Raw genomic sequence first — 63,387 nt, forward strand, 5'->3', positions numbered from 1 at the left:
ACCGAAGAAATAAATCTGAGGATTCTTTTGAATGAATGGTGTTATTAAATATTTATACATGGTAAAAGAACAAAAGAACATGCACAAAGAGCCAGATGTCGGGGGTGGGGTGGGGTGTGGGGGGGGGGGGGGGGTGGGAGGGGAGGGGGGTTCCTGGGGAGGAGGGGGTTGGCCCCTTGATGAAAGGGTTACAATTATTTACCTAATTGATCACTAACCTAAAATGTTTCACAACACTCCCCCCTGATCAATTAGCTCCTTGTAAGCTTCATGTAATCCTTATTCAATCATCTTTGATTATCATATGGAAAACTCCTCCAAAAATCCTATGAGAAAAATATTGAGGAGAAACCAACCTGCATGTCCATATGCCATTAAAACTCCTTTAAAACCCACTGAAAAAATATAAGGAGAAAATGATATAGCATATTTAGATTATTATCTTATTGCAAACTCATATGAGAAAAACCTTGAAAAGGAAAACTCATAAATAACTTTGGATATCAATAATATTATGATCTGAAGATCATATTCGAATAACTTTCCAAAACCCAATAGAAAAATATGAGAAGGAATTGTATGTCTTTTATAACTTCTTGGAGAGAAAATAGAAGATATGACATAATATGTCTTGAATACCATCTTGGGGAAAATAGGTGATATGACATATATTCATGATAGTGGCTTATTAAAAATTGGCCCTTCACAAAAAGGTCATAAAATGTTTCACGACACACACCTCTTGTTTTGCATGACCTCTCCCCCTTTTTTCCGCTGAAATTAATTCGCACTTTTCCCCTTGCCTTTCTCATGAAGTCAAAAACACGAAAAGAAATGAAAAGGAAACTGCATTCAATATGCTGCATCTTTCACTTCTGCGCACCACAATTAGTGCACTCGCCACCAGATCGTGGGCCCCACATATTCTAATTTTTTAAAAAAGAACCTAAGGCCACCAAAGACTCTACTATACGTGCAGAAGCACATCAGCCCATGCTTGCCCACCTTGAGGTGTGCTCTGCTCCTACTTTCACATGCGATGCCTGTAGTAGTTGGAGAATCTTAATCACACTCATGTAGCCCTTAACAAGGCTGTCACCGGCACTAGTTTATGGCTTAAGGTTGCAGGTACTGCGCCCTTATCTCATCTCCACTCCACCAGGTGACCAGACACATTACTGACTGAAAATCTGCTCCTCGGTTAACCTATCCATCAGGTGGAATTAATGGGAATAGTTAACTGACAGCAACCAGTGCAGTTGCAGTCACGTAATACTATCACACGACGACAGCGTAAATCCAACCATTAGATAGATGCCACCTGCTTCTGCAAAGGCTGCACCTCATCTGGATTAGTTTTTAAGTACAGTGGATAGTTAATTGTGGATTTGTGATCCTGGAGGTGGAGGAGTGGCTTCAGAGTCACTCAAGGGCGCCGTGCGCTGCGCAGAGATCGGCTAGCAGGATTAGTTGCGACTTGATGAGGCTCTCTGCTGGCAAACGGTGAAGGTACCACGTGGTACTGGCTGTAGGAGTGATTTGAGTGATCCATGGTACTACAGGACTAGCACTCGATTGCCTAACCAAAGCTTGTTTATGAGCCGCCGTCAGGACGCCATGGTACTACGGGGCCGTTTGATACTAAGGTTAAAGTTTAATCCTTATCACGATAGCAAACGATTACTGTAGCACCACATTATCAAATCATGGACTAATTAAGTTTAATATATTCGTCTTGCGAATTGATCTCCATCTGTGCAATTAGTTTTATAATTAGTCTATATTTAATACTTCTAATTAGTATCGAATATAAATATCTGACGTGCCGTAGCCCCACCCAAACAGGCCCTACGTGATTTGAGTTTTCACCTTGTTCTTATCACAGTTGACTGTTGATGACGGTATGGTGTACGAGCAGGGTTACAGGGGCGTCGCTGTCAGTGACTGCACGCCTGCTCTGCTCCGGCTGGATTTGGAAGCTGGAGGGAGTAGAAACCTCTAGAAACTGGAAAGGCGGGCGACGGCCGGCGGCTGCGCGCAACGGTCGACCGGGGGCGCGCCTGGCCTGCCGGAAATGATGAGCGGGACAAGGAGGGAAAGGGAGGAAAACGACGTGGGCGTCCCGGGCCCCGGGCTCTCTCGGATAAAGCTTTGGCTAGATCCGGTCCACGGCGCCTCGAACGCGCCGCGTGCACGTCGCTGCCACACGGCGGGTGGTGGTCACCTCTACCGGCTAGTGCCGCCGTGGTCCACCACAGCCGCGCCTCGCGTACCCGGAGCGGGGCTCCAGCTCCACCACTCCGTTTCGCGTCGGTCACGCTCGGACCGGACCGAGCGACCCAACCAGCCAGCCAGCCAGCTAGCGCGCCGCGCGCGAGCCAGCACGGGTTCGAGGGGAGCCAGCCAACGGCCCAGCGCGGGTGCGTGATGCATGATGGGTTGGCCGGCCGGCTGGCACGGACATGTTCCCGGGCGGATGGATGCCCGGACTTTACAGCTCAGAGCACCCCTGCTGGCAACGGTGGGGAAGCGGCAACAAGGAACTTGGGATCCCCGGCTCCCATCTTCGCAGCGTCGAGATGTGCTGCTCTGAACCATACGTGGGTTCACGACGTCCTCGCCGTTGAAGGCACCTGCCTGTGCCGCTTGGTCTGGCTGGAATCCGGAGGTTGATATCGGGAGAAGAAATGGTACAAGACGGCGTGCGCGGCTGCGCGCAACGGTCGACCGGGCCGGCCGATGGGGACAGACAGGGGAGGGAAGGGGCGGGGCCCGACCGAGGAAAAAGGAGGCAGACGAGACGTGGACGCGTGCGCATCTCGGACTCCGGCTCGGCAGTCGGCTCTATCCAGTGCGGCGGTTCCGGTCCTCGCGCGCACGTCGCTGGCAGGCAGGCAGCGGCAAGCCGGCAAGCGGAGTGGTCCGCGGTCCGCCGCGGCCACCAGAGCTCGCTTGCTTGGCGTGCGGAGGCAGGGACCACCCGCCGCCGCACCCCGCCGGTGCCGTCGCGGTCACGCACGTATGACGCATCGGAGGGTCGGTGCAGCCCGAGTTGCGCGGTCTGGGCCTGCTCCCCACGTAACGCCAGTTCGTGGCCCGATCGAGTTGCGCGGGATGGGCTGTCGCGATGCCGGGCTGTCGCCATGCCGTCCTTCCCGTCGTTTCTTCCGGGTGCACGAACACGATTCGCGCACGCGATCGGACGTGTGGTCCGTCACCACGACCCACTCCCGCCCGCTTCCGCCCGACTGGAGCTGCTCGATCCAGCGAAAATGCGTTCCTGCTCACACAGCGGTGGTCCGTCGATGCCGTTAGATACAACATCAGCGGTGAGAATAAAAGAAAGAGTGTACAGATTAGGAATGTCATTATATTTCCCTAATGACATCTCAATGGCTGCCGGCACCGCACACAGGCGAGCTCCTCCGACTTCCCCGTGCGTCGCCATGGAGGAGACCAAATCCATCCTCACCCTCCGCGTTGGCTGCAGTGGAGGAGTTCGGCGAGATCTCTTTCTCTCTCTGCTCTCTCTTCCCTAACCAGCAAGCGAATCACCGGTTTCTCCACCGTTCCAAGCCAACCACCCATCCCCGAGGCCAGATCCCCTCTACGTCGATATGTAGGGACCAGATCCATGGAGGTACGAGATCACCTATGAGCTCCACTACCGTGTCCATGGGGCACACGAAGATCTTGCCTGGATACCGGCAGCGCATGAGGTCCATCAAGGGCGAGGTATGGCGACGTGGCGGTGAGATCCTCTCTCTCTGGCGAGCCACTGTGTCAAGGACCATGGTGCCCGAGGTTACCTCGGTGCTACAAGCTTGGTGTCCTTCGCAGGAGACGTGGCCGGATCCCTCGTGGAAGCGCGTGAATCCACTATGAAGACAGGCGGCGGCATGATCCACCGGCACCCTTCCCGATGATGTTCTCCACAGGCTTCCTTTGTCTTTTTGATTTCGTTGCCGCAATGTGCAATTAGGGTAAACATGATGGACCAGTGGTAAAAAAATAGATCAATGCTTCTGTTGTGCGAATTACCAATGGTGTGAAATGTCAGACTGCAATAAAGTCATCACGTAATATGATTACATAACTGGAGCTCTCCTCCTGCCTCAACATGATGTACCATGCTAGACTATATAACATATTCATTCTCCTTTCTATGCATTTTCTTTTACTACGTCACATCATAGATCTTTTTTTCTTGTTATTAAAATACAACAATAAATTCATTCACTGTTGTTTCTCTGCTACAGGATATTTTACACTATCTATCACGATTACCAATAAGAGAGGCTGTGAGGACAAGTATATTATCGAACCATTGGAAACATATTTGGTGTTCAAACACAAAATTGGTGTTTTCTTTCAATCATTGGTTCATAAAAAGGGTCTAGGACACCACGTTTAATAATTCAGCATTGGTATACAACCACTACAGCTATTTAATAATTCAGAAAATGTTTAAAAGTTCATTAGAAAGTTCAGAGAATCAAGCACACACGGAAAACATATTACATTACTTGAGAAATTAAATTACATATTGAACTAGTCCAAGAAAAAGAACAAGCTACTAGAACAAACTAAACTACACTTTCAATAGTTGAAGCTATTAAACTACAACTAACACAAACCCCGACAAATTCCACCCATTGATATTGAACATAACAATCATGCAATATATTGTATCAACTGGACCTCATAAAATGCGCATCCCACGTATACATATCATGCTTAGTACATAAGCAATAATATCTAATATAATTGTAATACAAAAAAATGCAGATTTATGAATCCAATGCCACAAATTGTACCACAATGTAACAACCAGGTTGTTAAAAGCTTAAGAATGATCATTGAGATGTTAATGGTGAAAATTGGATGAAAAGAAGATATTATGGGCCAAAGTCAAATTTTGGTCAAATTTGACCAAAAATGCAAATTCAAGATTCAAATCTGAAGAAATTTCACAAAAATATGAGGTCAAGCCTTGAAGGTATTTAGAAATTAAAGGAATCAAATTGGAGACCAAATTCAAGTCACAGGCATCAAAAATTCAGAAATCAAAGTGGCTGATTGAAGTACTGTTCCCCATCTGAAAAATTTGTCTGAAAACAGTGGCAGATATGCAACTTTGAAATTCAATTCTGGAAGATTTTTCATATATACATTGAAAGACTTTGGATCCCAAGTGGAATATGATATCCATTAAACATTTTTAGCATGTTGTTGGATAAAGAAAATAAAGAATTCGAATTTTTCTTGAAGCCCAAAGTTTGAACCCTGCACTGTTCGGCTTGACTAACGAAGCTGGATGCAACAACTGTTTCAGTCCAAGAACAGTGTAAAATGACCAACTTTGGCTTGAGATTTTGGAAAATTTTGTATTTAAGAGTTGGGCTTTAATCTGCAAAATGGAATCCCTATCATATGGTTAACTAGTTCCAGTAGTTATTGGACAATATAAACTGAGTTTGAATGGTGGAAATGGAGCTCAAAGTTGAAGCATCGGGCTATCTGTAGGTGTCCGACGAAACTGAATGGGAAATTCAATTGAACTGTAACAGTGCCGAACCCTAGCTCCACTTTGGGGCAAAAATTCACGGTGATAGAGTGGTTTTTGGTCCTCGATGCCAACTAATCAAATGAAGACCAAGTGATCCTATACAACTTTGCTTAAAGGAATTCCTGAAGTTTGAATTGCAAATCGGGCACAAATTGGAGTTGAATTTTCAGGTGAAATTTGGGGAAAGAAAGGGGAGAGCAGAGCCAGCCGTCTGCCATGCAACTGCAAGCGCCAGCAAAGGGCAAGCAACACGAGATCAGGCAAGCAAGCAGGAGGTGGTGGTCAGGAAGGCGGTAATTTTTCATATAAATTACCTTCCCGCCGGTGAAAGTTATCTTTTCACCGTCACTCTGTTTTCACCACGCTCCCGGTCGCCGGTGCTCTCCGCCGTTGTCCCGCCACCGTCAGCCAGTCCACTCCGCCAGAACCACCGCCGTGAGCTCCTAAACCCGTCCCGCCAGTCATCGTCCAGTCCCATCCACCATAGCCGTTGTTCGCCGTCGTCTTCTCCAGTGCCGGTCGCCGCTTTGCTTGGTATGGTCATCGCCGTGGAGGGATAGGTTGCCGGAGTTCTGGGAGTTGTCCAAGGTCTTGGGGTTGTCAGCGTGCGAGCTATAGATGGTTTAAGCCGAGCTTGTTGGCTTGGAGCCTAGCTGGGTTGGCCGGAACGCCTGCGCCACCATGTGCCATACCTCGGTCTGGGCTGCCGCCGTGGAGAGCCTTGCTCCAGCCACAGTGAGCTTGGGTTGGAGAGCGCTCCGTGTTGATTAGGTTGTAGTAGAGCCTCCAACGTCACTTGTTGCTGTAGGTTTGCCACCGGCGAGCTTTGCGCTGCCGGTCAGCCTAGCGGCACCGCGCTGCCATCTGCCTTGTGCCGTTCGCCGTCGCCGTCCATCCAACCACCTCTCGAGTACCATCAGAAGGTGCGGTAGGGTGTCGCGAGTCTTGTGGGGACGTTCCCATCGCCGAGGACCTCGCCGACAACGAGCCGCCACGGTTATGCCGGCCGTCCCTCGGTCAAGGCCGGGAGGATGGTCTTTGGACCGAGGCCTCCATGGCAGCATGTGGGGTAGGCCGGGGGTACGTAGGAAAGGTCTAGAAGGGGGTTTTCAGGATAATATTGGTTTATAGATTTAGAAAATAGATTTAATTCCTGTTTTCATATTTAATTCATTATAATTTATAGCATGGTCCAAATTTAGTGAAACCAATTTTATTAGGTGTATTTTATTTTCTTTTATGCATTAAAAATTCTTAAACCCTAGGATAAAATAATAAAAATTTAAGTATTTATTAATGCCTTTGATTAAGGTATTTAAATAAATACTTAATCTTTATGAAATGATTAAGATTTTGAATAATGTTTTATTATTCACAAATAATTATTAATGTATAGGAATTAAGTTTATTAGATTGGAAATTAATTATAATACTTTTCTAAATAAAACAAAATACTTAAGTTAGGTGGTTAAAAGAAATTAAATGGTGGATTAATCTTTATGGGTAGCTTAGTGTTGGCTTGCAACTTTATCATGAAGATAAGTTGTATAGTCTTTGTTTCAAAAAGTTTTGCATCTCTAACTATGGCATGCATCTTATCATAGAAGCAGAAGTCCTAGAAGTGAATTTCTTGGAATTCTCAGAAGAACCTCAGGAATTTGAGGAGGTTGTCGAATTGGTCCCTTGTATGGAAGGATGTTCAGAGGATACTAACTTTTTTGTGAACCAAAGCAAGCCCCGGTGCATCTAAACCTATCTACTTTCAGGAATTATTATTATTCATGAGTCCAATTATTAGTTATTTTCTTATTTGTGCATTAAGTCTAGGAATTGATTGCAATCTTGTGCATGATCCCACTTTGTTTATAGGATCTCTTTGCCACCTGTTCAATTAATTAGTAACAATCCTATGCTTAGCCATGCTTAGATACCCTTAAATTAACTTGTGTTACTCAACCTTTTAAGGTAAAGTGTCATACATGTTGATCAAGGACATTAGCCTGGAATTTTGGAAATGTGGATGGAACTTAGAGATGGTAATTCTGTCTACTAAGTTTAATCTGGTTAAGGACCGTTCGTTATTTTAGCCTATGATCAAGTGATATTACCTGGTTGCTTACTATCTCTGGGGACCAGAAAAACCCGATAGGTTAGTTAGCTCTCTGATTGGAAATGTTCCTACCTGTACTTGGCGTGCAGCAGAAAGGTAGAGGCGTAGCCTGAAACTCACATGTTGATCAGCCCAAACGTGGGATCCCATGTGGGGGTGCGTTCCTAGATTTGGGTAATTATGTTTCTGATCATTGACTATGGCTAATCGAAAGGTTGTTATGCACAAACCGATCGGTTGTGCATAGCTGGTGATTAGGTATCTCCTACAAAATGTAAATCGGTCCGGATCACCGCAATTCTTGAATATGAATGCACTTGATCATCGCTTAAGCATCATAGAGTAATCAAGTTGAATATAATATTTTCCTTGAATTAATATTGTTGTATCATGTTAGTTTCACATGATTGCTCAAAAATGTTTTATTCACTTAGCATGGTTAGGTAAAAACTAATATGAAATAAAATGATAAAACTAAGGTTCCAGTAGTAGTAAGCTTTCCACAAAAATGTGAGTAAGCCAGTACACTAAAAAGCCATCATATTCCTCTGAAACAATATTTTAATTCTTTTTATACTGGTTAGTCGGCCAGTCTTGTTGAGTACCTCGTACTCAGGGGATCCCGTATTGTTGTTTTCAGAAGCGCAGCAAGGGTCAACCGAAGAAGAAGGTCCGAAGAACTAGGGTATTTTACGGGTCTCGTAATACCCTGGAATGAGACTTAGTTGTATAATTACTTTACCCCTGTTTTATGTTCGAAACTCTTAGAAATGGTCTAACTTGCACTATTAAGTTTGTTTCAATCTAATTTGTACCTCCTGTATGTAAAAATATAATATTTGTTATGCTTTTCCTTCGTGTAAGCGATCCTGATGTATGGCTAAGATTCAAGTCGTGGATGTTTCGAGACATCCTAGAGACACTCGATGACTATCGGACTTACTCTGTTTCAAGTGCATTTCGTACGATTGCTGTTCCAACAGCGATTAGCTGCTGGTTTAAGTCTGACAGTTCCACCACACACAATTCCCACATCCTAATACACCGCTCCATGCATGTCATCTTATTCCAAATCTAAAGAAAACCAATGGGACGGATCATAATTATTTATCATTGCACAATAATTTCTAAAGTAGGATTGAACGAATGATGAACTGGAGTTATATGTGCAGGAATAAAAATAAAATCAACCATCTGTTTTGGTCTCTCAGCTAACCATGAACTTGTCAAATAAAATGCATAGTTGTACACAATGTGGCTAAAAGCTTTCACATATTGCAACTTACTACAAGTTATAATGCATCATTGTTAAGCTATCTTGCGCCAAGAGAATGATTTGAAGCATTTCAGCGGAACGTAATGGGAAATGCATCGTACAGAAGGTGACCTGAGACTATGCATCTGCTTTGCGCAAATTTAGCTTCCTCTTTTTGGATATCCTCCTTCCCGGAGTAGCAGGGTCTTCAATGTCAGGCATGTCAACTTGAGTCTGTAGACGAAAGTAAAAATCCCCGAGTCAAAACAAATCGACGAATCCAGAGTCAGAATCCGCAAGCCATAGAATCCCAGCACCAACAAATAAGAGAATCCCCGCACAATTAGCCATGCATTAATTGCCCCCGAAAGTATCGAGGAGTCAGAAACATCGACAATCGCAACATGCACGGATTCAGAAACTTACCTGATAGATCACCTGCTCCTGATCCAATGCTCGGTTGTTGATCGAAGGACCTACTGCCACTTTGCCCGCACCGAGTGCAAGGAGGGACTCTAGGCAAATATGGTCACGAGTTTTCACGGACTGTGCGTGTCAGTGTTTTATACCTAGAAACCTATCGAGAAATATCCCGATGTAGTAGATTGGTTAGTGGTGGATTGTCGAACCTAGAACTCAATAGTAAAAGCGAGGACACAAGACACAGATTTATAATGGTTCGGGCTGCCAGAGTAGCGTAATATCCTACATTCTGTTTGGGGTGTTGTATATTGCTCCCTACGCTTAGGTGTTGTTTGGTGATCTTGGCTCTGGTTATGATCCTGAGGTGGTTTTGCCGATATAGGTACCCTTACCCTCCATTATATACTCAGAGGGTGGGATTACTAATCGATTTTACAAGGTAGAAGTTCTAGTAGAATTACAGGGGAATTCAAGAAGGAATTCATCTTTTTCTATCCTTGCAGGTACTGGGATCTATCCTCGACAATGCGTTCACCATACCGATAGAGGTGTCCATCTCGCCGACGGCAGCATGCATGATCTGCTCGACTTCAACTTTTTTTAAGATGTGCATAGCTTTTTTTTTAAAATGTGCATAGCACATTTTTCATTAAGTAGAGAGAACAAAGAGTGCAAACACGACAAGACATAACGCCACAACAAGCAAGGAGACAAAAGAGGAAAAGAAGAGAGAATGAAAACAATCACCTAATACAGTCTAAGGCCTAGCAAAGAACTGCTCCCTCGAGGTGACGAGTGTGTCGCGGTAGGCGACCAGAGAAGCCTCCTTCACCTGCAGAGCCACCAAGTTGGCATTCCAGGAGGTAACCTAGGACTATGCATCTGCTTTGTGCAATACCCTTCTCCAGGTTGAAGACCTGGATGCGATCCTCTCGTAGATCGCGACGGTGTCGACAAGTCGGGCATTCTTGTCCATGTTGATATGTATGGTGGCAGGGTCGTGGTCCACAAAATGGCGGTCAACGTCCGCCATGGATGACGTGCCGAGCCTGCGCAAGCGTGGATCCATCGCACCTATAGATATTGTAGCGGTGGTGAGTTTAGTCTACGGCAGGGAGCCGACGAGCAGCTAGTTAGGACTTAGGGCGAGTTTGGGTGCGTTCCGGCTCCAGCTTTGCACGTTCGCTCCAGCACGAAGAAGCTGGAGCCGCACCAAACGGTCACACCGAAGGAGCCGCTTCTGAGCATTTGCAGGAGGAGTTGGAGCCGTTTTTGGGCTGCATGGCGGAGAAAAAAGAGCTCCGCGGCTCCGGCTCCGCACGCAGAGCGCTTGGCGAGGAGCGCTCCCAAACGCACTATTAGGTTGTGGTGGTAGGGAGCCGCGGGCGGTTTGCGAATTTGGGGATGGACAGGGTTGGCTGGCCCATTTGTAAGCAGACGGGAGGGAATCGATACGACGTACGACGTATGTAGAGATCACGACTTTCCATTGACGTTACCCATTGATGCAGGGATCTAGCCTTACCTGTTGATGCACTTTTCGCTGGAATGGTTACAATGTGCTTGGAGAATGTTCCGTGGTTTATACGTTCAAAAGAACGAAATTGTTCGATCCTTCCCATTGTCATCGCCAATGTACAATATCTAGTATACGTTGGTTAGTATAGGAGTGTAAAACGATGCAAATTGCCAACGACACGGCACGAAGAGAAATTTCGATATTTAACACACAATACGCTTGATTGGATTTGACATCCAATTCACATGCCTTTCAATATTTGACACTCCACACATAAATTGTTTTGATTTAGGGGTTTCTCTTCTTTTTTTCTCAATTTCCATCCTTTCTTATTCTTTTCTTTCTTTAGCCCTAGTGGATGGACAATAATACCCATATTATTATGATTTGCAAGTTTCAAAAACGTTAATAGCAAAACTACAATTCCACTGGTTCTTCTTCCTTGGTCTAGTCGTTCTTCCCAACTTCACGAACTCAACCATGGTGCTCACCCCTAGATCCAGAGAAGCTCACCCATGGAACCAGAGACAGCTAAAATAGAACGAAGGAAGGAAGACGGATCTGATTTGGTGCTTTTGTTTGGCCGGATTTGCATGGTGGGTGTCCGGTGGTGCTGACGACCAGAAGAAAGCTAGGCTTGTTGGCCTTCATCCGCGAGGAGCGCGACACAGCTGCCTCTGCCCGCTCACCGCCTCCCTGTACGCCCCAAGGAAGCCTGCGCCCGTCGCTTGTGCCGCGCGCCGCCTCCGCCAGCGACCTGCGTCCGCACGCCACCGGTGTCGGTCGCGTGGGTGGCCTAGTGCCTGCGCCCGCCCGCCATCGACGCAGGCTGGAAAGGAGCGGCGGCGTGGCCGGAAGCGGCAAGGGCGCGCAGAGCTTGGTGGCCTGACGGTACTCGCACAGGGATGCGACGGCGCAGCCGGCCTGGGTCGGCGACATGTTCTTTACGGGAGAGGAAATGATAAAAGTAGGGACATTCTCACTAGAGCTGAAAAGAGAAAAGAAACGATCGTTCGACGTTCGATTGGAAAGTTACCATTGAACGATCCGTTGCAATACATGAAAACAATGTTTGCAACATTGAACATTCAAAATAATCACCACCATCCATACCATCCAATCCTAAAAAATCAAATTCCCACCATAGAGATGTTTCACGCAACATATCGTCCTCTATTTCTGTAGAAATCTGAAATAGAAATCTTCACTTTGCTGATAAACTGCCGAACTGCCGAAACATGCCAGAATACCTTCTGCAATATTGAGAAAAGACTAATGCAACATATCACTTGTTCCGATGTAAGGAAAAAGGTTGTAACATTTTAATTTGATTTCTTCAACATTAACAAACACTAATCCTAACATCTTAAATTACAATACATCGGTAAATCAAATTACAAATACATCGAAAAATCAAACATAGAACTGGACATTTCAAAATCAATCTCTTGAAAAAAAATATCTAGTTCAACATCAACCAAAACTAGTCCCAACCTCTCAAAATACCAACAGCAACATCAGAAAATCTTGATGCCTATCAACATGGAGTCTTCCTTCTTCTAGAGGACAACGTATCAAAAGAAAATCTCGATGCCTATAGTCTTCTAGAGGACAACGTATCAAAAGAAAATCTCGATGCCTATAGTCTTCCTCCTCCTAGAGGAAGACATATCAAAAGCTCTCATTATCTAGGAGGACATATCAAAAGCTCTCATTATATAGAGGACAACATATCAAAAGCTCTCATGTATTTATAATGTAGTTACACCCCATCTCCCTTGCCTTCCCTTCTTATTGGCCTCCTCGGCAGGCACAGGAGTAGGGGTAGCAGTAGGGGTAGCATGTGGCTTGACCGCTGGTACGGGAGGAAGCGGCATGGTAGTTTAAAAACTGAGCATTCATTCCGAGACTCAGTACCGGTTGTATTTTAACCCGATACTAATTTGAACATTCGTCTCGAGTTGGAGGCGGATGCGGGGTGGCGGGCAGGATTTTTTTATTTTTTTTGCTGGCGGGGATTTCTTTTTTTTAATTTTTTAATATCCTTTAACCGTTACGGATTTCTTTTTTTTAATTTTTTAATATCCTTTAACCGTTACCAAGGATCCCTTAGTGGTTGCGAGGAGGGAACCTACTCAGTACCGGTTGCATTTTGACCCGGTACTAATTGATCCGGTACTAATTTGAACATTCGGTTGCATTTTGATCCGGTACCGGTACTAACCGGTTGCATTTTGACCCGGTTACATTTTGACCCGGTACTAATTGATCCGGTACTTAATTTGAACATTCGGTTGCATTTTGATCCGGTACCGGTACTAACCGGTTGCATTTTGACCCGGTACTAATTGATCCGGTACTAATTTGAACATTCGGTTGCATTTTGATCCGGTACCGGTACTAATTTGAACATTCGTCTCGAGTTCGAGCCTTGGAGGCACCGGTACTAATTTGAACATTCGTCTCGAGTTGGAGCCTTGGAGGCGGATGCGAGGTGGCACTAATTTGAACATTCGTTTGGAGGCGGATGCGGGTGGCGGGCGTCTCGAGTTGGAGGCGGATGCGGGGTGGCAGCGGAGAGGCGGATGCGGGGCCCGGGTGCGGCAGGACTTTTTTATTTTTTTTGTATTTTTTTTTGCAGGTGGGATTTTTTTTAATTTTTTAATATCCTTTAATCGGTACCAAGGATCCATTAGTGGTTGCGAGAAGGTACAAGGATCCATTAGTGGTCGCGAGAAGGGTTTCCCGTACCGGTACCACTGGCGCTTCAAATCTCTAAATCTCTCTTAAGTACAGGTTCTAATGGCGCTTCAAATCTATCTTAAAGGGATTCCCAAGTATTAAAGAGTATTAAAGGGGTTCCCATTACTAGCACGTTACTAATAGCGCATTATTACTAACCTTAGGGGTTCCCAAGTACCGCCTTAGAGGTTCCCAACCGGTACTTAGGAGGCTCAGCTCAGCGTCCGGAAATTATGGCTTCAAGTCTCTCTTGGTGCGAACAGGAGCAGCTTGCACAGGTCGCTAGCACAGGTCAGCGACGAGCACGCAATAGGAGCTCTAGCCTCCTGAGGGCACACTGCTAAGGAATTCGTGGGGCGTGGCCACTGCACTCGACTGCAGCCTCACCATCATATATGGCGTGGACGAGCTAGATGAGTAAGGAAGAAGCTTATCGTGGAAAGAATAGGGAGTCAAAGAATAAGAATGCTTGGAAAGTCAAACGAGTTGTGGAGATGTATATTTTTTATTGCATTGGATGCGTCCGATATTTTGACTGCCCATCGTACTGCCGGACTAAAGCATTACCGAAAATAAAAAGAAAAGATGGAAATTGAGAAGAAAAAAAGAAGAAGAGAAACATGACTCAAAACGAAGAGAAACATAAATCGACGTGCGGAGTTTCAAATATTGAAAAGCATGCGAATTGAAAAATATTGAAAAGCATGCGAATTGAAAAACAAGTCCAGTGAGACGAGCATATCGAGTGTCAAATATCGAAATTTCTCGGGTACGAAGGCGTGAAGGCGACCAAGAACGAGGCAAAGACACGCGCAACACACAAAACTAGGCGACGAACACGACTGGGGTGTCAACCCAACCGTAGTGTATCTGTGCGCACTTTGGAGTCAAACCACTTCAGTAACAAACTTCTAGGACGACACGATGCTGTGCAGCTCCCGGTCCTCGCCGAGCGCGGCCTCCCTCACCGCCCGGAGGACGTCGGTCAGCGACACGACCCCGCGCAGCAGCCCCTCCTCATCCACCACCCACAGCCGGTGCACGTGCCTCGTCGCCGCCGCCTCGATCGCCTCGCCGAGGGTGCTCTCCGGCGAGCACGTCACCAGCGGCTGCGGCTCGTTACTCTGCTCTTCATCAGTGGCGATGGCAGCCGCCGCCACTGGGGTGTCGGCGTCCCGGACGCCGGTGTCCGTGGCGTCGGCGCCGGGGACGACGGGCCTGTTGCTCGCCCGGTACTCGGCCACCTTCCTCTTGAACTCCGTCACGCTGATCCCCAGCCACAGCTGCAGCCGCGCCACCGGGCAGTCCCGCAGGTCCGTCGCCGAGAACGTCTCGATCGCCTTCTTCCCCATTCCCTGCACAGCACGCAACGACAGAATTTCTTGAACAGGAAATATAAGCAAGGGAGAAGTTATCGCCGAGGTGTTCGTCGGAGCTTGATGCACTCACATCTTGCAGGGTCTCCGTATCGACGGCGGCGGCGTCAATGACGGGCACGGCGGTGAGCGACGCCGCGCGCATCGCCTTGACGGCGTCGATCACCTTGGCGCCGCCCGCGACCGCGAACACGGCCTCGTTGACGGCGCCGAGCTCCCGCACGGTGCTCGACAGCACGCCCTTGAGCTCCGCGCCGTGCGCCCTGAGGAACCTGACCACGTCCATCTGCGTGAGCATCCGGTACCCCGGCGCGGACTCCACGAGCTCCACCGCCACCACGTTGTCCGCCGAGCTCTCCAGCGGCACCAGCGCGCGGTGCACCCCCTTGCTGAACGTCTCCATGCAGTCCAGCACGCTGGTGCTCGGGTGGAGCGTCCAGAGGGTGAGGCCCTCGAGGGAGTGGCCGATGACGGAGGACACCGGGACGGCCATCCGGCGGGAGAGGTCGACGGCCTCCTCGCCGTCGGCCTCGGCCTCGTCGCCGGCGTCGGCGATGTGGGCGAGGATGTCGAGCATGTTGACCATGCCGATGTAGTGCTTGCGGACGGCGCCGGTTGCCGGGTCGGACTCGAGGATCATGGAACCGCCGGCGCCGATCCAGTGACCCGGCGGCGCGGCCACGGCGACGGCGGAGACGGGCGCCGCGAGGAGCGCGTTCGCCGTGTGCGCCAGCGTGGCGGTGTAGGGCACCTCCACCAGCCGGCGCTTGGCGCGCGCCAGGTCCACCACCTTGCGCTCCCGGAGCACGCCGCAGAGCCCCGCGCGCGCCTTCTTGTTGCTCTCGTTGCCGCCGCCGTCGATGACGACGACGTCGTCGTCTTCCTCGCCGTGCAGCGCCTCCTGCTTCCGCTGCTCGTCGGCGGGTGCTCTCAGCTGCGCCATTGCTGACCACTCTCTCTAGCTGCTCGTCTCTTCTGTGCGCGAGATTAGCGACCCGGGCTTGTTCGAGAACTGAGTAACAAATCGAGTTCTAAATAACTTTGGAGTGCTTCGAGGGGCAGGAGGACGTGTCGAGCACAGAGGCTGCATGGCCTTGCCGTGCTGCCGCGTGGAAAGAGGCGTCACAACCAGCGAGTTCTCTAGTCCACATCCTGTCTGCAGCCAAATTACTGGTTGCTACTCCTGCTACTTCAAATGTAACTCGAAACGTAAACTAATTTTAACCAATGTAGTCTAAGAATCTGTATATTCCACCACACGTATTTGATATCATTGAATTTTATTTTTAAAAAGCATTTTCATATGATGTCAACTCTATGATTATATAGATCATAATATAGCTATTAGCGATCAAAATATAGCATTGAAGAAGAAAGGAGTACCACTCGCGTCATATTTTCAAAAGAAAAAAAAACTACTCGCGTCTCTCTGGCCTCTGCGGAATTCTGGTACTAGCAATTTAGTGATTAAGTTTGGCAAACCTAAAACAGAGTTTGGAGAGCATATTGCTGATATTTATCTTCACTTCTATGTCCAAGTTCTTGGAACATTTTGAGCAAGAACTGATCTATGTGAGAATACAGATTAGGCCTACACAACATAACAGAAACAGCAAATGCTGAACTAATGGAATGGAAGCATAGCTGCTGATGGGGAGTGCTCTGCTGAATGCTGGACAGTGAGTAGGGACTACTGACTAATGCTAGGGCGAGGGCTCGAGAAGGTGTTTGGTTCAGCACCTCAGACAGAGAGGCTCACAGTCAGGCTCAGGCCCTGCACATGCAGGGCGTGAGCGGGTTCTCCCAGAGATCGTAGCTGGGGAAGGTGGGCTCGGGGAGGCCTGTGCGCGTGCGGTGCATGACGGCCACGTCCTCCGCGAAGGAGGCCCAGCCCATGTCGGGGTCGCCAAGCGACTTGGACATGAGCCCCTTGTCCGGCTTCACCGACTTGAGGCGGTGCCCCGCGTAGCGGCGCGCCCCGATGATGAGCTTGGCGAAGTTGCCGCCGTGCGTCATCACGAACACGTCCGACCGCAGGCACACCAGGAAGTCCAGCGCCGCCAGGCTCGTCACGTGCCGCCGGAACGGCGCCAGCTCCTCCGCGCTCGCAAGCTCCTCCTTCGTCACCTGCAACGATGAGCAAATGCAGGTCACCACCAGTCCATCACCATGGCTTGCCTGGTCTGGTCTCAGGAATGGGCATCTATGTTTCATGGCTTCAAGGAAACACAATGCTTAGCCAGTGTGCTTCTGTCTTTGTGAATACTGCGAAAAAATGCACTGCTACTGAGCTGTGGATTTGAGCTTACCAAGTTAGGGAACATGTTCCTGAGGGGAGCCATCCGGTTCTTGCCGCCATACACTTGCCCTGACGCGACGTATATCTGTGTTCCACTCGTGTACCCCAGCGCTCGCAGGATCACGGCAATCTCACCGGGCTCAAGAGGACAACGCCCTTCTTTTCTCTTCTGAAGCGCCAGTGGCCATAGATGGGATCCATTCTGCACACAAAACACAAAACAAAAGGAATCTGTTAAAATGGCACAGCACGTGTGGTTAGGGAGAATAAAAACTCAAATGCAGCAGGTTTCTCAAGGTTTGTGTGACCTTGTAACGCCTTGGCCATTCTTTCTGCCTGTAAGCAGCCATCATTGCCTTCTCCTCCCGTGTGCCAGCAAAATCACAGAACGAAAGGCCCACCATCCCTTTCTCAAATCTCAGATGAAGAGCCCTTGAAAAGAAGTGCCGATATTGATTGCGAACTAAAAGTGAGACTGCCAAACTTCAGCTAGATTGGATAGAAGGTAGTTAACTATAGCTTACATGTATGGATTTATACTGCCAGTGTGGTTCCTCATCCTTGCTGCAAGCTTATCAGCCATTTCTTCAATATGAGGTAGGAACTTTAGAGCGTGGTAGTTGACTCTGCATCTTAGCCGGTTAATCTCCATCGGAACATTATCGTACCTGAAATTTGAAGCTTAACATTAGGTTAAGATTCTTCCATTCCTATGTGAAACATATGATAAATTTTAGAGCTCCCTTTCCAACATCATGGAAGCTGATTGGATATTCTGAATTACAAACTGAATGAATTAATAAATTACAGAAATGATTGCATTTGAATGTTTACCTACCCCAACCTGTCGACAAATGGCTTAATGGACATTATCTTTTTTTCTTTGATCCTTGGAAGTACATTATCAATATAAAACTGGGCAGATGCATATTTTGGAATGTTCTTCACAGTTCGCCTGTTATAGACACATAATTAAATACATATTATGAAGAAACAAAAGATCAGTCATACAGAGAAAAAAAACACTCGAATATAATAGAGTTGGTTGATCTCAAACATTCATATTACAGTATTAGAAGAAAATATACATGGTGGCATTTATATTAGATGAAAAATACACAAAGTTCCATGTCAACAGTGTTTGCATATAGCAACATCAATTTCTGAGTTAAGGTGGTTAAGACAATGAGTAAGCCAAAATGTAGAACCTACTTTATGCTGGTGAAAAGTTCATCTTTTTCTGTGAACCAGTCTGGGATGTCTCGGACAATGCGTACATCATCTTTCAAATAGTTTATAAAATGATCAACATCAAAGATATCTTCAAATTTCCTGCAGAAAAGGCAAATCTCTCAACGATGTAGCCAATATGTCAGAAAGCAAAACACAACATATGTAAAGGGCTCAAATGAGGTAAAAGTGCCTAAGGAAATCATGAATTTGTATCGTATCTCATATCAATTACTTCAGTATACAGTGCCAGTATGGAACCAAGAAAACTTTAGACCTGCCGTACATCATATTGCAAACTTCCATGCTTGCAAATTTTATCACTACGGGAACTACTTCAAATGTGTCAAAAATGATTTGGTGTTGGACTAGTTTGGATATATCCACATCACAAAATCAAGGGTTTCTTAGCTGATTTATCAATTATCAATTATAAATTGATCTACATAACAATGGCTGCAAAATTTCCAGTAAAAAAATTACGTTTTTGCACGTTTGGTAGATCAATTAAGCAACTGTGCATATCTTTTCTTCCAGTAATCACAGCTTCACTAGTACAGCCCATGATCAGGACGTTCTTGTGACGAGACAATATACCGTAATCATAGGAAAAGCATGATAAATGAGGCAGCCACATTTAGAAGCACATACTTTGAAAATTAAGTAACAGCACAGAAAATGGAATCATCCTCTATATTCTATAGGAAATTAATACTCAGTAAAGATGTATGTTACACAGATAATCACTCCGCATATTTTTCCCTAGAAAATGGCTACTTAGCTAAAGTATTTCAATTACAGATATTTGGAACACGAACACTTGGATTTCTGACAACTAACAAGAAGTAAGACCTAAAACAGCTGTTTCAACTTTCAAGTTTCAACAACTCTGACGAGATTGCAGCTTTGGTGAAAGAATGGAAGTTCATTTTAATGTTCTATAGTTGAATGCTATGTTCAGTTTCTAGAAGATAAAAGTTCTAGAGATCAAATGAACCAGATTTTATATGATAGAACAGTCACCTAAATAACAGCAGTGAAATATACTTCAATGAACTTAGAACAGTGCTTACGTTTGGTCTTTCCATATCTGATCCTGCTTCAGAACTGGCAAAATAAGCGTTGCACTCATTATCCTAGCAATAGCAACAGCATTACATATCTGCAGAAGCCAAAAACACCAAATATGGGAAATTAACTGATGGGTCACTGGTGCTACTTGAACTTTTTTTTCCTTTTGAGAAGAGTAACTGAAACTCTACGTATTTTAGAAAACTAATAAACACTGGTCAAGAAAGAGGCATGATCTGCACAGGAAGGATCCTAATATGTATTAAACAACAGTGTTTTTCTAAAAAAATTACTAGGTCACTGCAAACACAAGGAATCAAAAGGAGTTACAAGGTTATACCAAAGCATATTGCAATTGTGCTTGTTCAACAGACGTGTTAACAGGTGAAATTCTCATGTAACAAAATTTGAGGACATCAACAGGTATCAGAAAATTTAAGCTTAGGCTACAAAAGATACTGCAGCATCAAAACAGATATTCAGAACTAACACGAACAGCTATGAGAGGAAGTATGGGGAAACAGAGGTGCATACATACAGCTATGCGTTGCTGGTTTAGTCCTCCTTCGGCATGAATAAAAATATACCCAGAGGTTTCTTTCTCAGATGGGACATCTGCATGATATAGAAATACATGATATCATCACCCATCAGGGCTAAATCATGAAGGGAAACGAATGTTGATGATGCTTGAATGCATAATTTTTATACAAATAACGAGGTCTTTATGTGCCATAAGTCTCGTGTCTAACATGGAACTATGGATAAAAATTGGTGTGTTCTCAAGAAAAATTGGAAATTCAGGTTTTAGCAGGCATATCAGATTGCTTGCCACATCAAAGTAAACACTAGTCAATCCAAGAGGTCAAAAATTGCACTATCTAGGTTGCTGACCTTAAGTGATTGGGTGCAGTATAAATGCTATATTGTTGTCTTCAAGCAACATGAATGTTGGACTTGCCTGAGGGCTCATCGCTGCGTCGCTCTGCGCAGGGCTTCCAAGATGCAGTGGCAGCACGTGGATTCTCCCACAGCGAAGGGGGTTCCTTCGTCTGCACCCAAAGCAGAAATTCTTAAAATCAAATGTTCCTGACGCAAGCACGAGTCCCAAAACGCTTGCCGCAATTAAGCACATTTCACCTCAGGGCAATGAAGCGTGATCCCCTCCTTGTGGCACAAGTAAGGCGTGTTCTAGAATCAGACGGGAAACAGCAGCAGCAGCAACAGAATGTCAGAGGCAAGTCGGAATCCTGACGAAATTGAATAGCATTGGGAAGATACGGGAGGGGGGCAGGAGCTCACTAGGCGGGACCAAAGGAAGGGTGCGGAGAACACCCCGGCGGCGAGGAGGAGCGCGAGGATGGTGAGCAGGATCCGGTAGGAGGACGAGGCGGCGGGGGACCTGGGGTCCTCGAGGGCGAGGAGGGAGCGGAACGGGGACGTCAGCAGGTGGACGCGCTTCGGGTGGTGGTGCGGGAGGAGAGGGGACGAGCGGTGGGCGTCCTTGCCGCCGCCGCCGCCGCCGCCGCCGTCGCCACCGCCGCGGGTGCCGCGGGCGGAGGGGGAGGCGAGGAATGGGGACGACGCGGCGGAGGCGTCGGAGTCGCGCTTGGCGGGGGAGTTGGACGCGCGCGCCGCCGTCGAGTGCCGCAGCTCCGCCATAGCCGCCGGCGGCGGCGGCGCGCGGGAGTGGGGATGTGCACTTGCTTCCTGTTCCCTGACGAGCCTGTTCGGAGTGGACTAACGCTTTCGCGCTGCACGCGGCCGTGGCGAGCGGTGGCGGACCAGAGCCAGCGGCAGGCTGTCAGTGAGTGAGCAACATGGTATCGGGGAGAAGATGCCAAGATGGGCTGAAAGGCCCTGTCTCTTTTGGGGCTTAATGCTGTTTAATAGTCAGCCCACCTTAGCTAATACTCCTCCTCGTCCTTCAAAAAACTAATACTCCTCTTTTTTTAAACTGAAGTCAGGGGAGCCTCTACTTTTTTTATAATTCTTTTATTCCAAACTCGTTTAATTCGCTCCCATGTGAAATCGAACCCGGATCTACTGGATACTAAGGCTAGAGATCCTTTCACAATACTCTCTTTTTTATAAAGCATGATATGAGATTACACTTTGATCAATCATTTATCTTATGTTATATTATTTATAGTTGTAAACTTATGATTATTGTAGAGTATATAACGTTATGTTATAAAAATAAAAAATTAACGTTAAATTATTGGTCAAAAATTGTAAAATTTGAATCTTAATATGTGTATGCGTCTTAAAAAATGAAGGAAAAAATGAAGGAAGGAGTAACAATCCATGCTAATAATTAGCACCTATTAAATATTAGCCAACTAATTATTAGTACTAATAGATCCAAATAGGATCTTAAAACCTTCTAATGGATTTTTCTACCATATATATTATATATTGCAAGTACTTATAGTTATTTGATGGTTTACTAAGAAGGAAAATAAATATTCGATGTGGTACTATTATTTTGCGTACTTATAGTTGATTATATTACATTCTTTTAAAATGAAGATGGGAAAGGATTCCACATAGTGTGGCCTGGATTAATGATAAATTTATTTACAATAAAAGTATAGATGCTTATATATTAGGTTCATATGCATACTCATTCAACATAGTTATATTCGCAATGCAAGAATCGTATAAGATTGTCATCAAACAAGTATTTCATGAGCACTATCAACTAAAACCTTACACTATAATCGCAAATATCACCTTCTAGTCAGAATAGGTAACCAAAGGTTAAAAAGGATATGAACAACTACTGAATCAGTGATAAAGTTGCTTACAATAAAAGTACATATGCCTATATATTAAGTTCATGTACATACTCGTGCAACTTAAGATATACTTGCAGCGTAACTGCTATCAAACAAGCATTCGATGAGCGCTCTCAACTAAAACCTTACACTATAGTTACAGGTATCATCTTCTAGTTAGATAATCTAATGTGATCTAGGCGTTAGGCTTCTTGGTGATAAAATTTGATCAGTCGGATTTAAGTCTCCCACTAGCATAGTTTTAGCTAGTCAGTATTCTTTCTTAGACCTCTTTTACGATGTTTATGACATCTGTTGATGTACATAAATTTGTAAGAAGTATCTATACTTTTTATTGATGAATGCATTTTTTTTATTTCGTGTATGCCATCCATATAAGATATTTATAACTTGCTCATGAGATTGTACATGGATATTCATATTTGTGGCTACAAAGTCAAAATTGGTAAAAAGTAAAAATCAATTGGATATCCTATCACATGATCTAATGGCTCTTAGCTTTATCTGTACGCTATCTATATATCCTAATATGCCACTGTAGTTACATTTTTCACTTCTATGATACCATAATATCATATCTTATAATATCATATCTTATGATATACTACATCCGTCTCAAATTATTATTCGTTTTGACGAAAAAATATAGTTTTTCTACATATTTGGATATAGATATGATATATATTTAGGTGCATAGCAAAAGCTATGTATCTAGAAAAATCAAAACGAATAGTAATTTGGGATGGTATTCAATAAAGATACGTACTTCTAACCCTAAGAAGAAATCATAGCGACAAAATAATTGTTAAAATTAGTACACCCGCATATTTGCTTCATCTTTGCTATACATTTTCGTGCTAAGAAATTCGAAGCAATTTCCAAACTTTTACCTGAATGGTGTTCACAAACGTCAAAGCAGTTTATCAAGCAAAGGAAAATGGGCGGCAGTTTCCGTTCCTGTGCGTCTTTCTCCAGAACCAGACGAACATAAAAGCCGCCACCCACGCCCACCTGGAAGCATCTGGAGGCGTGGCATCGCAGCCGCAGCCGTCGCCAGCCAGCCAGCAGCGAACTGCTCTGCTCCCCCCGGCGGCGAACGCACAGGAGAGGCGGCGAGCGAGATCGAGGCGGGGGCGCCGCCGATGGACCCGCCCGACGTCGAGATGGAGCCCGCGCCCCAATCCCCGGCCCAGCCCCCGGCACCGGCGCTGGCAGCGGGTGGGGAGGGGTGGAGCATGCTGTCCCGCGCCCGCGCGCTGCTCGAGGAGGGCAAGCCGTCCCTCGCGCTGCAGGCGGTGAGTGAGACCTCTCTCCCTCCCCCTTCTCCCGTTTCGTCCCCATTTCTCGTGCTGCGTGTGGCGTTTGTTCGGTTCCCATCCCCCCGGGTGATGGGATGGGGAATTCTCTGGATTTGCGTCTCGTATGCTACTCATCGGATCGGAGGCTGAGCGATCGCTCGGTTAGACGATCGCGGATTCGCGGTGAGATTCCCCCAGTTCGATCTCGGTTGGGGTCGTTAGTTCTCTCCATGGCGTCATCCGGCTTGAGGTTTTGCGCGGAGAGAACAAAGGGGGTTTATGTGCGATCCGTTCTAGGCCTTAGGGTTTGGGATTAGTTAGGTGTGATTCGTTCCAGAGGATCCTGGTTAGGTGCTTGGGTGCCTTGTTGCTTTTGCAGCTATCCCTTTCGGTCTGCTGTCTACCTGTTTCTTAGGCAAGCAAAAAAGGAGTATTCGTCTGCCTCTCCTGAAGAAGAGGTAGAAGGGAAAGCATGGAATTATGCACATATCTTAAATACTCCTTTATCCTTCATATTTAGCTCTTGTAACTTATGCTTATCGAAATATGTGGTTCCAGAATCTGTACTTCCAGTATGCTGATTGGGCATAGTCTTCACAGACAAAATGCTCCTCCCTGTTTGAAAGTTTAGATTCACGAATGCGTTGCCGGTACAGCAGTGAGTAAACACCGTACATGTTCTGGACAGACACGTGCGGTGTAATGAAAATCGATTGAGCTGATCCTTGTCATTCTATCAGGTTCTAGTGCTATAATGTTGATTCTGTTGATTTGATGGCACCAGCTGATTAGGCTGCACCGCAGAATAGAATGCCTAGCTCTATTTGTATTGTATGCATTGATGATTAGGGTAAGTGGTAAGTTCCCAATACAATCTCCATTTCCACTATGTCCTTTCTATTAGAGTTTGTTCCCCCATTTTGTTTCAAGTCCAGAGAATGAATTATCAGGTAAAATGTAGTGACTATCATCAGTAATCTGATTATCCAGATGGCTTTACAAATAGTCATTGTGACTTAGTGGTAGTCTTAAACTAATATATTTAGTAGCATGACCTAAAATTTAATTTAAATTTGTAAAAGACGGTAACATTTTGTCAATCCTATGTGAAGTGGAAAGTTGCCTTACCTTCTCTTGCACTGCCATAAAATTTGTTGTTTATGAAGCCCCCTAGGAATTCCTGTAGTCAATTTTGCCCATAGGCTATGCATGTTAATTCTATCCGTAGACTATGCACTTTGTATTTACCCGATGAATTGCTGTAGTTAATTCCATCCATACTATGCATACTTTGTATTTACTTTTGGGACTTTCGAGGATATGACACCTCTCTAAAAGTAGGATGAGACATTGTCACTCGCATATCACACTGAATTGTGGCTTCATGTTCAGCATGTCTGAAACTTGATTTAGGGGAGTGTCATGTCATCGAAATCCCCTTTTCCTTTTCCCCTCTGTTAACATGAAAATTGATTGTTTTCCATTTTTTAAAGTACCATGGAATTTTAATGATTCTTCTGAGCCTTCCATTATGGTGTGCATTTTATCTGGAGAAGTAGTTAAACTATAAATGTTGTTTATGATGGAGAGTTCAAGACTGTAATTTGTCTGAGCATTCCCAAAGCTGGGATGTGCAACTTCTGGTCAAGCAGCCAAGTCGTATTGACTATTGAGCTTGAGGAACATGTCTTGCTTCTGTCATTTAGTGAAATTTTCAAGTTCGGTGAATGTTATGTTTCTGTTGAACAAACTATTACTATTTCATGGGACCATTTGTTTTAGATAAAATGCTTAACATGTGATTGAGTTTGAGCTCAACTCAATGACAGCTTTGATGCACCTTAACTGTCATAGGATCGTATATTATTTGCAAAATTAGTGGCTCCCTATCTCATACAGGCAGGGTACACTTGATAATGTTTATTTCCTGTTCATGCCAACCATTTTGGATTTGGGCTGTTAAAAATGACCATCAAGACCTGTTATAGCTGGGAATGGGTAAAACTAAAAAATATAGGTGGGAAAAACTGAACAAGAAGAAAGTCACACCTGATAATTAGTGTTTGTTACCCTGATAAAACTAAAGTCTACAGGGTGCTAATTTGGGACAGGAGCACAGGACAATATAGGACTAACCAAATCTTACTACATATGTATTGGATGCGGTGGTGTTGGAATTTCCATATCTTGTTTGCATTGGACATATATAGCATCCTATTCCTACCTGATGCATCACATGGACCGAATGAAAATGCTCAACCTTTCTGAAGATTGAAGTAGTGGACTAGTGGAAAATGCTTTACTTCTCAACTGCAACATTGCAGTATTGTCATTAGTGCTTCCTGCCTGCACCCTAGCTATGTGTGTATGTAAGTCAGTAAGTGGAACTGATTTTTCGGACCAACATTTTGGCAATATAAAATTATGCCTTTAGTAACATTGTAGGTTTGTTCTGGTAATTAATCAAAGGTTGGCACTTTGACAAGTTGTATTTGGATGCATAATTTCCATTTTGATTGTTTTTTGGAAGACGTCTGTTTAGATGCCTTATTAATACTGTTGCTTTTAATGATGATGATTATGATGGATCTTGTGGTACTTAATTTAGCCTTCCAAATTTACCTTATCTAATTAAGATTCATTTATCTTATTTCATGAAGTCTTATTTCTGTGTTATATTGATTCTGAACTCATGGAATTATGCAGGTTCTCCTGGCCATAAGATCACAAGGTGGTGAACAAGCTCTCATCCAAACTATGGACCGTGCGTGTGAACTCTACACACAGAGATTGCAAGCCACTCCAAGTGTTGATGAGCTCGCCTCTTTGCTTGCTCAATGTGCCATAGCAGAGGCTCAGTCATCAAATGCTAATCCTCCACGAGGACCTGGGTCAGACCCTGTCGATATGCTGAATTCTGATGAGGCCTGCATTCTTGCTGTGAGTGGAAGGAAGCAGATCATCCTGGATGCGTTTGCCGATGGAAGCAGCTTCATTTGCCTGAAATGTGGTGGGCTCTATAGCACATCTCGTAAGGATGAGCACTTGGCCTACTGGTGCAGGACTGCATGATCCTGCTGACATCTTGCTGTGGTAATCTTTGGTCACACCTGGCGGTGATCATGATACCCGTGAGATTTTGTAAAAACTTGGTTCACTTCCGATTACCGCTGCTTTACCACAGGGATGCCAGAGATGCATCTTCTGTTTGTCGAAGCCAATACATTGCCAGTGCCAAACATTATGAACTATAAGTTTCCATCTCAATCCCATTGTGTCTGTGCATTCTGCTGATGGAAATTGGAAGTTGTTGAGATGTTTGGCTTGGTCATTAAATTCCTGTAGTTGAATGTGGCGAAACAATTTTCTTGCGGTTAGCTTGCACACCGCAAAAGTTAAGCTGGGTAGAAAGTATGGAACTGATAGTATTCCCTCTATTCCTGACTTTTGAATCGAAAACTGGGATTACCAGTTGTATTTATGAGAAATCTGCCATGGAGATGGAGCATTGCCATCCCTACCTGCTACCATGTAAAGATTGTTTTCGCTTTATGTTTTGGCATCTCTTTATCAACTAATCTTCTGTTTGGATGACCAACCGATGCTCATATGATATTGTTACTGACGTGAACAACTTTTTGTCGCATCTTCGAATTACTTCCTGTAAATGTGAATGGTATTGGTAGCGCAAGGGAGGGCAATGCGTGTTTCATGCCCGGTTTTGCCGAGGCTTCACTTGAAGGCAACGGAGAGATACAGCAGACTGACGGGCACCTCCTATCTGCAAACTTTAGCCCCTGTCACTCCCGTGGCTTCCATTCTAAGTGTTTGCTGATAGCATCTTGCGATCAGTCAGAGAAATTTTCAGCCTCCTTTTCATCAGCATTTTCTTTCCCACCAGACCTGATAATGCTGTATTGGCTGCTTTTGTTTCATGTGTCTGGTGATGGCCAGAAAGCTGCTGGTTGCCCTTCTAAAATCTGCTGTCATTTTCTGATGCTCTTCTATCATCAGATAATGGCACATTGGCATTGTGTGCTCCACACCCGAAAGCCATGTGTCCTCGCTCTTCCTAAGAAAAAAAATCATGATTAGGTTGTTCAGGGAAGAGGGAATATTCACATTCAGCTCATTCCCATTTCAATGGTAGGAACTTTGAAAGATTTCCGTTTTTTTAAATATCCTGCCAAAATTGAGAAAAAAAGTATCGCATTCAATTCAAAATGGTCTTTGATTGTGCTCATTTTCATTTTCTAGAACTAGTTTAAACAAGACATGGTTATAGTTTATCGTGCGAGAAAGATTTGGTGTCAAAATCAAAGAGCGCCATCAAAACCTACCCAAATTTGAGCCACTCTGAAGCAAAGCCTGCTGGTTGCAATTGCAACCCTCGAGCAATTTTTAACCGAGCTTGCTTTCCTGCCAAACATGCCAACTACTAATCCAACATTAGCTTACTTAACTTTGCTTAATTCAGCTAGCTTTGGCCTGCTGTCTGCCCCAACCCCCATCCCATCCCAACCTCCACTATATTCCTTGCCAACTCTGATCTCTCACCTGAAAATGTCAGTGTGAGCTAACATTTCCTCCACACCAGCCTCGTCTACTAAACCTCATTAGCATTCATTCACTCCAGAGCCCAAACACAAGCACACACGGCCAGAGGAGGAGGAGGAAGGAGATGAAGGCAATGGCCGGGTCGAGGCTGCTCGTCGTGCACACGTCGTCGAACAAGATGGCGAACGGCGCGGCGTCGACGTCGCCGGCGTCGCCCATCTGGTCCCGGTGCTTGTGGCTGGTGGCCTTCCTGGCCTTGTTCACCTGCGTGTCCCTCCTCACCGTGTTCTCCACGGCGCGCGCCTCGGCCGCGGCGGCGTACCAGGCGACGCTGTTCACGGTCGGCGCCGCGGCGGCTTCCGGTGGCGGCGCGGCCGGGGCGGCGGCGGAGGCTGGGCTACCGCGGTACGTGTTCGACGCGCTGGTGCAGTACGCGGCGGCGGCGGGGAACACGTCGGGGTGCATGCCGGAGCCGGACGTGCGGGCGATCGCGTCGGTGCTGCGGCGGCGCGCGCCGTGCAACCTGCTGGTGTTCGGGCTGGGCGCGGAGACGCCGCTGTGGCGGGCGCTGAACCACGGCGGGCGCACGGTGTTCCTGGACGAGAACCCATACTACGTGGAGCACCTGGAGGGGAGGCACCCGGGGCTGGAGGCCTACGACGTCGCCTACGCCACGGCGGTGCGCGAGCTCCCGGACCTCCTCGACGCCGCCCGCACCGCGCGCGCCGCCGAGTGCCGCCCCGTCCAGAACCTCCTCTTCTCCGAGTGCCGCCTCGCCATCAACGACCTCCCCAACCAGCTCTACGACGTCGCCTGGGACGTCATCCTCGTCGACGGCCCGCGCGGGTACGTGGCAACGATTTCTTGGTTTATTTCTTGGATCGATCAATTAATAAGCTGATGATTATTATGTAATAAAAGGTTCACGGAGGGGTCGCCGGGGAGGATGTCGGCGATCTACTCGGCCGCGGTGATGGCGCGGACCAAGGGCGCGGAGACGGAGGTGCTGGTGCACGACTACGAGCGGGAGGTGGAGCGCGCGTGCGGGCGGGAGTTCCTGTGCGACGAGAACAGGGTGGCGGCGACCAGCACGCCGTCGCTCGCCCACTTCCGCGTCCGCGGCGGCGCCGCCGCCAACCGGGAGGCATTCTGCGGCCCGCCGGCCGAGAAATCCAACTGAGCTAGCCCCACTTCTCCTTCCCGGACGTTCTAGTCTCGTGCTCCATCTTTGTGACGCATGAGGATGCGCAAAGAAATGTTAATGCATGCGACGATCTGTAAAGCCGATCGAGTTCTTGAGGAATCTTCCTCGTCCAAGCAATCGCGGGTGTACTCAAAGAAAGGGGAATGCCATGGATCGTACTCGCGTGCAAAATTGAATCAGGGAAGCAAGAAGAAGAGCAAGAGCCATGATTGATGGAGCATCTGTAGATCAGTGATTCAATGTACGAGCAAATCGAGCTCTCACGTATACTTGTGGTTCAACGATTTTCTCCCCTCAAATAAACAAATTTGTGGTGCCTGACATCACATTTCCTAAGAGAAAGAGTATTATGCACACAATCTATGTGTACATTTTTTTTCTTTCTTTCGAGTTGATCCAATCGAGTGTGTTTGGAAGAGCAGTGCTCTTGTTCTGACTGGCAGTGGTAAACGATTGAGCCAGGGTAAAAGGAAAAGCACGGGTAATGCTTTATCTACTTGAAGGATTTACCATAATTTTACTGGTAGCTTGCGTGTCAGTGAGAATAAACTCCATACACCGTGAATCAAGCAAACTCGTTGTCCTACGGAGCTAACTTACGGCTGCCACGTCAGTTGCAGACTTGCAGTAAGATTCGCATAGGCCCCTTTGTTTAGGCCATTTTTAAATATAAAAATATTATGTTTTTGCAAGTAAAAAAGTAAAAAAAAAAACTGTTTTACCTTGCTTAGATCACCATAGCGTCATTCATATAGTCAACACAAAATTATGATTTTATTTTGGTACTGTGTATATACTATCTATGGTATCGTAAAGTGCTCCACGGAATTTGAACTCAAGCGAATTTTAAAATCACAAATAAAATGGAAAAATTGAGCGAATTTTCTTGTCATCGTAGGAGGCTAAAATGTTGTGTAGAACTCGAAGGTAGCATTATATATATTTTATACTCCAATAAAATGTTTCAGAATTTTCTGGCTATCTTGGACATTTTATACACGAATGGCTATCTTGGAAGGTGTCGCATATCGAATGGGCCTAATTCTGCAACATTAATAGACACTTTCCGAAGATTTCACCCTTTGTTTGGGCGACAGAGTTTTAATCTTTAAAATTTCTCAAATGATGCCTAATCTGTGTACATATTTTGTTAAAAAAAATCCCGCAACAAGAGGCTGGTTTCTGGGCTTTAGAGGGGCACAGCCCATCTTTAGGTTTCGGCCCATAAAGACGTCCCCACTGCCTACACGCTCCCCGAGACAGACGGCGCCTTGGCCTGCCGCCGCAGTGAGACGAAACTCGCTCACTCCCCCATTCTCCGGCGCTCGCTCCGCTCCGCTCCCCTCCCCTCCGCCACCGCGACCACCAAGGCGACGAGACGATGCTGCGGCTCTCCCGCTTCCTCCCCTCCGCCTCCAGGTGAGCCGCGACCCGAAACCCTAACCCTGTCTCTCCCATCCCCCAGCTTCCCGGAGCGGCCCCTCGCGACCGCCTACGTGCCGTTCGTGTATCCGTGTGCGCTATTGGGGACCGTGACGTTTGGTGTTCACCGGCACCAGCCGGCTCGTCGATCGGGTGAACCCGCGCGCGTGCTATGGCTGCTGTTAGGCTAGAGTGACCGGGGGTTTTAGGGGGGGGGGGGGGGGGGGGGGGGGGGGGGGGGGGGGGGGTAGGGGCAGGGTTTATGTATACCTCGCTTCCACAGATGCAGATTTCGCTGTGTGGAGGGATTTCCTTCCTCCCCTTGCTGTGACGCGCTTGAGCATTCTAATTGTTGGAATGGACGTTCTCGCACGGCATTTGGCTTATTTGCCCCTTCTAGTGGAGTTATGGTTTATGCTTGTACAGTTACTTAACATAGACATCAATGTTATTCAGTGTTCTGAATGTTATTGTTTTGAGTACTGAGATATCTTGTCCCCTGTGTAAATCAGTTTGGCTGAAGTGCTAATGTGTCATTTAGTTCATGTGCCTAATGCATTGAATGAAGAATTAGCCTTGTTAGAGGAATCTTAAAAATCAAACATAAAACTACCAAGAATATATTGAGGGTCGAACTTACTCTTTGATCACGAGAACAAAAGTCTTGATGCAAATTAGCTTTTATATGCAAATGATCATTTCTATTTACTGTTCTGCTTTTCATATGTTTGTGTATGTGTAGTTCCCATTTTAAGTTTATCAAGTACCAATGTATGCGGATTGGTGGTTAACATTATGCGAAGGTCTTAATTCAAAAAATATCACTGAATCCTAATGCCATATTCAAGCCATTCCTTTTGCTGCTGTATGTTTCTACAACCTTTTCCCAGCTCGACTTAGTCCAACATTTGACCCTTCTGTGGTCTTCGATATATTGGTAGTTGCAAAGTTAAGTTACTATTATATGTTATTCAAACTTGTTTTCCTTTCACAGGAGAGGTTTTGATCCTAAAGAAGCTCTTTGGAGTGGTTCGTTGACATTCCAACAAGCTGTCTCAACTTCAGCAGCAAATCTTGATGGTGAAACATTTGTCACAAGACTTGTTATTAATCAGCCTTCGACATGCTGAGTGCTAGTCTCGATATTGCTTGCATGATAAGATGATTCTTAATCCCTTTGTGCAGAGAACTCATCTGGTAAAAAATTTGCAAGCTATACTGTGTTTAAGGGAAAGGCTGCACTTTCTATTCATCCTATACTACCAAGTTTCTGCAAAATGGAAGTATGTTTCTTTTACTTCTTTATTTTTTGGGCATACATTGTCCTTCATACGCAACATAATTTCTCTGTTCCATTAGTCTGGAGCATCTCGGATAAACAGAAATGGATCAGTAATGTTGACCTTCTTTCCTGCTGTTGGACAAAGGAAGTATGACTATACAAAGAAACAGGTAAATTATTTTTCTTTTGTAGTTTTATGAAGTTAGTATTTCCTGTTGAAGAAAACTATTCTCGTGAAGACTTACTCTTTATGACAATAACATGCGCCTTAATCTTATGATTGTGGAACATTTATTATGTAGCTTTTTTCTCTGTCACCTACTGAAGTTGGAAGCTTGATAAGTCTTGGGCCTGCTGAATCCTGTGAGTTTTTCCATGATCCATCCATGAAATCAAGGTTTGTGATAGTATTGTGTGAACTAACAAATCAGACAGAAAGCTCATATTTTTGTATCAGCCTTCTAACACCAACCTCTTTGTGTACCAAGTCATGAAGGACAGGTGAAAAAATCGCTGTCGATTACTCCCCTTGGCAGTGACAGTGGGTACTTTGTTAATATAAGTAAGTGACTCTTTCAACTGCCCATTTCTATGATGTTTAGATACCTGATCTCCCCTTGCTTTTAGTGCTTTTAGTCTAAAAGCTTTAACCAAAAGGAACTATGTTTGAGAAGCTTATGAAGTCTATTTAGGCATTGCCCATTTATCAAATATTGTCTCCCGTATTGAGTTGGAGCTTGTGGGTTTTGCTTGCCACTGTTGAAGGAACTTCCTGATATGAAAAAGGAAATGCTTCTGCTAAAGCTAGTATTTTGACAGAATTTCTATAGCTAGTTACCACTTACCATTACATTACGACATCAATGTCCTTTTATTTGCTCTGTACCCCTGTGTATTACTTGTCGGTTCTAATTGGAAATGTGTGACAATTTTCTTTGCAGCTGTTCTGAACAACATGCAGAAGACTACTGATCGCCTTTCAGTCCCTATCACAAAAGCTGAGTTTGCAGTGATGCGCACAGCACTAAGTGTAAGTTTCAATATTTCCATTTGTTCTAAGTTATATGAAGCACTGAAAGTGTTTGTTTGCACCACTGTCCAATTAAGCTAGGGCATGCTAATAGATGACTAAGAAATAAGAATCAATGGTGTCACATTGTTTCTGTCAAAGTTCTTCATTGAAGAAAGCACATGCCGGTTTATAGCCCCTGGTTTGCCTTATACATGGATTCACTTTCTTATGTGCACCTGTAAATGATAGCCTATGTCTATCAGTAGTGCCATGAAGGCATGAAGCCCCATGACTTGTTCAGGCGTATACATTTTCTAAGGGGGTGTTTGGATCCCTGGACTAAACTTTAGTCCCTGTCACATCAAATGTTTAGATACTAATAGTATTAAACATAGACTATTTACAAAACCCATTGCACAGATGGAGGCTAAACAGCGAGATGAATCTATTAAGCCTAATTAGTCCATGATTTGACAATGTGCTGCTACAGTAACCATTTGCTAATGATGGATTAATTAGGCTTAATAGATTCGTCTCGCCGTTTAGCCTCCATCTGTGTAATTAGTTTTATATTTAACTCATATTTAGTCCTCATTAGCTTCCGAATATTCGATGTGACACGGACTAAACTTTAGCTCCAGGATCCAAATGCCCCTTAAGCTCTTGAACTTTAGTGCACACAAGCCTGAACTGTCTTGAAACTAGTACACATGCCACTGTTATTTATGGATGTTGCCTCCTTCATTGTATATATTCGTACGGTTTTATTCATGCTTTTGACTGCCCTTTCTGTGTATATGTGCAGTTTGCGTTGCCACACATCATGGGCTGGGATCAGGTTTTGACGCGCCATCCAGCTCCTCAAGCTAGCAGCAAGCCTAGGGTGGAGCGTCCACACCCGGATTCTGAATGGGAAAGGTGAAGCTTCCTTGTTGCAGCTAGATGATGGAGGATTTTGGGCATCGCTACAAAGTTGCTGCTGCAAAGTTTGGAGCATCGGTGTGCGTTGACTATATCTCCTTCCTGATCGATTCAGAACAGTCTTCGTTAGATTTCTGGAACTTAAGATTGAAGGCCAGATGGAGCACGATGGACCATTGTGTGTTTGTTCAGTGCTTGTGTAACTTCAACATGCCTACTAAACGCATGTTTCTAGTCGAGTTAGCTGTTATCCCTACGGTTTCCTGTGAATGATGTCTGTGCTTGGTGTTCATCGATTGGACGATATGGAATTTGCGATTTATCCTACTGCATTTGGGCATGGAGCAGTCAGGCAAAATGCGTGAGCCCAGTCTGCCACACGCCCACACTTGAGGAATTTAGAGAAACACCAACACAGTCAACACGGCTAAAGCATTGGAATAGAAACGAAAGCAAGGTGTTGTTTGGATCACTAACTTCAGCCCCTAAACTTTAGCCCAGCCCAGCAGGTAGCTAAACTTCAGCCCCTAAACTTTAGCCCAACACCTGCTGGGCTGTTTGGATCCATAAGCTAAACTTTAGTCTTCCTTCAAACAATGACTGATTTGCTCCTCATTAATAATTCCATGCACATGTACCCTGTTTACTGTCCCACGCCATGCGCCCATGCGCCGGCCATGCATGCGCTACACAGGAACTGTTTCCTGTTCCACGCCATGCATGCAGTGTCAAATATTATTACACAATTGTTTAAGTACGCAACTCAATGGTCCTAGGCATACAAGAAATCAAACACGCTACGATCTATTATACAAACTTGAGGCTATTTGATCACGCAATGCATTTATGTTTGTATCTTCGTCCCTTGCTCGAGTACTCTGTGTTGGTTGAGAGGTTGATGCTTCATGAGGAACATAGTTCTCATCACGGTCACAACGATCAAAGTCCTTGTCCTCCATATGACTATCTCTAATAAAATTATGAAGTGACATGCATGCAACAATTATCTGGCTTTGCTTTGGCATTGGATAACTTGACACTTTCAACAAAATCCGCCACTTCATCTTCAAAACTCCAAATGACCTCTAGACGCAATTTCTAAGAGATGAATGAGCGAAGTTAAAGGTCTCTTTCATACCTCTCGGCATTGGCCCATTGCGAAACTCTGGAAGACGGTACTTTGTTCCCTTGTAAGGTGCAAGATAACCAGGACGATTCGGGTATCAAAAGTCCACTAGATAAAACTTCCCTACAGATATGAACATTATTGTCAAAAAAAACATACAACATAAGTGGGCATAAAATTTGGATGTGGAAACATAGACAGTAATAATATACCAGAAGGTGGATGTGGGAAATTGTCTTTGTACTTGTCCTTAACATCATTGAACACTCTCATATCATGTACTGAACCAGGCCAGCCCACAAGAACAAATGTGAACAGTCACATTCTGTGTAGTAAAGCCCTTCCGACATAGATGTTGCACCACCTTGTCATTTGGCACGATAACCGGTATATGAGTGCCATCTATTGCTCCTATATGTTTGTTGAAGTGTGGAGAGAACCTAGGATTATGTAACCTACGGTGCGTTATTCAGGATCCACTGGCCTAATTATGTCAGCTGCTAGCTTTATAACACACTTCAAAACTTTGTCAAAGTTGCGGTGAGCTGTATCTAGTGATCTCTCTAATCTGTTCTCGGCTTGCCTGACTGACTGAGGTGCACCAACCATCCAAAGAAACATTCCTAAGGCCTCTACTGAAGTACTCTTTGATGTGGACTTCAGGCCATATGATTCCACCAACAGATTATGCAGTCGATCAAGCAATAGTCTACTCATTCTAAACATGTTATAGCATTTGACAGCATCTACTAGATTTCTCATCACCCAATCATAGCCAGTTTCAATGGTCTATCTCTTCTTAGCTTTATGGAAGTAAGTGTCATTGTACATACCAAACATGAGCAGATCCTCCGTGAACTGCCTTTCATATTGATCCTCCTCAAGAATGAGCTTCAAAAGCTCATCGTCACTTGAATCAGTCTCTCCATCCATATCCTGAGACACAATAGATAGTTGAAATCAGTTCAAAGCACAAGTATAGATCAAAGCAATTTATCATCACAAATAGATATAGTTCAAAGCAATTCATTTCCACCAACAGATATAGTTCAAAGTAATTTATTTCCACCAACAGATATAGTTCAAAGCAATTCATTTCCACCAACAGATATAGTTCAAAGAAATTCATTTCCACCAACAGATATAGTTCAAAGCAAATTCATCATCACAAATACAGGTAGTACAGATAGTTCAAATCATTAGAGACAAAAGTACTAGATGTAGACACAATTCTAATCTAGGTTGTGTTGTTTGCAATATCTCTTCAAGAAGGCTAACCTTCCTTCTGTTGTAGTCATGTTAATGAAGAACTCTCTCATGGGCTCATCTTTGCAAATTTGGGAAACAACATAGTACTCAGAACTTGTTTCATCCAGCCCACACTCTAAAGCCAACTGCTGAACCTGCTTAATGGTATTAGTCAACTGAGCCTTCCTCTTGCCTCTCATTGCAAGCTTGCTTGATGTACTGATTCCTTTCAGCTTGTTGCTTAGAAGAGAAACTAATGTAATCCTTCATCATTTTGACCATTGGGCTTTTGATCTTCTTGCTTGGACTTGAGGCTGTGGTGCTCGTACTACTTGCTCTCTTGCGACTATGTATGGACCCTATTCATTCTCTTGAAATTTGTCCTCCTCAACCTCCTGATGTTCTATGTCTGTTTGGTCATCTAAATTGTTGTGTCCTGCGACAAAAGAAGCTGAACCATCCACAACTACACCCTCAAGTATCTGCTCTAGCATTGGTAGGTATTCTGGAGGCCCATACCTTAGTTTCTTCCAATCTGGATGCCCCTGCACATGAGCTAGATGAAGTTAGAAACTGAACATAGGAAACCTATTAGAAACATTCCTAAGAGTATCAAGAAATATCTCTGTTGCATCCTCCCACCATTTTAGATTAGTAGTAGGCCACCCATTTCATCACGGCCTAAGCCACAGTTGACGTGAAGATCTTTTATAAACTGATACATTTGCTTCAGTTGTCTAATTCTATTAGTGATCTGTTTCCTATCATGCCTCAAATTGGTTGCGAAATACTTTTCTATGATGAGCTTGTACCCTCTTGCTATCATAGTTCCTTTGATGTAGTTACCCAATTGAATTTGATCAACGAGCAGTTGACACAGCAATTTGTTATTGTACTCTGATGACCAACTTCCTCTGTCAGTTTTATTCTAGCATATGCATCACAAGAATATACATGTAATTTTACTCTAACAGCAACAGTCGATTCACAGACTTGTCTGAGATCAAAGGACACTCGGCTCATACCTGAGAGATTTGGAAAATCTCTTCTACAGCATTGTCGTAAGCATCGTCGTCGTCGTCGCCGCACCGTCCACTACCTCGACCTGAGCCACGGCCTACAGATGCAACGGGCGCCGTCGAAAAACTTCCACGCATCCCACGGTCGGTGGCGGGAACTGGCGGCAAGCAACCGTGGTGGGCACGACTGGGGGCCGAAGATTCACCGCGCCCTCCAATACCTCCGCCGCTACTGCGAGCCGCACGTAAACCCAGTGTGCGAGTGGCGCCTCCTTTGCCACCGCGCAGTTGAGGGGGAGGAGGGCCGATGCTATCGGCGTTACCTCTGCCAGCCCCGCCGGACTGCAGGATCCCCTGGTAAGATGCCATATGGGACCAGTCTTCCGCCTGCGAATTGAGGTCGAGTGCCTCAATGCCAATCCGGGAACCATGGACGGAGCTCGACCCCGGATAAGGGCGCGCCTCGCCAGAGAAGACGTCGAAGCCGCCGGCGGGGGAGTACGAATCCGCCTGCTCGAAGAAGTCCCTAGTGCCGTCGTTGCCGTACCCGTCCATCGGCAGCCCGCGGATGTGGACCAGGTGGCTTGGAGGCGGCGGAGGTGCTCGGGCCACAGTGCCGGCGGCGGAGGAGACCGCGGGCGAAAGGGGCGGCGCTGGAGGAGCACAGGCTAGAGGGACGGCGAGAGGGGCAGAGGCGGAGGAGATCGGGCGAGTGGGCTGCGATAAAGGAGCTTGGGCGAGATGGGCGGCGGCGGAGGAGATCGGGCGAGAGGGGTGGCGGTGGCGTTGCGGGTGCGTGGGAGGGGCAGGGTGCGGGCGCGTGAGTGGATATGGTACCGTGCTGGGATGGAGGGGGGTATGGTGCGTCCAGCAGCCGCCCCAAGGAGTTTTAGCCCAGTTTAGGGTCTCTTTGGGAGAAAAAAAATTTTAGCCCATATTTTAGCTCTTTGCTCCGTTTAGCCCACCTATTTGGATCCCAAGATCTTAAAAAATGAGCTAAAAATGCAGAACTTAAATTTAGCCAAACAGGCTCTAAGATTTGTAGGGCTAAAGCATTTACTTGAACGGCTGCATTGGAATTTCTCAGCGTCCACGATCATTTACAGAACAGGTTACAAAACACATGCAGCCAAGGCAACTGCGAAACGGCATGTACACCAACATATTCCTCTTGCTACATCGATAAAAACACCTTCAGGAGCATATTCCTCTTGCCAAGCACTACACACAAGGGTACACTGACAGTCTAGGCTACACATACGCATCGCGATAAGACGCCTTCAGTTATGAACTGAGCGGCAGGAAAACTGGCAATTGGCAGTCTAGGGCCAAGTACAAGTAGATGGGAGGAACCACTAAGAACCCGGCAAGCTGGTACAGAATCTAAAAATCCAGCTGAAGGTGATGATGCCACAGAAGTCTACAATCCGGCAGAGACCAATCCATGCAGTGTAATGATCCCACAAACGACATTGTTGTCGTCGACAACAGGCAAGAACTGCACAGGTGAAGGAGGTGATTCCATCTTCTCCATGGCTTCGACTGCCATTGCCTCTGCAGTGATTGTCCTTGGATTCCTGTAAAGATAATGCAGGACAGTTAGACAAGGCACTGAAGAAGACTAGAAACAAATTCCACTAATACAACAGAACATAGGATATCACACATATAAGGAGGTGGCATTATCTACGGACTACAGTAAGTAATTGGATACTATACATTTGCGTTACTTAAATGGCACAATGAACACGCTATCTGGTATTAATATTATCAACTTGAAAAATCAGAATTTCTTCTTAATACAGAGATAACAGCTCTCCTGCGTGTTCGAGAAAAACTTAAAAAATCTTAAAAGCAGGAGAGATGTTAAGAATCCAGTTTGATAATGATATGTTTTTTCCCCTTAGTGCAGCTTCCATGTTCATCACTCTTGTTCTTGATTTTTTTGCGAGGAAGCTTAAAGGTGCAAGCAGAAAGTTCATTTGAACACTAAATATTGAACGGGCAACATCTGCGTCAAACCCATAAGTATGGAAAATGAACAGAATAGAGGAACAGAAACCAACTCTCAACAAACAAAACAGAGTTAGTAAGAGAACAGCTGATTCTCACTGAAAACTGTTTAATAGAGCATTGTGTATAGACGTCTGGCACTAATACTGCTGCTGACAACACTAATGTGTATTCTCAATAAAACGTAATGCAGTTCTATACAATTCTTTTAAAAATAATGAACTCGAAAGCTTTGTGATGCATGATGAATGTTTAGCATATTATGATGGGTTTAATTTAGTAAACTTGGCTACTTCAGGGAGAGAGAGAGAGATTGTGTTTTTCATAGTACTGCGTTTGTAAGGTTAAATTATTGAATTAGATAGTTTATAAAACAACAGAATTTTAGAAACATGACAAAAACAAAAGAACAAAAAGTACCAAACTGACAGGAAAACCAGCGGTCCGGTTTCAAACCAACAGGGACCAAATTTCAGTATAATGCCACGTTCCAAATCCCAGATGTACCAGAGAGATCTTAGAATCCTACATATACCAATAGTACTTGCGAGATAAGTAACTCATGCAGGCATGGTTAAACATAGCAAATTGACAAACCTGTTGCACATCTCACCAACTGTGAGATTAAAAATGTCTGGCCCGCTTGCCTTGAGTGTTCGCCGAAGATCACCATCAGTGAAGGTGCCAATCAAATGATGCTCTTCATCAACCACAAGCAGACACCCACAACCTTTACTGGTGAGCTCCGTGAGTTGGTCCATTATCATATCTCCCTCCTTGCACAGAGGAAGTTCATTCTGTTTCTTCATAACATCCTTAACCTGCAGGGTGTTTGCGTAAGAACATATAGTATAAAAGACATGCCTCACCCACAGGAAAAGAAAATGGTAGCATTCTGGATCAATGACAACACCCACAGAAATCAGACAGGGGTAGTTTTGAAGAAACAATATCTACACTTGTTTTCACATTCAGTAACTAGTTTGCACATTAACAAGAGCAAGTGCAAGACTTCCATTCAAATATGTCATGACATGAACACACAGCGCCTGGAATTTGTTAAAACTGTCACTACTAAACAGTCAACAACGCATGCAAATGATGAGGCCCGTTTTTATCGTTTTTCTTACGACAATGAAAAGGACAGGATTTAAATGGCATGTGCATAAGAAACCCCCATATAAAAAGACAGTGAGAGGTAACCGTAGACAAACAAAATGTCGGCAGGATAGCGACAAAATTATCCAATCATAAAGAGCATTTCACAGGGCAATTTGGAACCAATCCCACCGATATGCAACAGTAAGTGAATCTCTCATTTTCTTTTAAGAGGAGCAATAAAGGAATATCAGTAGTAACAAATATTGGATACCTGATGTTTCCCATGGGGGTGGCAGCACAAGATCATTCAGCAAGTACTTTGCACATGAACAAGACATTGATTCAAATATGTCATGCCATAGCGGTGGTTAATTAAAAACAGCCACTATTAATTGCACGCAAACAATGAGGCCTTCTGTTGTTTTTCTTGCAAAAATGAAAAGAGAATGACCGTGACAGGTAACCATACAGAGAAACAAAATGTCAGTTTGATAGCGACAAAATTATTCAATCATGAAGAGGATTTCACAGGACATTTTGCAGAACCAACCCCACGGACACGCAACGGTAAATGAATCGAAAAGGAACATTAAATGAGTAGTGACATGCATTTGAGATCCGATGTTCCCATGGGGGTGGCAGCACAAAATCATTGCAAGTTCCTTCTAACAAATACAGTAACTCGCGGGTAGCCTGTTTGTGTTTGGGTCAGAGGTAAGTTACCTTGAAGATGAGGGTCTTGCCGATCTTGCCGGCGGGGTGGTTGGAGGCGTACTGGTCCCTGGAGAGGCGGCGCGCCTCCATGATGGCGGCGACGACGGTGTCCCCGAACACCATCTGGATGGCGGTGGAGGTGACGGGCGCGAGGCCGAAGGGGCATATCTCCCCCTGCAGCGGCAGGTGCACGTTGAGGTCGCAGGCGGCGGCGAGCGGGCAGTCGCCTCCCGACGCCGCCGAGGTGAGCGAGATGAGGTAGGCGCCCTTGGCGCGCGCGCAGGGCGCGAGCGCGAGCAGCTCGTCGGAGGCTCCCGACTTGGAGAGCAGCACGAGCACGTCCCCTGGGAAGAGCGCGCCGATGTCGCCGTGGAGCGCGTCGACGGGGGCGAGGAAGCCCGCCCGCGCGAAGCCCAGCGACGCCAGCGTCTGCGCGATCTTCCGCGCCACGATGCCGGACTTGCCGACGCCCGTGAAGAAGACGGCCCCGGGCGCGTCGAGCAGCGCCTGCGCGAACGCGGCCGCCTGCGACATGTCGAGGCGGTCGAAGAAGTGGTCCAGGTGCCGGCGCTGCGCGGAGAAGAGCGGCGCCAGGTCCGACGCCGACACCGTGGCGCGCCCCCGCGGGGCGCATTCCGGGGAGGCGAGCACCGGGAGTGAGCCCATGGGGCGTCGGCAGCCGGGGGCGCGCGGGGTGCTCGAGGAAATGCCGCGGCGAGAGGGGTGGTGGGTTCGTTCCTTGGGATCTGGGGAAACGGGGTTCCGGGGTGGGGCGAACGGAGGAGGAAGAGGCGGCGTTTTGCGCGTCGAGCGAGCAAAATTGAAATTGTGAAATGGGAATGCGGTGAGAGCGAGCCCTATTTATTATTTAGGAAAAACAATTTTTTTAAAAAACACATTTTTTGCGAAGTAAAAGAACACAATATGTCATTAAAGTTTGAGATCCCCCATAAATGGCTTTATTGCAAATGTTCTTTCCTACTCAGTTGCATTGAAAAAACTACCCCATGCTTAATCGACTCAACCTATTCACTAAATTTGGAGCCACTGGTGCAATTCTTTATTGAATTATAGGAGTATAATATCGACACTTTTAAAATGTTCCAAAAAGAATCGCTAATTTGGGCATATAAACATTCTCACCTAGTTAGAATTGTCTATCCCTCACCCAAGTGAATTGAAAATTTTCCTCACTCGAATTTCACAGCCATTAGATCTAAAATCGGTGGCTCGGATCAACTCTCTCTCTCTCTATCTTATCTCCTCCCCACCCCAGACTCCCCCACCAACCCCGCGATGCTTGCCCCCGTACCAATCTCCGCACGCCCACCCCCGCCGCCGCCTTCCATCGCCGCTGACACTGGATGCCCTTGCCACCTCCACCACCGCGGCGGGCGGCGCCCTCGCCATCCCGCCCACCCACCGCGACCACCGCCGGACTGGCAAGCTCCCCAACGGTAACCACCTTCTTGCCCCTCCCGCCGCCGCTGTCGGCTACACCGCCCCCGCCCCAGCATCGCCCAACCACCCTCCAGCACCACCCGGCCGGCGGCGCCCCCGCCGCCGCGCCTCACTGCCCCTGCGCCCGCCACCTCCGTCGGGCCGACCTACCGCCACCGGCCTTCTCTCTAGGGCCACCGTGAGCACCCACCCGGAAAACCCGAACCCCTAACCCCGACGCCCCTAATCTCGTCAGAATTTGGACAAAGTTGGAGGAAAAAAAAAGGAAAATGACGTGCAGATGGGGAGGAAGAAAAAATTAGGTGAGAAAGAGCTATATTTTACCCAAGTGAGCTATAACTTTTCCCTAGTTTTACTTAAAAAAAGAAGAAGAAAGAAACAGCAGTACCATGAATAAGTTTAACTTCGCTAGTTTCTCCGACTTCAACGAAAACATGCTTAAGCATATGCACGGTAGGGTGATTTTTTCCAACTTAATATAGTAGTTTTTTTTGGCAATTCTTTGCTTTATTTAGGGCGCGTTTGGTGCGGTTCCACACAGAATGACTCCGGCTCCTGCTGCACTGTGTTGTTTCCCCTGTAGCAAAGAAAAAGGACTCCAGCTCCCCTCGTGTTTTGTCCCCCCTCCACTCGAGCTGGTGGAGCTGGGTTGGAATGGCTCCCGCGACTCTGTCACATTGGCGCGCAGCGCTGGAGCTGGAGCCGGCAGGAGCCGCGCCAAACGCGCTCTTGCTGACGCCATCAGTAATCCACAAGAATTAACAAAGAAAAAAAATATGTAAACGTAAAAAATTTCGGCCAGGATAACTAAAATTGGTAGGTGGGCATAGATTCATTTTTGACAAATTTAGGTAGAATTTTTTTCCCCGACAGGCTCGGACAATCATGCAGATATGAGCTGGTGATCAGTTTTCTGGCCCTGATGGCCCTGACAGTGATGACCACCCATGCTGAGGCTGACGAACGGGCCAATGGCCATGCTGCACGCGCACATAGACACACCCGTCGTGGTGCTCCTCGTGCTCCTGCGCCCGCCAACTTGGATGGGAATGGGATTGGAAACCCGAGTTGATGCGAGCCCGCCGTTGATTTCGCCCGCCCAGGCCCTACTCGCTCGAAACCAAACAGCAAACCCTGGAGTGGCCTCTGCTTGTTTGCTCCGATCCAAGATATCTCTGGCGCGCACGCGTAACGCGTGACCGGCGGCAGGTCCAGGGATCAGGCGAACGAAACCCCGGGCGTGAAATTGCATAATCACAGCCGTAAACCACTTCAGGTTTGATGTTATCCCCATAAATTATTTTGTTGAAAATACATACTCACCTACTTAATTTTATTGAAAATATCCACCGTGTGCAAAATTAATCGAATCAACCCATTCTCACCGAGATAGAGCCCCTACAAGCCGAGGTAGTATAACCAAACTCGCCAAAAATATTTGGACTAGGTTTGTATTGATTTTTTAAAAAACAATAGTGAAACACGGTGTGACAGTTTAGTCTCTCATTAGCAATTTCTTTTTTATGAAATCTTTAAAAAATATCGAGATTATACTCCTAAAAGTATCTAATTTATGTCACATTAATGAATCGTTATTTTTTGAAAACGTCTCGAATCGGTTTAGAAAAAAGACATATGTATGCGTTTTTGTGCTTTGAAAACCCGTTCGAATTTAAGTAGGTCAGTGTCGGCCCAGCAGAGTGCTTTCACCGCTATCATTTTAGAAATTTATAATTCTTCTGTTTTACTGGACGGAATTTTAACGAATTAGGTTTCTACTTTGCGCATAGGTGGATATTTACAACAAAATTAAGTAGATGAGTGGGTATTTGCAACAAAATAATTTAGGGGGTGGTGTCAAACTCCAAGCGATTTATAGGGCGTCGCTGTGGAAACAACCAGAAGCATGCGCGTGATATCGGGACATGCGAGATGCGACGTGCTTCCACCGTACACAGCGCGTGGGGCACGCGCGATGGAACAGGCGGTGCTAGAGGTCGCCGTTGATGTTTACTTTGTCGTACACTTTGATGGTGCAGATAAAAGCATGGGGGTATTTTGGATATATCTGATCAGATGCTGGATGGCTGTGAAAATCAGCACTACTCGAGATGGAAGGCGTGGCAAGAGAATATGGCCTGCAGTTGGTTGCGAACAGTGCCCGCCAGTGTCGTTGGTGTCTCGCACAGATCGCCCTGGTACAAACGTTAACCACACGGTAAAGATACATGCCGCTTCCGTGTAGAAAAGTGTGCTGTACAGCAAGTTCAAAAGAAAGAAGGTGTTCATCACTGGCCTGGCCATATTGCAAAGAGTCATGACTACGAATTAGAGATTTGGAGAACAGCTAGCACGTCCCCACGAAGAGCGCGCCGATCGATGTCACCGACTCACCGTCACTGCTGGAGAAAGCGCCTCAGTACCAGTTGCATGAACGCGGCCGCTCCGGGCCGGCGCGCGTCGAGCAGTGCCGGCACGAAAGCCGCTGCCTGCAAGGCGCGCTGCAACACGTGCATACCTGGGCGATCGAAGAAGTGGTGCCTCGGCGAGACGCATTCGGTCCAGGAGGGGCACGCAAATCCAAAGGTTCTGATAATGTTGAACCTGTCGAGGAACAGAATCTCCGGTGAGCTTCCGCCGGAGATCCATGAGATGATGTGCCCCGGCTTCCGGGCGGAGGTGGCCACGCTCGGCGGCGTCCGGCCGGCACCGCAACATCGTGCGCCTGCTGGGCTTCGCGTCGGGCGCGGAGAAGAACCTGCTGCTGTACGAGTAGATGCCGGCCGGCGGGGTCCTTCACGGCGCGCACGCTGCGCTACTAGCGTCACGAGTGCCCGCCGAGGATCCTGCAACGCGACGTCAAGTCGATCGAGCAGCATCCTGCTGGACGCGGAGATGGGAGGCGTACGTCGCCGACTTCGGCCACGCTAATTTCCTCAGCCGCGGCGCATCCGGCACCGGGGCGGTGGCGGCGGAGTGTGTCTCGGCCCTCGCCGGCTCGCGGCATTACCATGCATCATGCAACCACAAGCGATGACACCTACTTCCATGTGGTGGTGTACGTGCAGATTACGCGTACACGCTGCGGGTGGACGAGAGGAAGACGGACTTGTACAGCTTCTCGGCGTGGTGCTGCTGAAGCTCGTCACGGGGCGCCGCCCACTCGGCGACTTCGGCGACGAGATCGGCCTCGTCAACTGGGCCCGAACCGCCGTGAAGAGGCCATCGGACGCCATGGCGTTGCTGCCCGTGGCCGACCCGCGCTGCTGCCGCCATAGCCGGCCGGCCTGATAGCGGGCCTATTCAGGGTGGGCATACCGTGCGTCTGCAAGAGCAACCATGCGCGTCCTAGCATGCGCGAGGTCGTGCACGTCCTCCCCAGCTTCGAACCAGTTGCCGACCCAGCCAGCTAAAACTCTACTCTATCCTCTGCAACTAACGGTAGATAAAATCCGAAATAGAACATATGCTTGAACAAGCAGCACCAGTCAGTCTGAGCAAACAGCATCCGCGTTCCAAAAACAAACGCACAAAATTTTAGGCTTCAGCGCACAAGGATCGCAACAAAAGGAATACATCCTTTAGCTCGAGAGAAAAAAAAAACAAGGCTCAGATCTAACTATATCACAACCGGTGGCGGCTACATTCATAAATGCCTGGTATATCTCTGCTGTTCTGAAACAAAGGCTATCATTGCTTCTGAATCACTCACATCACACGTGCAGTTATGATACAACAGCCCTCAGGCGATCAAAAACATGAAGTTACAGAGTCGACGTGGCTCAATTTACCGCCTGCGCATGCCCCTCCCGCCACGGCCTCGCATTGCACCTCCTCCACGACCAGCCATTGCACCAGCTGCAGCATCACCTTGTGCGCTCTCAGACTAGAGCATCCCACGATTTATAGAAAGAAAAGGAGCCAATAAGTAAATTATATGAAGAATCGATTGCTTCAAACAAAACATAGAGAAACTGTTTGGAAAGCATTCAAAATAGATGGCAAATATCTAATAACTTAGCAACGATCTGAATTCAACGACAACAGGCCATAAGTCACAAGAAGACAAATGCTATGCCCTTAATGAGCATGAAAGATCATGCGAGGTTAGAACATGTGCCATCTCAAGCTGCAAAATGACGGACCAATATCTAAAGATTACAAGGTGCAAATCATTTATCCAGCAATAAAGTGAACTGCGATCACCATATCTACAACAAATCATTTCTATGACCATTTCTTGCTTATACTGATTTGAATCTCTCTAGTAGAGGAGATGCATTTAATTAAATTAATATTTCGCATATGAAGGGACGTGCATTGCCACAGGATGATGAGTCCCAACAACACTCAAGAAACAAAAGAAAGGGAATATAAGTTGTGTTTTTTACATAACGCCATAATGGACAGTGGACATTTGCAAGTCTCCTTACCTTTGGGTTTTTCACTGTTTCGTCGACGCTAAGGATAAGGCAGGAAGCTTCTGTTGCGGCATTTATAGCATTGATCTGAACAACATTGCATTCCGGATGTTAAAACATTTCAAATTAAGAATACATGCATATTTAAATGCAAATGAATAAAACCAAATGTCTAATTACCTTAACAACAGCAGGCTCCCACACAAAGTTAGCAAAGGAATCAGCAATTCCACCAGTGTTTATGTCTACACCATAATTAGCACCATCACCTGATACAAATGAACCGTGAATCAGACATCAGTAAAACAGATAGCTTTGTTGCATCACAATTTTACTGACATGTATAAAAGCATACACTGAGCTCGACATAAAGCTTAAGGGAACCAACCAGATGCATGTTTCTGCCTGAGCTTGTTGAGCACATCAGTTGCGTCAAATCCAGCATTATCACAAAGTTGTCGTGGAATAACCTGCAGGATGATTTTATTTCAAATTCAGAATACATAATATGAAATAAGTTGTCAAAATAAAAAAACCATCATCACTGTAGCTCTTCCTGACAATACCAAATGCAACAGTTAGAAGATAACCTACAAATCCATAGCTAGTGCTGGACCGACATGAAACCATGCACATTTTCTTGATTTTAGGAAAACTGAAAACCTTACATTCAAAGTATTCTTAATGAGAATAAAAAGGAAAAGAAGAACATCTTGCATCTGTTTCCTCCAGTTATTTGTTTTTTTTCCTTAAACGGCTTGCCAACAACTACAGTACAGTCTTTTAAAAATTTAATCCTTTTGTCCTTGCCTTCATGGCAAATGGACTTTTAACCAAATCAACAAGAGGTTGCAATACCACACAATCATTGTGGAGTTAACAAAAGAGATTTCTTGCTTTAGTTGTTAAAATTCAAGTGCAGTATAATAAAAGCACATCTCCAAAACAATCAAGGAAACAAAAGTACAGATCGGATATACGTACCTCAAGGGCTTTAGCAAACGAATTTACAAAGAACTGAGACTTCCCAGCAATGGTTCGTGCATGCTGTCTGAGATACTTGCTTATTTCCATCTGCAAAAAACATAAAAGGTCAGCCCAAAGTTATGCAGAAGGCTGAATGATTCATCTTGACAAGCTGAGCACTAGACATACATCAATTGCACCACCACCCGGCACGACTGTAGAGTTCTTAAGAGCTCTCCTAACAATCATGATGGCATCATGGAGACTTCGTTCAGCTTCCTCAATGAACTAGCACAGGATCAAAGAAATTTAAGCACGTTCATTTAAGTTTGTCACAAATAGGTATTGAGATGTGTGTCAATAGAAAACCTGGTCTGCACCACCACGGAGGACAATAGTTGCTGTCTGACCAGAAGGGCAGCCACTAAATATGTTGAATCTTTCATTGCCCACTTGTTTTTCCTCAAATACCTCACAAGAACCAAGTACCTTTTTAAAAAAAAGATGATCTAATCAGCTTGCAATTTACACCAGGCAACTGATATTAGCCCTCAATGTCCAGTTGACAAACCATCAAAAACAGGTGGTTCAACATATAATGAGCACCTTTAAAAAAATGATACTTTACCTCATCAATGACATTATTTACAGAAGTTTGAACGGTTCCACCAGTTGCTGCAGCCACTCGTTGCAGGTCCTCTTCAGTGACACGACCGGCACAGAAAATGTCTCGGTCTGCAAAATACTGCGTAGGACCAAAATATCTTAGATGGGATGCAGAAGTAAATGGCAGAAAAGCAGGACAATTTCAATAAGAAATGCCAGGGTACCTGTGTTGCCAGATCACCAATAGCTAACCGAGACAGAACTATCTTTGCTCCGCTTTTCACACATTTATCCAGTTTGTCATAAATAATGTTCCATTCAGCATCGACAATTGATTGGTATTGCAGAGGATCTGATAATCTACAGGTATGGTGGAAACGTTTAAATATACGAAGGCATAGAGCAACACAAGTAAAAGATTGGAACACAAACTCTGTAGTGCTCAGTGAGGCTTAAGTGACTCAGTAAGAATACCTGATCTCTGCATTTTCTTTCTCAGATTTCAATTCTAGTTCAATGTTCAACAAAAGAATCTTTGGATTTAGGAACTTCTTTGGTTGCTGCTCAAATCCAGCATATGAAAATGTCTTCTTGAATGCCACACCATTCACCAGAAATGAATCTCTCATGGTACCTCCAGGAACCTAAGATACATCACAACATCAAGCTTTAATGTCTCATGCCTAGCATGCAAAAGACCCTGAGAGCGTACAAGAATTAAGAGTGCATTATATGATTGTCCTGTACCCCATGTATGTCCTTTCTACAGCTCAAAACTACATTTCTTCCAGATGAAAACAAAAGGCTTTTACTTGGTTACGTAGTGAATCGATCCTTAACACACCCGTTCTGAACTAAACAAGATATCACTGTTCAACTGAGTATAATATCACAAAAGGGAAAATAACAGGAATTACCTTTTTAATCCCAATAAGATTAAGCCTGTCATCATTGCAAATGGCAAGGACAGCATCCACAACCATAGAAGCAAAGAATTCTTTTTCACCACCAATCAGTTTTGATGAGAGTGTTGTGGCAGCACACTTGGCTAGCAATGATTTCTTCTCTTCAAGGCTTTTCCCTTCTATGCTAACTGCCAATTCTTTAACCCTTTGAATTGCCTGATAGAAATTCATGTTAATGCATAATTAACTTTTGAGAATTGCAGAGAATCAAAATGTCAGAGGTTCAAAACAAAAATGGTAGTTACAAACCATATTGCCCGCAGCCCTATAACTGCGAATTAGACTGTGGGGGTGCACTCCATCCTCAACATAAGGTTTTGCTTCCTTTAAGAATTCTCCAGCTAGAAGCACCACAGTAGTAGTTCCATCACCGACCTGAGTAAATGAAAAATTCAAGGTCGAGCATAATCCGCGTGCCCAAGTTCCATAGTCTAACAAGCATCAATCCAACACAAACTAATAAAAGCTAAAACTTATTAATCAATCAGATAGCTTTATAACTTCGTAAGAGAAACACGAGACCATATGTAAACTAAATTGTTCTCATAAGTAAAAAAGTCTGATTCTTACAAATGAAAAACCTGACCCAATCAAAAACAACAGGCAAGATTCAAACCAAAATCAGAAAGAGTTTCATCTTCTATGAATGTCAAATTTGACCATCTTAAGTACGCCATTTAGTAAGCTTGTCAACAGAGCCTCAAAAAGCTACAGATGACGCAATGAACTACTTGCACATAAGTGGAAAGAAAATGTAAATGGAATCAATTAATAATCAAGTAAAGATACAACAAAATGGGATTGAATAAAAGCTTTAACAGGTCCTTTCTTTGTGCCAAATGTGTGAAGATAACAGTGGACATATCTTAGCCAAACAGCACAGATCAGTAATTTGGCCAACAATGACTTAGATGTCTTCGCTTTTCAAATTGCATCCCATGCCTTATAGCTCAAATTCACAGCCTATCCACGACTAAATTATGAATTCATGAGTGATTCCCCTAAAATTGACAAATCAACCCTACTTCCATCAGATTAAATGGCAGGAAATACTGTGCAACTGATACTTCAGCGTTCTTATCTGTCTGCTAACATGGCAACTACCAATCTACCTTAGCCCAGAAATGCATCTAGTAGATCACACTGACGCGGGTTTCCACTCCAATCAATGATTTATACTGAGATGGGTACCTCGGAGTCCTGTGACTTTGCGATGTCGACGAGGATCTTGGCGGCGGGGTGCACGATGTCAAGGAGGCGCATGATGGTGGCGCCGTCGTTGGAGATGGTGACGCCGCCCTTGTCGTCGTGGATGAGCTTGTCCATGCCCCGGGGCCCCAGCGTGGTCCGCACGGTGTCCGCCACCGCCGTGCACGCGTTGATGTTGCTCACCACCTGCGCGCGCCCCTGCGACGTGTCCGTGCCCTCCTTGAGCAGGATGATCTGCGGTTGCTGCGGGACAAAAACAAACAGAAACGAGATCACGAACATCAGGATCAGCGAGCCATAGCTTGATAGCGAGCGGATTGGGTTAGGTTCGGTGGAGGTGGAGGTGGCGCTTACCATCATCGCCGCCATGGTTGGGGGCTGGGCGAAGCTAGGGTTTGGGGTGTGAGGGAGAGGAGGAGATCTGAGAGGAGGGAGGGAAAGGGTTTTGCTGTTTCGGCCGAGGAGGTTTTCTGATGGAGATGGAGATCCGGGCTGCTCCACAACAACACGACTAGTGGGCCCGCCACGGGTTTCCACCTACTTTTCATGGGCTGGTTGGCCAACTGGGCCAAAAACCAGGCCCATACTTTCCCCTTTCTAGAGGGAGTGATCATTTTTTTTCTCCCGAAAAATTTGAATCGGTTTAGCCAAGGGTTATCCTCCAAATCCCTATCCGGTCAGGCCATCGGGGAGCGTCCAGCCCTAAATAAAAAATTAAAAGAAATCACAGGGTGGGGAGCGTCTCCGTGAAGTGGGGTCCCCCGTTTCAAAATGGCATCCCGTCCGACGCGGACGAGAGGGAGAGGGAAAACCGAAGGGAGGCGGCCCGTCACGTTCCTGTGTCACCTGTGCTGCTGCAGCTGCTCCTGCTCCAATCCGCGGCGGCGGCGGCGGCCTAGCACCGGGGCGTGGCGGCGAGAGATGGAGATCGCGCGAGCTGCGGCCGGCGTCGCCTGCTCCAAGGAGCACCAGAGGATCTACGCAGAGTGGTTCGCGCTCGCCGACCCAGGTAAGGCGCACCCGCCCCCGCTCCCGCTCCCGCACTACCTCGAGAACTCGCGGAGGCTTTGATGCTTACGGTTCCGGCGGGGGGCTCTGCTGTAGATGGCGACGGCCGCGTCACGGGCGCCGACGCCACCAGCTTCTTCGTCATGTCCGGGCTCTCGCGCGCCGATCTCAAGCAGGTCAGCGCGGGGCCGCTCGGCTCTTCCTACTCCTCTTCTCCGGGCGGTTTCGCCTCGGGTTCTCGTTGCTGAATGGCTAGTGATGCTTCCCTGTTTTTGGATTTGCGTGCGAAGGTATGGGCGATCGCGGATTCCAAGCGGCAGGGGTACCTCGGATTCGCCGAGTTCGTCACTGCAATGCAGGTTCGTCCCCACTCTTGTGCATCAGTCGTAGCGTGTGCTTCTGATAACGAATGGTGTGGTCGTGCTGCTGCGCTGTGGACTGATGGTCTGAACCAAATTGCATAATGCAGCTCGTGTCTCTGGCCCAAGCGGGGAACGAGATCACCCAGGACAGTCTCAACCGGGAAGGTAGTGGGCTGTGAACTGAACTTCTCCTGTTTTCCCCCCTTATGTGAGTTATTTGGGTGTGGATGTTTGAATTGGACTGTTCATGATTGTTCCTGCAGACCTGAGCACCTTGGATCCACCTGTGATGGAAGGTGTGGATGAACTAGTGGCTGTAAGTCTGAAATCTTCGGATTCCGTGTCATTTTAATGAATTTACCCCTTGCCAACATGATATTATGATGGCTTCTTGCATTTCAGAGATCCAAGGCTGTTGTGAAGAGAGTTCACCCAGAAGACAATGGTAATGATTGTGTTTCCCTTCAGTTATAATCATGTGAGTGAATCGTCCTTTAATGCTACCTATATCTGTTCTCAGGCACCCCTCAGGTCCAAGCTTCATCCATTTATCACTGGTTTGGTTCAAAATCAGCACAGAAGGTATTAGATTGGCGAGTTGATTTGTAAAATCTTCCACAAAATCTATGGACTTTGTTTTCCGTTTGCTTTTCGTTGCAGCGCATGCCATTTTGTTTGTTGTTTGTTGTGTGCGGAGCATTGTGGTTCAGGTGTTCAGCAATCGATTGATTTTGCATTTCTTTTGGCACTCTGCAGGCGCAGATGCCTCTGACTGCTGTTACCTCTGTAATTGATGGCTTAAAAAGACTATACCTTGAAAAACTGAAGCCTTTGGAAGTCGCATACAGATTCAACGATTTTGCTTCCCCATTATTGGTAAATAATTCCATACGCTGTTTAGTTTTGCTGGAAGTTATATGTGATAATGTCAATACTTACATGTCGCCGCATTGCTTCTACCATTTTCCAGACAAGCAGTGATTTTGATGCAAAGCCAATGGTTATGCTCTTGGGTCAATATTCTACAGGGAAAACAACATTCATTAAGCATCTGCTGAAGACAAGCTACCCAGGTTCGATGCTTTATCTTATACAGCAGATTTGGAGTTTTAGCCTTATCCATACCATCTGTCTTGGAATTGATTTCCTCTGATTGCATCGAAATTAACTTTACGTGGCTGTTTTCAATTGCAGGAGCTCATGTCGGACCAGAGCCTACTACTGACAGATTCGTAGTTGTCATGGTAATACTAGCATGAATATTGTATTTTCTTTCAGGATGGATGTGGTACCTGACAGATGGTCGATACTGTAGCACGTATATTAGCAGAGTTTTCCTTATGTTGGCTAAACCAATGTTGTTGATCTTTATTATTTATTAGATTTTAAGAACCGCTAATGTCCCTAGGGTTAGCCATTATCATGAACCTGTGATTGCTGAAATAAACTTTTAATATTGAAAAAGGTAGGATTACTGTTGTGCTGTTTTGTTTACCCTTCTTTAAAACTTCCTTGAAACCATACTGCACACACGGGATATTGATCCATTCTGTAGTAGTTCAGAACAAGACTTTGCTGCTAACCTTTTGCAAATCCTATCAGTTTGCATTACCTGCTGGCTAACACTGTTACTGTATATGCATTTTTTTTCTAATTATTTCTCAGATTAGTTTCTGTTGTTTTTACTTCAGTCAGGACCAGATGGAAGGACTATTCCAGGCAATACTATTGCTGTTCAAGCTGACATGCCATTCACTGGTCTTACAACATTTGGGGGAGCATTTCTATCGAAGTTTGAATGCTCTCAGATGCCACATCCGGTAAGCTTTAATTGTGATAGTGGTACATGGAGAATGCATTCATTTCAGAAACTGAAACCTCCTTTGTTTTTCGTAGCTACTAGAGCATATCACATTTGTAGATAGTCCCGGTGTTCTCTCTGGTGAAAAGCAACGGACCCAACGCAGCTATGATTTCACTGGTGTAACTTCATGGTTTGCTGCCAAGTGTGACCTTATTCTTCTTCTGTTTGACCCTCACAAGCTTGATATAAGTGATGAGTTCAAACGTGTCATTTCATCCTTACGTGGGCATGATGACAAAATACGCGTAGTGTTGAACAAGGCAGACCAAGTTGACACTCAGCAGGTAAAGGCTTTAGTTGCAATTAATTTGTATGGCCTGTTATGCTTATGCTTTGTTTCTTTGTTGAAAATAAAATCTCATATGATGAATAATTTTCCCTCGTATTCATGCTACAGCTTATGAGAGTGTATGGTGCGCTGATGTGGTCTCTTGGAAAAGTGCTAAATACTCCTGAGGTTGTGCGTGTGTACATTGGGTAATTACTATGGCTATTCTTTGTTACTTTACGGTTTGGTGCAATTCTGGAGGTTGTACCAGTCTTATACACTTGTGATAAAAAAATGCATGCTGATGGAGATCCAAAATATATGTTTGATCTGCATTGGGATTTAGCTCATCTTGCAGCTGTCAGCAGTTGATTATTGAAGTATAAATGACATGTCTGAATCATACAAATGAATTTGTTATTGTTACATTAACTGGATTCTCACTTTCGAACTAATTTTGACACAGGTCATTCAATGATAAACCAGTGAATGAGACAGCTGTAGGCCCAATTGGAAAAGACTTGTTTGAGAGGGAGCAAGATGACCTCCTCTGTGACCTGAAAGATATTCCGAAGAAGGCTTGTGACCGCCAGGTAAGTTGAATCACTTATTCATCTGAATTCTTCATTTATGTACGGTACATTTAAATGAACACCACCATTCACTGCAGGTCAATGAGTTTGTCAAGCGCGCTAGAGCTGCCAAGATCCATGCTTACATAATTGGCCATCTGAAGAAGGAGATGCCTGCAATGATGGGAAAAGCTAAGGCTCAACAGCGACTCATAGACAACTTAGAAGACGAGTTTGCAAAGGTACTTCCAGACAACTGAATTGCCTGAATGTTTCTGTCTGAGTCTAATTTCAGCATAAGGTTTTTCCCAATAGTAATACTTATGCGCATGCATCTAAATTCAGAGCAACTGCCATTTTTCTTCTCTATTCCGTGCGACATCCATGTCTGACTGATACACACGGTCTGGTGGAACAGGTGCAGAGGGAGTACCATCTCCCCGCCGGCGACTTCCCAGACGTCGAGCACTTCAAGCAGGTGCTGGGTGGGTACAACATCGACAAGTTCGAGAAGCTCAAGCCCAAGATGGTGCAGGCGGTGGACGACATGCTCGCGTACGACATCCCGGAGCTCCTCAAGAACTTCAAGAACCCCTACGAGTGAACTGAGCTGACCTCTCGTCGGTTGTAAAAGAAGAGTACCTTGAGCCGTCACCTTCCGATGGTTGGGTACTAGCAGTCCCCCGTCGTGTCAAAACCGAGAGGATGCATGAAGATTCAGAGAGGCATAGCGCATAGGCTGTTCAGTCTCAGCGCCAGTGCTCTATGGCGCAGGATTGTAGCACCGTTACTCGTGGTGGTGTCGTCGCCGTCTTGCTGTGATACGTCTTTTCCCCCTTGTGAGTGTTACAGGTGGCGACGCGATAGCACGTTGCAATGATAAGTTTGCGACCATGTGATGTTGCTGGGCGTGGGCGGCACACGGCGCGTGAATGATGCAGCAGCGCCGCACCGCGAACCCCACGACCCGTGTGGCCGTGCCGTCGGCCGCGTTTCCCGTTTGAGTGCTGGGCAAATCGTTTGGACCTGAATGGACGGTGTCCGGCTGACTCCACACACATGATAGTGGCCTTGCCCATGAACTGGGGCCGTGTGTCCCATAGTCTCGCTCAGAACGTCCAACTTTTTTTTTAACAACAGAACTTTAAAATGAGCAGGCCGTTTTCTATAAATAAAAAACCATGCGTTTCAAATTTGTCCAGGATCAAGCATGGACTTGTAGTTTTAAACTTTTAAACACAGATTAACCTTGCTCCGCGGCCAAACTAGCTCATTTTACTCGTAGTGTGTAGACGGTCACCGACTCACTTGAACGGTCTCAGATTCAGCTCACGTTTGCTTCCACTCCGCTGAGCGCTGATCCTGTCCACAGCCACACAAGCGGGGGGTCACTAGAGGCAGGCGCGCGCGAATATGCCGCGCCCGCGCTAGTGGCGCCGCGGCTACCACCACGACACGGCACGGCGCGCACTCACCCACCCGTCGAACGAATCGCAAAAATCCCCCCGCGCCCAACCACACCGCACCACCCGTGGTCTCTGGTCTGGCGTGGGAGGGGAGAGGAGGAGAGGCGAATGCGATGCGGTGATGGCTGATGATGAGGGGAGCGGGAGAGCCAGCAGGCAGCAGGAGGCAGCCGCGGGAGGCCGGCAGCCGACCGACCCCGGGACGTGGACGTGGTGACGCGGTCGGCCGGAAATCAACCAACCAACCAGCGGACCGACGCGGCGCCCGGGTCGTGGCGGGCCCGCCGCGTCAGCCTCCGCGGCGCCGTGCCGACCAAACAGGCGGCGGGTTCTCGCGGGAGGGGGAGGGAGGAAAGGAAAGAAAGGCTACTCGGGGCAGGCCAGGCCAAACGCGGAGTCGCCGAGGACACGGTGAGGACGGCAGAGGAGAGGAGAACAGGGCAGCGAGCGCGTGGTCGGAGGCGAGGCGGAGGAGGGGAGGGGGGGATGCGGCGGTCGAGGCTGCCGCCGGTCCCGGCGCCGGCGGGGCACGGCGGGGCGGAGGTGAAGTACCGCGGGGTGAGGCGGCGGCCGTCGGGGCGGTACGCGGCCGAGATCCGGGACCCGGCGCGGAAGACCCCGATCTGGCTCGGCACCTTCGACTCCGCCGAGGCCGCCGCGCGCGCCTACGACGCCGCCGCCAGGAACATCCGCGGCGCTGCCGCGCGGACCAACTTCCCCTCCTCCGCCGCGTCCCCCGCGGTCGCACCGGTGGCGGTGGTGCCGCCTCCTCCGCAGCACCCCGTCACGGCGGCGTCGGCGGCGGCGACGTCTAGCCACAGCAGCACCGTCGAGTCCTGGAGCGGCGGCGGCGGAAGCGGCGCGCCGGGCGCCGTTACGGCGGGGTTCCTCCGCGGCGCCGCCCCGGCTGCCGAGGAGGACTGCCGCAGCTACTGCGGGTCGTCCTCCTCGGTCCTCTGCGAGGACGGCGCGTCGGGCGCCGGCGCCGGCGACGAGGCCGCCGCGCCGCCGCGGTGCTCGCCGCTGCCCTTCGATCTGAACGTGGCGGACCCGGAGGCGGCCGCCGCCGCCGACGAGATGGACTGGCGCTGCGACACGCTGCTCCACCTCTAGCCGCCGCCGCCGCCTCGGCGAACCAGCCACGAACCAACTGCAAAGCACTGCCCCCGAAATGGTACCGGATCGTGCTCGCTTCTTCGTGTTCTTGGGCTGCCTCATCCGTGGAGCAGTGCTTACTGCCGAGTGCTATCTCGATAGACATTGATAATTTTTTTTCCTGCTTCTTTTAGTCTCTTCTACCGCTGTCAAGATTCGGTAATACTTTGTGATAATGTGAATAACAATCATGTGCTCCGTCGAGAGAATCTGTTCTTGTAATCTTCCCGTGTATCTCTACCTATAGTATGGTGTCTTCTGTATCCACGGCCTCCTGCTGTAATTCCGAAGAAGACAATGGAATTAAGAGAAATTTACACAGACCTTTGCTTCTGCTGAATCCCTGTAACTTGGTAGCTCCTGGATGTTACTTATCCGTGGATTTTGAGCACAAGTTTGAAAAGTGAAACATTACTTCTAACCTGACTCAATTATGTCCCTAATTCAGTATTGCAAGAGTATCATCTTCAGTTCAAGGCATTCAGATCCTGAAAACAGATGATCTTTCCGAGACGCATAACCGGAAGGCATTCAGATCAGCAGCAGTTGCGTGCTGCAGAAATACCAGGACCTTCCTGGTACTTCGTTGCAAGCTTCATCATTTGCACGCACTAATCAGTGTCACTTGGTCAGTAGGGGCATGGAGGTTTTGAGGCTAAAACCTACACAAACTGCAATGTCCAGTGAGTCCGCTCGCTAACTCGTTGGTCACTTCACTTTATGCTGTAAGTACGGGTGCTATTGACAAAAGATGCAGTGTGCCTTCAGGAGAGGAGTTTTTTTTTTTGATAAAGGAGAGGAGGTTCAGTCAGTCAATACAGGAGCTGAAAAGGAAGTTGCAGGCTGGACGGTGCTGTTTCCATCAGATACGAGCCTATCTACGGCCCTGTGCGCTGTGGATCCAGGCTGCGATTGGGTTGATGACACGGCTGTCAGTGCTAGTGACTAGATGAGCAAATCTCCAGCGTGGCAGATAGCGTTTGCAGAGACCTTGCTTGCTTGCGCTGAATGTCTGTACTTGGTACCCTCCTCGCACAAGTTTGGAAAGTGATGAAGCACTGCTACTTGACATGATCATGTGCCTAATTCATGATTGCTGGAGTCCAAGCCCAGCTGAAAACATCCGCCTGACCTTGCTGGGGTGCATTGCAGCATCCTACCTGCAGGGCAGCCAGCCTGAGATCCATTACGATCAGCAGCTGCATCATGCACAAGTGCTGTGAGGCTCTCTCCTCTGGTGCTCCCCCGCCCTGCCGAGGGGTCGAGCCCCCACCACAAACTCAATCGCTGGAGTGGATCAGGCTAACCCAGACCGAAACTTCATTTCCCAGCTCTTCTTTTCTAGACTGGCTGAAGCTTTTGGAAGGCACGTACAACAAGTCAACAACAATATACAACAACGCCGATCCTCCGCCGCATCGGGACGAGCCGTGGTGCCTGCTCGCTCCACGGCTACTGCCTACTTGAACGACGCTCGCGGCTTGCCCGAGTAACGTCTTCGGTTCAAGGTCAGCTGAAACTGAAACACAGCTGGTCTTGCTGAGATGCATGGCGGGCGGTGGTGGTGTCCGGTCCGGTCCGGGTCGGTCCCTGGCTCCCTGGAATCGGAGCAGCGCCGGCGATTGGATGAGACAAATCTCCGATTGGTTCGCCGATGGGAACAGAGTCAGAGAGAGGAGAGGACAAGGCTAGGCAGCGAATCAGTAGTTTTGTGTGATCACGACATGGGCTGGAACCAACAGTCAGCTAGCAGGCTAGTATTATTACTTCACTCTGCTTGTAGGGGCGTTTGTATCGTTAAAGTCTTCCGTGTCGCATCAAATTTGCGGAGGCTAATTAGGAGGACTAAATATTTAATTAATTATAAAACTAATTATACAGAGGCTAATTCGTGAGACGAATCTATTGAACCTAATTAATTCATGATTAACACATGTTTACTGTAGCATCACATTGTCAAATCATGAACTAATTAGGTTTAATAGATTCGTCCCACGAATTAGCCTCCATCTGTGCAATTGGTTTTGTAATTAATCTATGTTTAATACTCCTAATTAGTATCTAAACATTCGATGCGACAGAAATTTTAGTTTGGACAAAAGAATCAAACACCCCCTTATTTTGTTTGTTTATAGAATCGTCCAAATGAATATCAAGTTTTAAGCACCACCCACATTTACCTCGAGCACAACAAATTATTGGGATCCTCATGCTATATATATGTGTATCTGCACACTGAAATTTTCAGCTATGTCTACATAAACAATGGCAGACAAACATTTATCAGTTTGAAACTGCTTGGAACAAAGGGAAAGCAACAATACCTGTTCAACCAGACATAATTAATCCTAGGATACGGATTGTTCAAGTAAAAATCCATACAACCTAGTGTCTGTTTGGTAGAGCTCCATATAGTTCTAATTCTTTATGGAAACTGAATCTCTGAGAGAAGTAATTATGTGGCTGAAAGTCATAAACTGATAGAGAATCACTTCACGGAATCAGGAGAAACTACTTTTTTCAGCTCCCAGCCTCTTAGTTCATTTAGAGAATCACTTCACAAAATCAGCAGAGAATCACTTGTCTATAAAAAACTGTTTGGCAGAGCTCCTGCTAAATTCAGCAAAGAATATCTTAGAATCTAATTGACCAGTAGAATCCCAATCGCCAAAGAAGAAATGATCACAAATCGAGGAAGCATTTCAGCTAGCACTGGATAGCTGCAGCAAATAAGTTTGTATTCGAAACATGGATGTCTAGTCCGGATCACCTAACCTAAACTGCTCGAGAGTGCATAGCTGAAAACGGCATTGTGGTCAGAAAGATTTGTACCTTCCAAGGGCCTCTTCTTGGGACAAACCATCACCTTCCTGCTGCTATCTTTTGGGCTGGGGATCGATCTTCTGCTTGTCAACCCTCATTGAGTATTAGCTGCTCTCCTTAACACGTATCACGTATGGCAATCTCTTCTCAGGATGTGAGAGGTGTCTCCTCTTGTCAAAATTTATCCATTCTTTTTCTTCTTTACCAATTACCAGAATGCATGCATGCCAAGAGTTTGCATTTCAGTACATTTCATGGGGTTCATTTTGGAATAATTAGAACATCTCAACATCCATAATAAGTCACAAGGATCATTGCTCCAAGAGTTTTCTCTACTTTGAACTGTAGATGGAGAACAGCCTGATGCACGTTTAATATTCATCCATCCTATTGCACTGTTCCAAGAGAGTATTCAAGTTTTAAATAGCTGAAATACAAGCTCTATTGAGAACTGATGGATGACTGAACCAAGAGTTCACCACATTGTACGTGGTGCAAGCTATTCTCTCCACCACGAGAAGCAATGCTTGGACCAACATCCTCTCAGTATCTGACGCGCCTGCTTGGATTGTTTACTAATCGAAGGTTTCTTTTGAAGCCTCTAGGTGAAGCCACCTAGGATTCCTAGGTGGACACTCTAGAAAAAGAAAGAAATCCTAAAAATTCTCACAAAAAAGCAAAACATCCGACCCTCAATCGATAGATTCAAATCATCGTAGCCATTGGATCTATTATGTTTTTAAAAAATTACCCACCTATGCCATTATGAAAATAGTCTAAAGTAACCCCTAAATCTATATATAAATTACCCACCTCTGCCATTATATAAAATAAACTAAAAGTAACCCCCTAATCTTCATCCAAATTACCCACTTATGCCATTATAAACAATATTTAAAATAAGCCCCTAATTTGCAACTGAATTGTCTACCACTATTACTTAAAAAACTTAAAGTAACCCCTTCAATTTGCATATATTACCCACACATGCCATTATTAAAAATAACATGAGGTAATCCTACGTTTGAATCAAACAACCTTATTTAAAAATATAGAGAAATATAAGATTCTAAATAGTCTATATCTTTCACTACTGGTATACGATATAATAATTAAGGTCTATACGCATGATGTGTATCACCATTTATAAGAATATAAAGTGATGAGAATATAGATTTCTATGTTAAAATTGTATCTCAAACTTAGGGTTCATTAAACAAATTCAAGCGCATACCTACAGTGCAAAGTGAAAAGTTAAAGATTATAAATGTGGATGAAAATATTATAGAGTAATTACTAATTAAAATCTATCACAATTGGATGAAGATATTAAGTATATATCTACATAAGTACTGTGTTCGAATATTTAACAAACGAGAGATAGCTTATGGTAATAGTTTTGTAGCAATGTAGTCTCATTTTTTTTCATTGAAGACTCCGCATTAGTTCCCACGAGGCAATCTAGAAAAAAGAGACAAATTCTCATAAAAATTAAAAACATCAAACACCAATCCTGTAAACTCTAATAATCATAGCCATTGATCTATTATATTTTCTAAAAAGTATCGTGAAAAATATTCAAAAATGAGCTCTAAACCTATATCTAAATTACCGAGCTCAGCTATTATAAAAAATAATCTAAACTAACCCCATAATCTTCATCCAATTTACTAATACACATCATTATAAAGCATAACTTAAAATGTCATTCTAAAATTTTATCTATGTTAACCACGTGTGTCATTATTAAAAATAACCTAAAGTAAACAACTAAATATTAATCTAATTATCTTCATGTGCATCATACAGAAATGTCAAAAAGTAAACTAATATATTATTCTAAATTACCTATTTATGTCATTGTTAATATAAAAATACTAAGTTAAAGTATATGCACATGATAAGTGCCACCATTTAGACCATTTATATATGTACGTGAGGAATCGATGAAAAATATTAATTTATATGCTAAACATAATGTATAGAGGATTGGAGGTGCGATACAAAATGGAAAAAGTACGAATATGGGTGAAAATGTGCATAAAGTAATTATTAATTAAAATCAGTCACAACTAGATAAAGATAGGTACATATCTATATAAGTATTATGTTGAAGTATTCAAAATAAAAGAGTAGTAGGTAAACAATTTTGATTATGAGCTAGGAGTTTAATTTCTAAATAATTTTCAAATACAATAGCTTCTAAACATATTAGCCCGTGCGGGAGCACGGGTTGATGGACTAGTCGATACAAATAAGAACGAAAACCTGGGAACTATCGCCATTGCTTGGATCTAAAATAGATGAACAAACCTTGAGCGAGCAGCCTGGTTACAGTGATCGCATTAGTCCTCCCTCTCGCGATGTTCGTGTAATAATCCAAAAAATTGTAATATTTATTTGAGTGAATTTTGTAAAAATTTAAAAAAAATTATTTGCATGGTGTGCTCATTTGAAAATGTTAGCCAATTCTTTCCTCTTCCCAAAATTTCATTTCAAAACTTGTGTGGAATGATTTGGATCTTCTTGGATTTTATTTGCATTTCATGTTTGAGTGTTTGTTTGAATTTTGAATCTAATTCAAAATTCAAACTAAATCTAAATCCAAAAATAAACAAACCTAACCTCTAACCCATCCAGGCCGGCCGCAGCCCACGGCCTGGACCGCTAACCTCCTACCCAGCCTGTCTCGCCTCGCCTTTCGGTCTGGCTCGCACTTGCCCGCCTCGCCGTCGCCCCGCGCCTAGCCCAACCGGCCGCCTAGCAAGTCGGCCAGCCCAGCTCGCGCCTGTGCTGTACCTACGCTCCCCTCTCTCTTTTTCTCACTGCCGCATGACCCCACCTGTCAGCCTCACCTTCCCCCTCTCCTGTGCATCTTCCACCTCCTGCCGTACTTTCCACTCACGCGCGCCGCGCGTCCACGCCTCGC

At 45.9% G+C, this 63,387-nt stretch overlaps 9 protein-coding genes across 9 annotated transcripts; 5 read left to right on the forward strand and 4 right to left on the reverse strand.

Annotated features, from left to right (window-relative positions):
• Positions 1 to 14,361: 14,361 nt before the first annotated feature.
• LOC117851225 (SNF1-related protein kinase regulatory subunit gamma-like PV42a) lies at positions 14,362 to 16,348 on the reverse strand. Its single transcript, XM_034733005.2, has 2 exons — positions 15,068 to 16,348; positions 14,362 to 14,973 (listed from the first exon to the last, which is right to left on the reverse strand). The coding sequence occupies exons 1-2, from the start codon at positions 15,935 to 15,937 to the stop codon at positions 14,530 to 14,532; spliced, it is 1,314 nt and encodes a 437-aa protein (XP_034588896.1). The 5' UTR covers positions 15,938 to 16,348; the 3' UTR covers positions 14,362 to 14,529.
• Positions 16,349 to 16,487: 139 nt separating this feature from the next.
• Positions 16,488 to 21,380, reverse strand: LOC117851217 (protein PECTIC ARABINOGALACTAN SYNTHESIS-RELATED). Its single transcript, XM_034732991.2, has 11 exons — positions 20,897 to 21,380; positions 20,735 to 20,785; positions 20,556 to 20,646; positions 20,133 to 20,209; positions 19,597 to 19,685; positions 18,506 to 18,625; positions 18,132 to 18,248; positions 17,818 to 17,961; positions 17,602 to 17,725; positions 17,304 to 17,495; positions 16,488 to 17,121 (listed from the first exon to the last, which is right to left on the reverse strand). The coding sequence occupies exons 1-11, from the start codon at positions 21,254 to 21,256 to the stop codon at positions 16,762 to 16,764; spliced, it is 1,725 nt and encodes a 574-aa protein (XP_034588882.1). The 5' UTR covers positions 21,257 to 21,380; the 3' UTR covers positions 16,488 to 16,761.
• A 2,020-nt stretch (positions 21,381 to 23,400) lies between these two features.
• Positions 23,401 to 26,960, forward strand: LOC117851232 (uncharacterized). The gene is made up of 2 exons (XM_034733015.2): positions 23,401 to 23,690; positions 26,400 to 26,960. Exons 1-2 carry the CDS (start codon positions 23,538 to 23,540, stop codon positions 26,763 to 26,765), a joined length of 519 nt encoding a protein of 172 aa, XP_034588906.1. The 5' UTR covers positions 23,401 to 23,537; the 3' UTR covers positions 26,766 to 26,960.
• A 1,167-nt stretch (positions 26,961 to 28,127) lies between these two features.
• On the forward strand, positions 28,128 to 29,834 carry LOC117844310 (protein IRREGULAR XYLEM 15). Its single transcript, XM_034725048.2, has 2 exons — positions 28,128 to 29,096; positions 29,172 to 29,834. Exons 1-2 carry the CDS (start codon positions 28,375 to 28,377, stop codon positions 29,428 to 29,430), a joined length of 981 nt encoding a protein of 326 aa, XP_034580939.1. The 5' UTR covers positions 28,128 to 28,374; the 3' UTR covers positions 29,431 to 29,834.
• Positions 29,835 to 30,713: 879 nt separating this feature from the next.
• On the forward strand, positions 30,714 to 34,418 carry LOC117833210 (single-stranded DNA-binding protein WHY2, mitochondrial). The gene is made up of 8 exons (XM_034712669.2): positions 30,714 to 30,873; positions 31,871 to 31,956; positions 32,062 to 32,159; positions 32,236 to 32,328; positions 32,461 to 32,555; positions 32,647 to 32,720; positions 33,100 to 33,188; positions 33,976 to 34,418. The coding sequence occupies exons 1-8, from the start codon at positions 30,836 to 30,838 to the stop codon at positions 34,090 to 34,092; spliced, it is 690 nt and encodes a 229-aa protein (XP_034568560.1). The 5' UTR covers positions 30,714 to 30,835; the 3' UTR covers positions 34,093 to 34,418.
• A 4,121-nt stretch (positions 34,419 to 38,539) lies between these two features.
• On the reverse strand, positions 38,540 to 42,139 carry LOC117843264 (probable arabinose 5-phosphate isomerase). Its single transcript, XM_034723865.2, has 3 exons — positions 41,322 to 42,139; positions 40,095 to 40,318; positions 38,540 to 39,061 (listed from the first exon to the last, which is right to left on the reverse strand). The coding sequence occupies exons 1-3, from the start codon at positions 41,976 to 41,978 to the stop codon at positions 38,905 to 38,907; spliced, it is 1,038 nt and encodes a 345-aa protein (XP_034579756.1). The 5' UTR covers positions 41,979 to 42,139; the 3' UTR covers positions 38,540 to 38,904.
• A 4,250-nt stretch (positions 42,140 to 46,389) lies between these two features.
• Positions 46,390 to 51,451, reverse strand: LOC117848548 (T-complex protein 1 subunit eta). Its single transcript, XM_034730000.2, has 14 exons — positions 51,295 to 51,451; positions 50,923 to 51,183; positions 49,981 to 50,106; positions 49,684 to 49,887; positions 49,241 to 49,410; positions 48,991 to 49,126; positions 48,789 to 48,905; positions 48,530 to 48,649; positions 48,350 to 48,448; positions 48,179 to 48,268; positions 47,583 to 47,664; positions 47,375 to 47,463; positions 47,207 to 47,281; positions 46,390 to 46,659 (listed from the first exon to the last, which is right to left on the reverse strand). The coding sequence occupies exons 1-14, from the start codon at positions 51,307 to 51,309 to the stop codon at positions 46,561 to 46,563; spliced, it is 1,683 nt and encodes a 560-aa protein (XP_034585891.1). The 5' UTR covers positions 51,310 to 51,451; the 3' UTR covers positions 46,390 to 46,560.
• Positions 51,452 to 51,728: 277 nt separating this feature from the next.
• Positions 51,729 to 55,908, forward strand: LOC117848540 (EH domain-containing protein 1). Its single transcript, XM_034729988.2, has 16 exons — positions 51,729 to 51,949; positions 52,045 to 52,124; positions 52,239 to 52,307; positions 52,418 to 52,475; positions 52,574 to 52,626; positions 52,713 to 52,755; positions 52,831 to 52,892; positions 53,067 to 53,186; positions 53,281 to 53,383; positions 53,505 to 53,554; positions 54,002 to 54,130; positions 54,207 to 54,458; positions 54,572 to 54,651; positions 54,909 to 55,035; positions 55,113 to 55,256; positions 55,433 to 55,908. The coding sequence occupies exons 1-16, from the start codon at positions 51,862 to 51,864 to the stop codon at positions 55,616 to 55,618; spliced, it is 1,644 nt and encodes a 547-aa protein (XP_034585879.1). The 5' UTR covers positions 51,729 to 51,861; the 3' UTR covers positions 55,619 to 55,908.
• A 411-nt stretch (positions 55,909 to 56,319) lies between these two features.
• LOC117848558 (uncharacterized) lies at positions 56,320 to 57,956 on the forward strand. Its single transcript, XM_034730010.2, has one exon. The coding sequence runs from the start codon at positions 56,967 to 56,969 to the stop codon at positions 57,591 to 57,593; it is 627 nt and encodes a 208-aa protein (XP_034585901.1). The 5' UTR covers positions 56,320 to 56,966; the 3' UTR covers positions 57,594 to 57,956.
• The last annotated feature ends 5,431 nt before the right edge of the window (positions 57,957 to 63,387 follow it).

This window comes from Setaria viridis, chromosome 1 (assembly GCF_005286985.2).
Source record: "Setaria viridis chromosome 1, Setaria_viridis_v4.0, whole genome shotgun sequence".
Lineage (NCBI taxonomy): Eukaryota > Viridiplantae > Streptophyta > Magnoliopsida > Poales > Poaceae > Setaria > Setaria viridis.

Bases quoted from the DNA above. Each gene is read 5' to 3' on its own strand.
- LOC117848558 (XM_034730010.2), top strand. From the start codon at position 56,967: ATGCGGCGGTCGAGGCTGCCGCCGGTCCCGGCGCCGGCGGGGCACGGC.
- LOC117851217 (XM_034732991.2), bottom strand. From the start codon at position 21,256: ATGGCGGAGCTGCGGCACTCGACGGCGGCGCGCGCGTCCAACTCCCCC. The intron at 20,210-20,555 runs GCAAGTCCAACA...TATATCATGCAG, and splicing joins ACGCAGCGATGAGCCCTCAG to ATGTCCCATCTGAGAAAGAA. The intron at 17,726-17,817 runs GTAAGCTATAGT...CTTCTTTTCAAG, and splicing joins GGCAGTATAAATCCATACAT to GGCTCTTCATCTGAGATTTG.
- LOC117844310 (XM_034725048.2), top strand. From the start codon at position 28,375: ATGAAGGCAATGGCCGGGTCGAGGCTGCTCGTCGTGCACACGTCGTCG. The intron at 29,097-29,171 runs GTACGTGGCAAC...ATGTAATAAAAG, and splicing joins CTCGTCGACGGCCCGCGCGG to GTTCACGGAGGGGTCGCCGG.
- LOC117843264 (XM_034723865.2), bottom strand. From the start codon at position 41,978: ATGGGCTCACTCCCGGTGCTCGCCTCCCCGGAATGCGCCCCGCGGGGG. The intron at 40,319-41,321 runs GTAACTTACCTC...AACACCCTGCAG, and splicing joins GCAAGACCCTCATCTTCAAG to GTTAAGGATGTTATGAAGAA. The intron at 39,062-40,094 runs GTTTGTCAATTT...TTATCTTTACAG, and splicing joins GTTGGTGAGATGTGCAACAG to GAATCCAAGGACAATCACTG.
- LOC117848548 (XM_034730000.2), bottom strand. The intron at 48,449-48,529 runs GTTTTCTATTGA...ATCCTGTGCTAG, and splicing joins TCCGTGGTGGTGCAGACCAG to TTCATTGAGGAAGCTGAACG. The intron at 47,665-48,178 runs GTACGTATATCC...ATCATCCTGCAG, and splicing joins CGTTTGCTAAAGCCCTTGAG to GTTATTCCACGACAACTTTG.
- LOC117833210 (XM_034712669.2), top strand. From the start codon at position 30,836: ATGCTGCGGCTCTCCCGCTTCCTCCCCTCCGCCTCCAG. The intron at 31,957-32,061 runs GTGAAACATTTG...CCCTTTGTGCAG, and splicing joins TTCAGCAGCAAATCTTGATG to AGAACTCATCTGGTAAAAAA. The intron at 32,329-32,460 runs GTAAATTATTTT...TTTATTATGTAG, and splicing joins ATGACTATACAAAGAAACAG to CTTTTTTCTCTGTCACCTAC.
- LOC117851232 (XM_034733015.2), top strand. From the start codon at position 23,538: ATGGACCCGCCCGACGTCGAGATGGAGCCCGCGCCCCAATCCCCGGCC. The intron at 23,691-26,399 runs GTGAGTGAGACC...GGAATTATGCAG, and splicing joins CGTCCCTCGCGCTGCAGGCG to GTTCTCCTGGCCATAAGATC.
- LOC117851225 (XM_034733005.2), bottom strand. From the start codon at position 15,937: ATGGCGCAGCTGAGAGCACCCGCCGACGAGCAGCGGAAGCAGGAGGCG. The intron at 14,974-15,067 runs GTGAGTGCATCA...CGTGCTGTGCAG, and splicing joins ATACGGAGACCCTGCAAGAT to GGAATGGGGAAGAAGGCGAT.
- LOC117848540 (XM_034729988.2), top strand. From the start codon at position 51,862: ATGGAGATCGCGCGAGCTGCGGCCGGCGTCGCCTGCTCCAAGGAGCAC. The intron at 53,384-53,504 runs GTTCGATGCTTT...TTTCAATTGCAG, and splicing joins GCTGAAGACAAGCTACCCAG to GAGCTCATGTCGGACCAGAG. The intron at 55,257-55,432 runs GTACTTCCAGAC...CTGGTGGAACAG, and splicing joins TAGAAGACGAGTTTGCAAAG to GTGCAGAGGGAGTACCATCT.